We start from the raw sequence: 55415 nt of genomic DNA on the forward strand, positions 1-55415 counted from the left end.
TCTGATGATTACCTGCATACTGAACACTTAAATTGTTTTGCCTTGAGGAAGAAAACTTTACATCAGTGTTGTTTGTCGATACAGTATTATTAAAAGAAGGTTAATCTGAAGTGATGAAGTTTTGCTACAAAGCACCAGGAAGAAAGAAAACATTGAAAAAAAAAGTGACAAAAAAGGAAAATGTATTCCATTTTTATGCCTTTTTTTAATGATCAATACCAAATGACAACTCTTATTTTATGCATATATATTGGTAAAGTATATTAATTTATCACATACTTCGTATTTCATTTAGAATCGATGATTAGAACGAAACATTTGTTGCACGAATTGGCTAAAAATGTTACGGAATACCCAGGGTTTGTTTTGATAGTCGCCGAAAACTGTATTTTAACTTTGTAAGTTACGATAATCCTATTTTTTTATTTACTATAAGTTCATTCTAAGGAAATTTGTTTTAAATAATGCTTTAAACTGTCACCGATGACAAAGAAAAGAGTAGAAAAGCAATTTGCTATCCTTTCGAATTTCCTCAGTCTTAACTACGCCCAGTTGTTAACGAATAATAGCAGTTTTAAACATCTTTTTGTGATTGAAGTACATTTAAAAACACGAATGTATTGAAGTTTTCAAATCCATAATTAAAAAATGAATCTCATTAGCATGTGTCACCAAAGAGATATGGACAGGTCTTGTACAATCACTAGATTTAGATACGTAACTTGAATTACCTACATAGCTTTATTTACCTACCTGAAGTAGCTTTATTTAGCTACTAAATCAAACTTATTTCATGAATTAGCATTTTCCCTAAAAAGTGCAGAAAATTGCACTTTGATACAGTGATAATTTTCAACTTTGAACTCAACTGAAATCTATTCATGAAAAAATCACTCTTGGAGATGTGTCTTTTTCTGCGCAATTTCAATCAAAGTTCTAAAACTTTTGGGGCTATATATAACAGTTAATTTGTGATCAAACAGTCACTTCTTTAATGAAATAAAGAAAACCAGTTCTGGTTAATATGAGCACAATGAGAAGCAATCGTACTTATCCATACCTCATCGCACATGTACAGTTACTCAAACAATGGAAATACATCTTTTCCTTAAAAGTCTTCAAACACAGCAATGTTAAAACTATCTCTGCTTTGGATTGCTTTTTAAATAATCCCTAGTATAAATATTGGTAGTCATTTATTTGCGACTTTTTGTCTTTTTAAAATAAAAAGCAAAATGTGAAAAGTTGCCTTGAAATAGCTAAATAAAGCTACCTGAGGTAGGTAAATAAAGGTACGGTAGGTAATTCTAGCTACGTAGCTAAATGTACTGATTGTACTGGACCTGATGGAGTGACTTCACCCCTTTCCCCTCACTTCTGGCAATGTTATTGATTAGCTGATTTAGATCATTTTGAAAAAATAAAGGTTTTAAGTCTGGTTTAGAATAATACAGATTTAAAAATAGCACAGTAAAGTTTTTTTTTTCATAACTTTATGCTTTTGCTCTTTACAACATGGTTTATATATGGTATATGTGTTAAATTTTTTTTTTTTTTTTTTTTTTTTTTTTGGCAACACATTTTGAAGTATTTTTGATGCAATATGTTACATTGTCAGATTCCTCATTATATAATCAAACCAAGATACAGTGGTGGATCATAATATTATATGATAAACAAACTGACGTGTTTGTATTTTTAGGTAAAGATCCGGATTAAAAACTGTGATTTTTTTTTTATTATAAATAGATTGGTAGTAATGAAACTTACCTATAAATAAATTGTGGCACATCCCTTTGATCTAATTATCTCAATTATTATTTGGGAAGTGATTTGTAAAGGTTCCTTATATGATGATTGGCGATGGTGGCCCATATTCTCCAAATTTCTAGTTGTTATTAAATTCTGCTCGCACATTTTTACAGATAGATTGTTTATATGTGAATATATATATGAAAAGAAAGTAGAATTTTGCATAATTTAATTTATTAGTATTTCTTCAGTCACTGTGAGAAGTTCTACATCTTTACTTTTTTTTTATATAAACCCTGGTATATTACATGCCAGCCACATTGAATTGATCTCATAGGGCCTGTGGGTGTAAGAAAAAAAAATGCTTTGCTATACATAGCTATTGTATTTAAAAAATAACTTTAATACATGGAGTGATCTATGTAATGTAGGATTGCATTTTTTAGCTCTACTGGTCTACATTTCAATTCAATTCAATTTATTCACTCAAACCACTTAGTGGCACATGAGGTTCTATGTACAATATATACAAAGACAATATAAAAGATACACATGAAATAGCGAGAATACATACAAGTTACTGAAGTTAGATAAACAAAAATAATTATGGAGGACAGACTTGTTCATATATTTTAGATATGTAAATACACAATTTAATTAATACACAGGCATCAGCAGCTGACAATATATCTGAAAATTTGTAAAAATTTGGTCTATAGCTATTACAGTTTTTTTTTCTTTTGGATGGATGCTTTTTCCGTCATTCTGAAAAAAAAATAAACAGGCTTCCAAATTTGTTTACTTTTGGCAGAATTTAGCATTAAAATAAATTAAGGAGGTTTTGTATATCTACATACCTATTCACTACCTATTTACTTCATACACACTTTTAATTAGGAAAAGGTGCCTGCTGCCCAATCCCATTCTCTTTTGTCAATGAAATACAGTATTGTTTACAATAAATGCACATTTTTAATGGTAGCAAAATAGTCCTTTGAGCTCAAATTTTATTTTCCAATAAATTTTCTTGATGTAGATATATAATTGAAAAACACAGTTCTTTACATTCAAGTTTTTTTGTGCTTGTGATTATACTATTTTCGTCTTTAATTTCAGATGACCATGTAAGGAATCAGGATGACATTACCACGAGTTGTACGAGAATGGCTGTCCGAATTTAAGGTACATAAAAACAATGTATCCTATACATGTATTATTTTATATAACCTAAATATTCAGTGTGTCAAGTCTGCTACATGTGTAACATCTTAAGGGGTTGGTTAAAAATTAGTAAAAGGATTTATGTATTTACTGCTATGTAAGAGAAAAATCTAGTAATGAAATGGCTTACAGATTTCCAGTGTGCATGTTAAGGACATGTTGAAAACAAGATTAGTGCTTTAACGATAAATTATTAAATAACACAAATTCTTTTAGTTTTACCTCCGTTTGAAAAGTTCCAATTTATACATTTTACATATTTTTGACAAGTTCAGGATATTTTAAAATCTTCCATAGAGAAGAGTATCCAATAATACATGTATCGATCTATTTAACAACATGGTGTGCCCACAGCAGTATTTAGCTCTGCTGGTCAGAGACCAGAAGAGGTTATGTGATGGTAAGGTGTCTGTCGTCCGTCCATCTGTCTGTAAACCATTTTTCAAAATGCTACTTCTGTAATATGAGTTTGATATCATGAAAAAGGAGAATGATTTCATTACGGCATCACAGTGGATCTGAGAACAAACCAGGGATTCCTAGGTAATATAATAATAGGTAATGTTAATTTTATAGGTCAATGTTCTAGGACATCAGTTTTACAGTTAAGTATACTTGGATGACTCCTGTGACAGCTAGTCTCTAGTTTTATCATATGTCAGTGATACCTGTCTCTGATGTATCAAATTTATATTTATTCTGAGGGGAATTTGTACATTTACCAGGAGTTATCAAAAAAGCATCTTCAGTTGGTGTAGATTCAAATTTGTTTAAATCAAGACACCCCCCCCCCCCCCCCCCAAGGGTAAGGTGGGGCCACAGTGGGCAAGTTTTTTTTATAGAAATACATATGAAATTTTTTAAAAAATCTTTCTTCTTAAGAACAGCAAAGTCATGTTTAGGCATATTTATGTGAAGCATCCTCAGGTACTGTAGATTCATATTTGTTCAAATCATGGTCCCAGGGATTAAGGTGGAGATTGAATAGTTAATCAGATTTTTACCTAGTAAGAATTTCTAGGAAAGAACTGCAAAGCCATGATTAGTCATGTTTATATGGAAGCATCCTCAGGAAGTGTAGATTGAAGTTTGTTCAAATCATGATCCCGAGAGGTCAAGAAGGCGCCACATGGAAATGAACATGTATAGGTAATTGCTTTGAAAATATTCTTCTCAAGAACATTAAAGCATAATTAGTCATATTAATACAAAAGCATCCTCAGATTAGTCTAGATTAGTGTAGATTCAAATTTGTTAAAATCTTGATCACAGGGGTATGGTGAGGCCACAATGGGCGATCAAAGTTTAACTTAGGAATATATAGGAAAAATCATTAAAAATCTTCTTCTAAATAACAGCAAAGCTATGATTAGTTCATTTTAATTCAGGAAGTGTAGAGTTGTTCAAATCATGTCCCCCGCCCCCCGAGGGTAGGGCAAGGCCACAATAGAGAATCAAACATATAGAAAAGAATCTTCTAAAGCCATGACTAGTCAAAGGAATATTAAAGCATCCTCAGTTAGTTTAGGTTCAAGTTTTGTTCAAATCATGCTTCCCCTGGGAGGTGTGGGGGTAATTTGGGACCACTTACAGCAATGGTTTCAAAAGTGGGGGGAGGGGGGTAACTTCCCCAAGAAATCTGACAAGCTAAAAATAAGCCTAATTAACTGTCCAAATCCTGGAATTTGCCAGTGCTCTACCTTACAGCAACAAAAAAGTGTTTGTGTGTGTGGAGTGTGGGGGGGGGGGGGGGGGGGGCAACCAGCATCTACAGGCCTGGCTTATATATTTAAACTTTTCAATACTGAATTGATTTCTGCTTTTTCCTATCCAAAGTGCTCATGTGAGTGATGTGGCTCATGGGCCTCTTGTTGATTTGTGGAGATGGAAATTTCTATTTTTAACATTTTAGAACTTAAAATTACCTGTTTATCAGTCTCTTGTCACATGCAACATGCATACCAGACTAGAATGGATACGTGTACTCTCATCCTGAGGAGTGTATTGTTTGGAGGGAGAGTATTTTGAAAACAAAAGTCTGGCCTTGTATCATTGGGCCACAATGCAGACAAATTCAGCAGGGCATGGTGACAACACATTGCCTCATGAATTTTATAAATAACTGAATGAGCACATGTAGAAACATGTTTCTATCAGAAAACTGCGTCATGAGAAAGCAGGTTTTACCATTGTATCTGGCCACCTGGTATCTCGCTCTCCTGTGTGGCTTGCATTCTTCTTTTAATTAAACAAATTGAACAAATAATTATCTTTAGAAAGTTCAGAGAACAGTACAGTTTCTTTATGAATCATAAATACATGTACTCTCTATTCAGTGAAGTCCTTATTTTACCTTCACCTGCTCATGTTACCCAGAAAGAAACAATGGTTTTGCAGCACAATTTTCATCTGAAATTTTTCTGTAATAATTTTCTTTTTAAAAAGTTAATATGTATTATAGTTTTCTTAGGGGGTTATATATTATATAGCTTTCTGAGAGCATGTAGAGCATGTTGAGGTATTCATAGTCACTACTCTTAACATTATCTTTTTTTTTCCCAATAAAATAATGTTTACACCTATTTTTAGCTCTTCTGAGCCAAAGGCTCAAAGAACTAATGCTATAGCTATTTGTGCTGTGTGCGATGTACATAAACTTTTTAGAATATGGGCCATAACTCAAGAACCCCTTGGCCAATAGTACTAAACAAGGGGAGATAATTAGGAAAATAGAAACAAAAGTACTGGTTGCTAAAAAATTTTCTTCTCAAGAACCACTGGGCAGATTATCACCAAACTTACACAAAAGGATGAGGATATGTTGTAGATTAAAAATTGTTCAAGGCATTACCCTTGGGCAAAGGGCGTGGTCTCAAGGGCACTTCAGAGTTGACAAAAAATTACAATTTATTAAAATGTTGATATTTTGCTTACTATAAGGACTAGGATCAGCAAATCTTGTCAGTTGATGCATCTAAGGACCTCATATCATGTTGACTCAAAAGTAGGTCACGGTGACTTACTTTTTAAATTTTGTGACCATTCTTTTTCAAAATGATTTAGAGGCATGTTTTGAACAATTTAAGGCCTATGATCATCAAACTTTGTCAGTTGATGTATCTTGGGTCCTCAGAGTACGTTGACTAAAAAGTAGGTCACCTTGACCTACTTTTTAGCTCACCTGAGCTGAAAGCTCAAGTGAGCTTTTCTGATCACCCGTTGTCCATCGTCCGTCCGTCTGTCTGTCCATCTGTCCATCTGCCCGTCTGTAAACTTTTCACATTTTCAACTTCTTCTCAAGAACCACTGGGCCAATTTTAACCAAACTTGGTACAAAGTATCCTTGGATGAAGGGGAGTTTAAATTGTTAAAATAAAGGGCCAAGTCCCCTTACAAGGGGAGATAATCCAGAAAAGACAAAAATAGTGTGGGGTCATTAAAAAATCTTCTTCTCAAGAACCATTGGGCCAGAAAAGCTGAAACTTATGTGGAAGCATCCTGGGATAGTGTAGATTCTAAATTGTTAAAATCATGACCCCGGGGATAGGGCGGGGCCACAATAGGGAATCAAAGTTTTACATTGAAATATATAGCAAAAATCTAAAAATCTTCTTCTCAAGAACCACTGGGCCAGAAAAGCTGAAACTTATGTGGAAGCATCCTGGGGTAGTGTAGATTCTAAATTGTTCAAATCATGACCCCCTGGGGTAGGGCAGGGCCACAATAGGGAATACAAATTTTACATTGAAATATATAGGAAAAATCTTTAAAAATCTTCTTCTCAAGAACCACTGAGCCAGAAAAGCTGAAACTTATGTGGAAGCATCCTGGGGTAGTGTAGATTCTAAATTGTTCAAATCATGGCCCCCAGGGGTAGGGAGGGGCCACAATAGGAAATACAAGTTTTACATTGAAATATATAGCAAAAATCTTTAAAAATCTTCTTCTCAAGAACCACTGAGCCAGAAAAGCTGAAACTTATGTGGAAGCATCCTGGGATAGTGTAGATTCTAAATTGTTCAAATCATGGCCCCCAGGGGTAGGGTGGGGCTACAATAGGGAATACAAGTTTTACATTGAAATATATAGCAAAAATCTTTAAAAATCTTCTTCTCAAGAACCACTTAGCTGGAAACGCTGAAACTTATGTGGAAGAATCCTCAAGTAGTGTTCACTCTAAATTGTTCAAATCATGACCCCAGGGATAGGGCGGGGCCACAATAGGGAATCCCAAGTTTTACATTGAAATATATAGGAAAAATCTTTAAAAATCTTCTCAAGAACCACTGGACCAGAAAAACTGAAACCTATGTGGAAGCATCCTGGGGTAGTGTAGATCCTAAATTGTTCAAATCATGGCCTCCGGGGGTAGGGCGGGGCCACACTAGGTATTACAAGGGGGGAAGTCTGGTAATGAACAGCATGGCCTAAGTTACTCAGGTGAGCGATGTGGCCCATGGGCCTCTTGTTGAATTTTCTGGCTAATCTTTTTCAAAACAATTAAGGTCATTAATTGAATACTGAGAGGTTTAGAATCATTAAATCTTGTAAGATGATGCATATTGGGGCCATAAAACATATTTATTAAAAAGTAGGTTACCATGACCTACTTTTTGAACTTTGCAGGCATTCGATTTCAAAGCATTTTAGAGGCATAGTTTGGACATTTTAAGGCCTATGATCATAAAACTTTGTAAGTTGATGCATCTTGGGTCCTCAAAAAACGTCAACTGAAAAGTAGGTCACTGTGAACTACTTTTCAATTTATATGACTATAATTAAATATATCAGGTATTAATTGGCTTAGAATCATCAAACTTTGCCAGTTGATGCATCTTGGGTCTTTGGAGTAGGTCGACTGAAAAAGAGGTCACCGTGACATACTTCTGAAATTTTATGGCTTTAATTAAATATTTTGGGTACTAATTGGCTAAGAATCATCAAACTTTGTCAGTTGATGTATCTTGGGTCCTTGGAGTACAAGAACTGAAAAATTTTTGGCTTTAATTAAATATTTCAGGTACTAATTGCCTTAGAATCATCAAACTTTGTCAGTTGATGCATCTTGGGTCCTTGGAGTATGACAACTGAAAAGTAGGTCACCGTGACCTACTTTTGAAATTTTATGGATGATTTGATATTTTCGGGTACTATTTGGTTTAGAATCATCAAAATTTGTCAGTTGATGCATCTTGGGTCCTTGGAGTAGGTTGACTGATAGTAGATCACCGTGACCTACTTTTCAATTTATATGACTATAATTAAATATTCCTGGTACTAATTAGATAAGAATCATCAAACTTTGTCAGTTAATGCATCTTGGGTCTTTGGAGTAGGTCAACTGAAAAGTAGGTCACCATGACCTAATTTTAAAAAAATATTACTTTAATTAAATATCTCAAGTACTAATTGACTTAGAATCATCAAACTTTGTCAGTTGATGCATCTTGGGTCCTCAAAGTATGTCATCTGAAAAGTAGGTCACTGTGACCTACTTTTGAAATTTTATGGTTATAATTGTAAAAAATATTTTAGGTATATATACAGGATACTTAGAGGCTTCAAATAGAAGTGATAGGTTGTACAGTTTATCAGAAGAGCAATTCAAGGCCCTTGGGCCTCTTGGTTTTTTTTCTTTTTTTCATTCTTATATTTATGATATTTCCATCAGAATAAGTCTTCACTTCAGTTTGAATTTGTAAACTTTGTCTTTTTTCAATTCAATAAAATTTCACTGCAATGTTTACTTCACTATTTTATCCTACAGAAACTAAAAAAAATATGCATCTAAATTATCAGATCTAAGTAATATATCTGTGTATATCTGCATGATCTGTACCAGCAACAAAGATGTATTATAATAAATAAATTAATGAACAAATGCCTATGAAAGACAGGCCCTTGCAGTTGTACTGTGGAAATATATTCCTCAATTACAACAATCTGGATAGACATGAATTTAAGTAGGTCAATCTCTGTGACCTTGACTCTATTCGAATGACATAAGGTCAGTGCCATGACATGCTTCTGATTATAACCTACATTTGTGCCAAATATGAGCTTCAGAGTTTCTCCATCCTTGCAAGCCAGGGGTCCTGAGTCAACACGTTGCCATTGGACCCCTGGCATATTTCATTCAGTATTCATGGGCTTGTTTCTCTCATTGAGAAGCACCAATCAAATTAAAGCTTTCATAAATAGTTAGATAAGGATTCAGTTGACACCTCAAATGCACGTGTTACAAGTTGTTTATCATAGAATGGCTTAATGTGATTGGTTGAGAGATAAGAAAAACAATCAAGATTTGTAATTTTTCCGAAAGACATCGCTACAGTCAGCCCACAAATATTGAATGAAATATGCCAGGGGTCCAATGGCAACGTGTTGACTCAGGACCTCTGGCTTGCAAGGATGAAGTTTCTCCAATACAATAATTATGTATATGACATAAATTTCATACATCCAATCCTGATGATTTTGACTTTTATTGAATTATTTCGGTTCAAGGTCATTACATGTACATACCATATGATCAAATACTACCTTTCTGAGATCTATAAGCACCTATTGTTTTTTCCAATAGTATGTTATGGACTGTACAGACTTGTACAAAGAGCTATATGCGTTGTATGCATTTTTTGCCCTAATAAAAGTTTAAATTTTGAAAAATTTTTGGAAATGTGCTGAATTGTGTATATATTTTATGAAAAATCTGAATTAATAAACAATGTCATAGTTTCGAAGTAGGTTATTGGCAATTTTTGTTTCTGTGACATCACAAACTATTTGGATTTTGCATTATTTTTTAGAAAGAGGACAATAATCAATATTTTTCAATTTTTTACTAATATAATTTTTAGAGATATAAAGCACAAACCTGCTCCATAGCGATATTCAGTCATATTATATTGATATCATCATTCTACACATTATCAGTCTCAAAACATTGAGTTGGAGCAGACCTGCGCTTAGTGATTTTTACTCAAAATTTCAACATGATGCAGTGATTGGGAAGGCTATCAAGGTCAATGGGACTATGGCGCAACTGTCAAAGTTCTTAAAGGACCATTTTGTAAATGAATGGGCCATCTATATATTCTGATTTTAAGAAAAAAACAAAATGACAAACAAACGTCAAATATGAAAAGAAACACGTTTCTTCATTAACCAAATTTTATTTTTCACGCATGCAGTGTAGCACATTTATAATAAAGGAACCCGCAAACAATATAATTTTTGTGTATTTTGGATCAATAATGTCAAAATTTCAATTAAACCCTAGAAATGACTGAGTTAATGTACCTTTGTTGTCCTAAATAAAGCGCTTCATGTAACAGGAAGCAGTTTTTGCCATGTTTTAACCAATGAGATTTGTTGTGTTAAAATGACTGCATTTAAAACAAAAGTAAAGCACTAGCAAGAAAGTCGTACGCAAAATATTTCCAACTAACATCGCTAAAAGGATGATGTGACATACGGCCCCCGGTAAATTGACAAAAAATTAAAAGTCCAAATTTTAGTCTAATTTTTGCATGCAGCTAATCACTGATATGTGTACCCTTATGGAAAACTACTTTTAACAAAAATAGAAGCATAATTTGGAAGATATAGATCTTTCATTTTGGTAGGGGTACCACGTTTACATCCGATTCCCATTGAATTTTAGCCCTGCCCCACTCTTTGAAGCCCTTAAAATATACGAGCGCAAGTAGGTACATTTTTCTCCTTTGGCTGGTCACTGTATTTTATTGAAATCTACCTATATGTGAAAGGAGAAAAATGTACCTAACTGTGCACACATGTTTTTTTTATAAAAAATGGTAAAATCTAGCTGGCCTTTCCTATTATGAACAGATCAACGAAACTATTTTTTTCTGACGTAAGAATAAATTCATATGCTAATCGAGGCATCGGCGTGACTTTCTAACTGACCAATCAGCTAAATGAGATGCATTACGAGTGAGTGCCACAAAAATACTAAGGAAATTTAATACTTGGAAAAAAGGCTTTTTTACCTACTTTCCGATAAACAAATTTTTATGCATTTGAGTCACAGATTAGGCACGGATCTACAATTTCCCAGCTCATAATTACAAACAATTGATTTATATATATATATATATATATATATATATATATATATATATATATATATATATATATATATAATTTAAAGTTTTGTAAAGCGTTTGGTGGGCATGCAATGCGCTAGGTCTACACGTATCAGTGAATACAAGTTTCATGTGCATTTCTTGACCCAGAACGGTAAACGCTGAGGTTCCATGCGTATTATTATGTATACTAACAGCCTTGGCTGACAATTAAAAGTTTGAAATGTAGTAGAGATAATGTGTAAATTGACCTAAATCACGTGTCTGTGATAAAATGTAAACATGTAGTAAACGACAGCATGTTTTGTCGTTCTGTCATCGGATTGGACAATTATTCTCGGTAAGCGACTATGTGCGAAATAATAACAATAGCCATATAAGGTAAATTTCTCGGACATGCATATCCCTCTATTGTACTAAGACCCGCCTATTCTCTTTTCATAAAAGAACATATTGTCACAAACCTGGCCGAATGTTAATGTCATAGGGTCTAAAAAATCATAGATAATGCAGTAATCCTTATAATTAAAATGTGTCGGAACTATTGAAACTATTCAAAAGGCGTCGTATTTATTCACTCATGTTTGAAAACTATCAAAATCGTTGTAGATTAAATATAATTCGTCATAGAAAAAGGGGCCCCAGATAGCAGTTATGTCACATCATCCTATGAATGCGCACCTTGGCACTACCAATAATCGATTTAATGCGCCAATTTTCACTTCAATGCAACTAGCCCTTCCCAATCACTGATGATATATGGTATACCTTTTTTCTCTATAATTCATGGAAAATTTGAATTTACGTCACTTTCCTGATGTCATATCCAATATATGGTGTCATGGCTGATGAAAATGTGTAATATTTTGAAGTCTCCCTCTGGTTTAAAACGTAACTATAGATTTTTTCCGTCAAAGTTTGATTTGGGGGGCAAATATTGGTTATTAGCAATAGCAACATGTATGCTTAATATCTAAAAGTATGTAAAGTATGTAAATTCCTTCATAAGAAATTCGATTACTAGTAACTAGTCAAGTTCAAAGGTCACAAGGTCGGTAACCATGGTATTTTACAAAAGCCAAAGTGCCAAGCAATATATATGTGCAAAATATCATACCTCTTATAGTTCTCAAGATATAGGGTGTAAAAGACAGATGCTAGGTAAAGTGATCCCTAAGTGTCACTCTGCTGTGCAGGAGACACAAAAATTCGAGTATTAATTTTTCCCTTCCACACTAAGAAGCAAATCACTAAACTATACTGCTCATAACAAATATCGACATTTAGATTATGTTTGTGCCCTTGGCTAAATGAACTTAAATATTTCTTGGAAATTTAAAAACTAAAGATACAAATTTTGTGTCATAATAGTGTATTTTTAAGGTATTGTGTCTCCATGTTATTGTTAACTGAAGAATGTATATTTTTATGCATACTTGAAGCATAAGTATAATATCTCAAAAAATTATGGAGTGAACACCCATTCATAAGGAAAAATTGTGATTAAGTATGAAGAATTGATCATTTTTGCCCTCTTTGATGTATGTATGCTTCATTTCATAGATAAATAATTTCAATCTTTGTGAGATTTTTGGAATTTGTAGAGATTTTACATAAAGTATACATTAAATAAATGTTAAATGAAATGTCAAAGAGAATTTTGCCATGATTGAGATTTAATTTTTCACTTTCTTTTTTGTCATTTTGCTTGTCTTCCTTTGAACACATTCTAAACAAAAAACTAAGGCGAAGTGATTGAACTGAAAAAATTCAAGATGGTGACTATGGAGAACCTTATTACTATTGTATGGGAATATTTTTAATTATAAAGAAATATTTAAAACTTCAAGTACTTGTGGGTTTATAAAGTACCATTGTTTGTTTGTGCAGAGCTTATTAAGTAAGTGTTTTGCTTGTTGTAATGTCAACATAGCAAATACTTGCATATGAACACCTTCAGTGTAAACCAATTTATAGTAACTTTATACATGAGTGTATTTAATTGATTTTAGCTTTGTGAAGATTTAAAGAAAAATATTGCTTGCTTCTTAGGTGACTTTCATGACCCATGGGCCTCAGTCTCATTTCTACCCTGAACAAAAACTGAGTATATACACAAACAATGTATATTGTTTGATACTAATATGTATATATGTGTACTTAAATATCAGTACTATATCTAAATTTAATCATCAGTTAAAGTGAGTTTTGTTTCCCAAGGTGCAGCAGTACCAATAAACATGATAAATGTTTCAGCGTGGAAAGGAAGGAGGTTTGAACACCATGAGGATTTATCTGTCAACCTTATCTATGAATTACTTTAACATGTGACCATAAAATCATTAAAAACAAAGTGGCAAAGTCTTCAATTGTTCTATAAAATTGATATCTGTGTGGTGTATACATGTATATATTATATGTAATATGTCTCAGACAAAGACGTGTATGTGTAATTAGATCTGGATAAGTCTCGTTGTCATGACAAATTTAACACATTCACCTTTAGGTATCATCTGCAGTTCAAAAGTTCCACTCACAACATCTTTAGCTCTATTGATAATTCATAAAAAATGATTTTTCAACTACAGTCATTTTTTTTTTTGTTCGATTGAAATGTTTTTCAAATAGCAGGAATATAATACAAATTTTTCTCTTAATTGAATGCCAGTAGATTTTATATTATATTATTTAGAATACATGTGTTCTAAAATTAAATGTACACTGCTGAACTAATTTACATGTACCATATTGTATTCAACTTTGTAGTTTCTTGGGCCTGTTTGCTGGCTGGAAGAAGCCCCAAAGCTTTCTTTTGTTGAAGGATATTTTCCAGTGTTATTAGCATGACATCTGTGATGCAAAAAATCGAGAATGAATTTCTAAGCTCAATTTTTGTCCACTTTATTTTTATTAATTTTTGTTAATAATGTTTTTACCTGAGTTGCTCAGGTGACCTTTGCCATCTGTTTTTGTTTAGTGTTGTTTGCTGTCCATCATGTGTTAACATTTGAACATTTTCAGCTTCTTCTCTAGAACCACCAAACTAATTTCAACCAAATTTGGCATATAGCATCTATGGATGAAGGGAAACAGAAATTCTGAATTTCATGTTCCCTGCCCCCTGTAACCTAAGGGGTAGGGCTAAAACCATAAAAAATTAATGATATCTCTAAAAATCTTCTCAAGCAGTCAAACTGTTGGCATGATTGCATTAAGCATTGATTCCTGTACCTAAAAGTGAAATTCATGGCCCCAGGGTCAGGGGTTCTGGAAATAAGACGGGGCTCTATTGGTCATATAGTGACAATGCATAAATTCTTTTAAAAAAAAAAACCTCTTACATGTATCTCTCCCTGTATATCTAGCAGACACACTAAATGCATGGTTATGTATTGTACAGTTGCTACTAAGTACTAGACAAGCTATTTTGTTGATCCCTGATCATGCTATTTCTTTTGTATTTGAGCAACATGTCTTTATCTATCAGTTTATTTTGTTTTATTTTATACCTCTGTGTTGTATTAAACTCAGGTGAACATTAAGGCCCTTGGGCCTCTTATTTTAGGATGTTACATGCATGTATGACCTCTGTGTGCACATATATTTGGTTCTTCTTACAGTCCCTGCCAGATAATGAAATCCACACATATGCCAGCACCGTCCGAGAGAACGAGGAGCTGACCACTAATCTGTACTGTGTGTTTGAAAGCCTCCCTCAAGCCCAGGTTTGTCCATAATCGAATCATTTTGATTTTGGGAAATTGATGTTCATCAGCAATCAAAATTTTACTGGTTCATTGGAATAAAATTTTATTTGTAACAGAAGATTCAATTAACTGAAACATGAACAGGATTATAGTTCATGTGGATGTAAATTCAAGAGTTAGGGTGATCCACTAAATCCAAGAACACTGGCTGCCATGAACAATGATGATTTACTAGTTATCTTTGGAGTGGATCTAGAAATGAACTTACAAGGATTTGATATATTAATCAGAAACTGCATCAAAATCAAAAGAAAAGGTGACTGTTCTGAAAGAAACTTACGTGCTTAGAATCTTGGTGGGGAATGTTTTTGTTTGGTGAAGTAATTTACAAAATCATCAATATGTCTTCAGTTGTGTATAAGGTGATACAAACATCAAGTATTTGAATGGTTAAAATTATACAGTTATTAACTTGCCTAAGAACAACAGCTGTTTTGTTTTTGCCCAAGAACTTAAGCCATGCTCAAAGTCTGTGGACAAGGATCTAGTTCAAGGATCCAAAGTCAAAAAAAGATCACTATCAAAAAAGCTACTATAACCCGGGCCTAGTTAGACCTGAAATGATAGGTAAATTTAAGTCATTCCGTGATCATTAAGGTTTAATATTTTTACTCCATAATTCTCCTGACTTCTAATAAAATTTCATGCACTCTCTTCATGATCACCAATGCTTGTTGGTACATGTATATTGTCAACATCAAGTATGCTTTTGCCTCTGTGCCTGAATTTAGCCCTTATACTGGATTTTCCTGAAAGTGTTTCAGGGATATGGTGCTCAAAATAAACGGAAAACATTTATTTTTTAGACAGACATTTAAACTTTGACATGTGATTCCATCCTTGGAGCTGCAAACATAAAACTATACATACTGGCATAGTTGATGATTCCTTGACAATAGGAGAAAGAAGTATATAGTACACAGTTTGATCCATCAGTAGATCCTGTGTACAGTTGAACTTGGGTATCTCAAACACTGATACCTCCAAAACCATGGATATGTCAAAGTGATTTTGAAGTCCCTGTAATAACTTTTTCTTTAGTATTTTAACCTTGATATCTTGAATCCTCAGATATCTCAAACCCATTGAGTTTGAGATAACAAGGTTTGACTGTATTTATACCCTTTTCAATAATCTCATACATATAATGCCTCCGTAGATCTAATCTATTCTGCTATCTACACATCTTATGGTATCCTTTGGTGTTCCATTTTTGGTTTGATTGCAGGTTACAAATTGAAGATGTCAGTCCATTTATCCAACTTATTGTCTGTCTTTTTGTCGGTGTTTGCAGTTTTGTTAGCTTTGTCATTTCGCTCTATAGTAGGAGACCTATTCAAAGTTTATTTCAAACTTCATAAAAGTAGAATGAGATGTATTTAATGATGTCCCTGTGTTGGCCTTGATCCTTAACTTTGATACTAGTAAATGAAAGACATAAATATATCTTATCAATGAAATTTTCTGATTTGCTTTTACTTTCACAAAAGTAAAGTAGGTAGAAATTTGGAAAATGGCCAGTGGAGTTTGCCTTGACCTTAAAATTGATATGAGGGTAGTCAAAAATTTATGTCACTATAATTACTATAAAATCTTTAATAATAGGAAGTCATCAACAAAATTTTATATACTAATACCTCTATTCGTTGTAAGTGGTGCCAAAAAAAATTTCACTAAGATACATTTAATACATTTAATACTTTTTAGCTCACCTGAGCATAAAGCTCAAGTGAGCTATTCTGATCACCTGTTGTCCGTCGTCTGTCTGTAAACTTTTCACATTTTCAACTTCTTCTCGAGAACCCCTGGACCAAAGCTGGTACAAAGCATCCTTGGGTGAAGGGAAAGCTAAATTGTTAAAATTGAAGGACCAAGCCCCCTTACGATGGGAGATAATCAAGAAAAGACAAACATTAAAAAATCTTCTTCTCAAGAACCACTGGACCAGAAAGGCTAAAACTTATGTGGAAGCATCCTTGGTTATTGTAGATTCTAAATTGTTCAAATCATGGCCCCTGGGGGAAGGGTGGGGCCACCATAGGGAATCCAAGTTTTACAATGAAATATATAGAAAAATATCTAAAATCTTTTCTCAAGAACCACTGGGCCAGAAAAGCTGAAACTTATGTGGGAGCATCCTGGGGAAGTGTAGATTCTAAATTAATCAAATTATGACCCCCTGAGGAAAACTAACAATACACAAGACCATGAAGACCATGACAAGAATGTGAAAATTGTTCCTACAACTCAAAGCAAGAAGTTCTAGTACAAGGTGGCAGTGTATAGATGAAATAAAACATTTAATGAATTTGTGGATGAATTGAAAATAAGTTCCAAACAGTAACACTATGAAGACATTGGTAACACTGTTGTCGTGCGGGGATAGTATCCTTTCTTTGTGTTTATCTTAATATATAAAAAGGTTTTATATGTATCTGAATGAAATTTTCAGACAACAGTCAAAATGATGAGAGATATTAGTATAAAAAGATTTGTTGATGTCTTTCTGTTAATTAAAGATTTTATAGCAGCTGTGACATTACTTTTAGATCAACCTTTGTAAATGAAAAAAATATATAAGTCTGTTAGAGATTGCCCATTCCGAATTTTATCTTCAGATGATTCACTAATTCATAGTGATCGAGTGTCAAAGTTGATTTTTACTTTGAGAGTTTTAAAACCAAAATGTTTATTTCTGTTAAAGTTTACATATATTATAAGGATCTTCCATGGCTTGTGGTTAGATATAATTTTTTATCCATTGGTAACAAGTTGTGTGTTTTTATCCCTGAGTCTTTGGTGAAGGGATGAAAACAAACAATGAGTTAGATAAAAAAAAAAATTCACATCCAACCACAAACCATGGGAAATTCTTTTTATCACACGTTTTACACATTTTACACTGTTTTATATAATTATGTAAATCCAAAATATTTGATTTGATCAAATTCATGCAAAGACCATGTAACATCACAACTGTAGATATGAAAACGATATCCTATGAGCTATATCCACTGCATGAAGGAGTAAACGTGTGATAAATTTATTTACATATTACATATACATGTAGGTATAATAGGATAAGAGGTTCCACTTTTTCAAGTTGTTTAGGTTATATGCAACATACAAGTACAGTCATGTACATGTACTTTACAATGTACTTTTCCCATTGATAATTTTCTAAGATACAGTCTTAATTTAAAGTTGCTTCCTTCAATAATTGGAACTCTTATTATAAATTTTACTAGGAATGAGAAAATTAAGTTCAAAACAATGTCTTAATTATTTTCTAATCATAAGATTCAAATCATGATACCTATAAGATGGTTAATGAACGCAGTCTTATATCTCTACACAACATGATTTTAGGTGTAATAATATTTTCCATCTTTCCCTTCTATGTTACACTTTGTCGTCTAACTTGTTTTCTACCTGAGATTTCTACCTGTGTGTGATGTCTAATCCGTATTGATTTCAGTATTAATTACATATCTATGTTACACCCTTTAAAAGCTGCTTAAAAATACTCAAAACCAGTAATGAGATCAAATATTGTGGTTTCCATGGGAACCTCTCCAAAGGTTTGGAGGAATTTCACTACTGATTGACTGTCATCATTGGATCATATTTTGGCTGTATACTAAAGTTGATGATATATTATACCTAAAACCAAGAAAAATCACAAAATCATTATTGAAAACATTTTTTTTTTTCAGTACATGGCCATTTATCTTCAAAGTTAGCACAGATTTTAGATCAGTCAGGCTAATTAAATTATGTTGCACTTGTTTTGAAAAAGCAAATTACTTCACTGTTTTATACTATTAAGTATGGCAAGGTTAAAATAGGTACATATTGTCACCAGTGACAATATATACCTCCTCTCACTGTGCACAATATATTGTCATCCATTGGTACATTTTACATATTGGTGACAACATGTGCCATGTTGAGCTTATTTCCTCCCTGCAGAATAAGCGACAAAATATACCGGTACCTTACACACTACCGCATATTGGTTGGTGATGATAATGCGAACATTTGTATATTTTGTTGCCAAAAGTATTGTTTGAAGAATGTTTTACGGGGGTTGGAGAGAAAGGCAAAGAATAATATTTTTGGTATTTCTAATGAATTTAATCATTTTAACCACATCATTCTCCCTCTCCACAGCACAACTTGTATTTTAAACTAGTAAACTAATTGTTCAGAGAACAATTAGAGGTCTTTCCACCTTTTTAAGTGTTTCCATGTCATTTGGGCTGAAAAAAATGCCCAAGAAAGAAAAAAAAAGGAAAATGCAATAAATCCAAAAAAAAAACAAAACAAAACAAAACAAAAAAAAAACCTCCTACAGCTGGGATCGAACTCAAAACCCTTGGTTTGAAAGGCAGGTGCACTAACCATTAGGCCACGCACTCCGATAACAATAGTATGTTAAAATGTTTAGGACTATAGAATAATTGCAAGCGTATTTTTAGAATCGGTAGGGGAAGAAAGAAGTTCCGTAAAAGGAAATAGTTCCTGAATTTGCAAGCAGTATATTAAATAATAAGGGACGGGCTGCGTAAGAAAACATTAACACTGTTCCCTAATGAAAATGTATTAATGGACTGTAGCCCGATTCATCGATATTGTGAGCATGCTGAATTTTTTGTAAATAGCTTTGTTGTAAGCTTAAAAGATCGGGTTCGGATTTTAACATTTCTGACTGAATATCCTGAAATAACTACGAAACATTTAGATAAGCATTTCTTTGGGTTAAATTAAATATGTGTATCACAAATTAAACTCCCAACATGCATTTTTGGAAGGGAAAGACGACGATGAAAGCGAGAATTGTTTTTAATCTACCGAAAATCGCTATTTCTGGAAACTGATTAATTCTAAATAAAAATCAAATAAATTCCAAATGTAAAAGAAAGAGAGAATGCTTGGTATTAAAATGTTGTATCATATCAGGAGAATCGAATGCTGCTAACGACATATGAAGAAATAGCCGATAAAAGGTTTAGATCATTTCTTCGTTCACCTGCACTTTAATTACAAACACAACAGAACTTGTAGTTTTTGCCGTGAAACTTCAAGACTTCTATAAACTTATAGGACTCACCGTAAAACTCTCCAGAAACTTTCTCTGAGGTCTATACTACAATTGTACCAAATATGGTGTCGATCCGAGGTCTGGTTTGAATTTGACAGAAATATTCTACGTTGTTGTTGATGTGATTTTTTTTTTTTTAAGAAGGGGGGGGAGGAGGTTAATTATTTATTTTATGCCTCTTTTAAACTAAGAATTGTAACTACTTCCACATCCTTAAGCCTGATTGTGACCTTGGGTCAAGGTCAAAGGTCAAGGTCATTTGGTAAATTGCCATATTTTACACATATATAAGGAATTTCTAATGTTTTTAAATGACCTTAACCTTTGACCTTGACCTATATTTCAAGGTCAAAGGTCGAGCATGCCCACGCAGTTGATCCCATGTCTCTAGGATACACCGTTTTAAAAAAAAAGTTCATTAAATGTAAGCAGCGTAAACTTTCAGGGGCAGTAACTCATACGAGGGACCAAAGAATGCTTTCGCAATGATAGAATGAAGAGAGTACTAAATGAGTCGAAGACACTGATGAAAGTTTGGAATCTCTACGGTTTACGGTTTCGGAGGAGTAGCGATAACAAGGTTTTGTTGCACAAGGGGTGACAACTTTTGAATGGGTCAAGCTCGGGGGACAAGAATGAAATCTTTGAAATAGTTTTAGAAGGACATATTATAGATGCAAAGATATTCAGTATATGTTGAAAGACAAAAGAGATATTAAAAAAGCTAATTTTCTCATATTTTGAATGACCTTGACCTTTGACCTCTATATAAATTTCAAGGTCAAAGGTCACACACGCCAATGCTATTGGTCCCATGTCTCTACGATTAATCGTTTAGAAAAAAATTAATTATTCGTAACCATCAAAAACTTTCAGGGGCAATAACTAATTAAAGGGGTTTATGCAACCTTTCGCACTGAATAGATTGAAGAGTCTACTAAATTAGTCAAAGACATTAGTGAAGGTTTCGTATCTCTACGGTTTAGGGTTTCGAAGGAGTAGCGATAACAAGCTTTTATTGCGAAAGGGGTTGTAACTCCTTGAGGGGTCAAAGTTCATATACGCAGGGTCAACTGTAAAAATCTTTTACGAAGTGCATTCTTATGGACCATAAATCTTTTCGATAACTGTTAAAACAAAAAACCATTCGGCGGAAAAATAATAAAAATAATAATAATAATAATAATAATAAACAGAACAATTTCAATAGGTCTTTCCACAGAAAGGTGGAAAGACCTAATGAAGCATTTTATTGCAGATCATTATAGAGATATAATGCTTCATTATAGAGATAAACATTAATAACAATTGTACTGTAACAGGAAAGGAGAAAAATGCAACAGACAGACTGTGATTTAGAACCTGAGCTCCCTGAATCTCCAGTCAGGTGCTCTACTAACTAAACTGATTGCTGGTGGTCAGATAGCTCAGTTTCAGAGAGCCTGAGTTCGAATCCAGGTCTAGTTCGTCACATTTTTCTCCTCTCATGTTGCATGAAGTGCCATGCCATGCCTGGAAGTGACAGGTGAAAGACCTGCCAGCGAAGAGCCTGGGTTGGTGTCTTTGGGGGCAAAGCACTAAGTACATTCACAATACTACAAAAAAAAATCCTTAGGCCCAAACTGTGGTGTGACAAGATTTGCAGTGAGGGTAGGCATGCACATATTGTCACCAGGGACAATATTGTAAATGTATAATTTTTCATCCGGTGACAATATGTTCTGATGGATGATAATAATTGCAGTGAGTTAGGTGCATATTGTCACCAACAATCATGGCCGTAGGAACCGGGGGGGGCACGGGGGGGCTGTGCCCCCCCCCCCCAATAATTTTGCCGATATATAGAATACTATAGAAAACATAGCTTCTACATGCTTGTGCCCCCTCATTAATAACGTATGATGACCTTTTTTTTTTTTTTTTTTTTTTTTTTTTTGCTTGTCAAGGAATTTTGGAGTCGATAGTGCCCCCTCAACTGAAAATGTATGATTGTGCCCCCTCAAAGTGAAATTGCTTCCTACGGGCCTGACAATATGCACACAATGACAATATGTACTGATGTCACATACATGTACATGCATGAAGAAATTGAATGATAGTAATTTGCATAAAAGTGTCTAATGAATTACTTTACCAACTGTATGCTTTAGGTTCTGGACCCAATCTGTCATCAGCTGTTTGAGTTCTACAGATCCAAGGAACCGGACCTGAGGACATTCAGTAAGGAGTTCATACCTGTCGTTATCTGGGTCTACCTTTCTGCCCTAAGCACGTCAGGAAAAAAGGTACATTTGTAAAATACATGTACCCTATATACTCACCTATAAGTCGGTTTTTTGGGAGTTAAATTTTGGTCCAAAATTCTTTATCCGACTTATATGCGAGTTATAAAAAGATCGGTATTTTAGTGGGTCAATCCCTCTAATTTAAGCTTAATAAACTACAACCGACTTATAGGTGAGTATATATACGGTAGCATACAGGCATCATGTTAACTGGTCATGCAGGGATAGGGCCAATTACTTTCAAAAGTAATTGGTTATTTATTTACAATGACTTTGGATTTAAAAAGTAGTCAATTACAAGCTGATCACAGCCATTCCTTAAAATTACTTGTGATTACTCAAGATTACATTAATTTTTTAAAAGCCTTTTTCCTATAAATCATTTTTAGCTCACCTGAGCTGAAAGCTCAAGTGAGCTTTTCTGATCGAAATTTGACCGTTGTCTGTTGTTGTTGTTGTTGTCATCATTGTCGTAAACTTTTTCACATTTTCATCTTCTTCTCCATAACTACTGGGCCAATTTCAACCAAACTTGGCACAGAGTATCCTTGGGTGAAGGGGATTCCAGTTTGTTCAGATGAAGGGCCATGCCCCCCCTCCAAGGGAAGATAATTACAAAATAGCAAAAAATTAATGGCATCATTGAAAAATCTTCTTCTCAAGAACCAATGGGCCAGGAAAGATGATTCAAGAAATTTAAAATGAGCACATTATCATATGTAAAAATATTTATTTTGTTTAAGTGTGAAGTTTCATTCTATGTGCTTAAATAGAATTCATGTTTTTTAATTTTAGAATCAACACGTTATGTATCCACGAAGCAAACTCAACAACACTGTAATGTCAAAAACATACCGACATGAGGTTCTCAAAAATACTATCCCCATACATTTCACACAGTATTATCCAATACAAGAGAGCTAATTAAAACATTTCTTTATCAATTGAAATCTATTTTGCTAACAATTATTCCAGTACCATTTTGTTTGTCAGTGTTATTTTTTTTTTCACTGCTTAAGTGTGCTTTCACAAGATCGGCATCTGTGAAGCACCAAACTCTTAAGCATGACGTTACTAACGTTTCAATGTTTTTGAGAAGATTTTTACAGATAATCTGTTTTCTCACAGATCACCATCGTCTAAGCAGAGTTCTATCATTCAAATTCCACAATTGTATGGTTAACTGCTGCTCTGTGACCTACTGCGACGTCATCTTTTTTGCATTTTTCAATGAGGACTACCTATCTTCTGAAACTGATTTCTTTTCAAGGAAGCAAAATATTAAGTCATAATTTGGCATCAGAAACGATGAAACAATTCTTAATTTGAAAATATAGAATATTTTTTTCATTTTTGTGTCATTTTACAGAAGATATGACTTCAGACATTATTAAGTTGATTGATTGGAAATTACAAAATTTTGACCTGTTCCGTTATCCAATTTTCGCATTATTTAAACCTAAATAATTTTGAAATAAAACACGATATTTTAAAATTTTTTAATACACATCATTTGAATTTACTGTTGAAGTATTTCCTTTAAATTTGGATATAATATGGCGTTAAGTAAAAAAGTTATGACGGTAGTCCACGAACTTTTCGAACAACCCTTGTATGTAAGAATCTTTAGTTAATGTAAATTTAATTTTGTTCAAATCATAAATTTTCAATGGCCTACTTCAATACTGGCAATTAACGTCCTTGAAATAACAGTACCGGTATATCTTGCACACTGACTTCATTCTCTATACTCCTAAGGGATGTTTAAGTTGTCCTTATTTTCATGCTTATGTGTAAATAAGAAGATCATTTAGATGTCTTTACTGCCAATTTGTCATCAGAGACATGTAAAGTAAAACAATCACAAAGTAATGGCAAAGGACCTCACAGAATTAAGAGACATGCTTAAAATCACCGTAAAACTCCAAAGTCCCAGAAGTGCCAAATGTAAAGAGTAACATCCATACCGGCCATGAAAATAAGTCAAAGAATACATTCAAAGTCAAGCATACTGTAGATTCCTTAGTATATGTGAGGAATTGAGAAGCACCACTCATGGAATAAAAATACTCACTCGTATGTTTATATTGCTGAAATACATGTAATATGTCTTCATAATTAGTCCATTGGCAAATTCATGCTTTAGCAATTTGACATTAATGAGTCATTTCACAATTTTAAGTACAAGAGTATTATTAAGAATCTACAGTATTTTGCTCGAAGAATGCATATTGGTTATACCAAAATACTCTGAAATCACTCATTTTTTCATGGCCACCATGAAATTTCAAATTTAATATATATATATCTCTACTCAACAATTTTTCATCTATGAAATTAAACCCCTATATTTTTTCCTCAAACCACAAAAATATGTGATTTACGGTATGACTGTTGTTAAAAAAATTGTTTGTTGTGTTGACTAAGGCAAATTAAACTGCATAGACTTAAAAAGTTTAGAGCCACTATGAAATAAATTTTTGATGACTTGCATGTTACTTAAGAAGTAAATCCCAGTTGGTTGGGACATGTGAGTGACAAACTTATGAAAATTGATGGTGGCTTTGCATTATTTGGGAATAGGTGTTAATTCTGGTGGCAAGAAATTGATTATATAAATTGTGAATGATTTGACTTTTTTTTTTTTAATTCCAGACTGTAAGAGGACTTGAAGCATTCCTGCTTGGTGTCTACAATCTGGTAAGATTTTTGTGATGGTATATAGACACAGTTTCTATCTCCCAGTCATAAAAGACAAGGGATACAGAAAATAAATACCCTATTCACACATACACTTTAATTTTGAATTCAGTTCCTTAATAATCCTTAGAACAGATTATGTTCATATATGTTCTGTGTAAAATTTCTCTGAAGTTGTCAATGCACACTCATGAAGTCGATGGATTGACAATCAAATTGATGTTTGTTTGGTACTAATGACAATGCATTTGGGCCATTTCTCCCAATTTTCATTGAAACCTGCATTACATCCGTATAATATTGCACTATATTCTAATAATCTTTCCACGTAAAAATTCTTACTTCTGCAGCAGTAAGTTGTTTCCTCTTGTTTGAATTCTCAATCCCCACCCCCACCCCAACCCCAACCCCCAAAAGAGAACCTATGAAAATTGACTTAGGAAACATTCCTGAATACTATACATTTATTGAATAATCATTAGGAAAATATGAAGATTTATTCAGCCAAGAAAAATCATACTTCCCGAGGGCTTCGCCCGAGGGGAATATGATATTTCTTGGCTGAATAAATCTTCATATTTCCCTCATGTTCATGCAATAAATTGTTTATTATACTGGAACAAGCAAAAACTTTAAAAATAAACATAAACTTTCAAATTCTGCACCGCTGTTAAATACTTTCAATTTTAATGTAGTGTTACTGAAACAATTTACAGAAGTCCATCAGCAAATTTGTGATGTGAATCAGGCTATTGTGATGTCAACTACTCTCAGGGGTTTTCGTTCAACGAACGATATTTATTGTGGGAAAATGCACTAGGTCTCCAAAGAGGTTGAATATGGTGAAAAGCATGACAACAACAGGGAAATATGAAGTTTTATGGCCCTGTCACATGATAATATAAAACCAATCAGAAAACATGTTGTATAGAATAATCATAATGAGGTATAATAAATATATTTATCACATGTTTACAACTTTATCCATGGATATCACTTATGGGATATTTTTTTCATATCCAACTGTTGTGACGTAACAATTGGTTTTGCATAAAAGTAATGAAGTAAAATAATGTAGATTCATATATGAAAACAGTGTAAAAAATTGACATTATGTAAAAAAACATGTAATAAAAAGAATCTCCTATAACTTGTGGTTTAATATGATTTTTATCCAGCTCGTTCTATGTTTTTCATCCCCTCACCAAGGCTCGGGGATAAAAAACACACAACTCATTGGATAAAAAATCATATCCAGCCACAAATCAGGGGAGATCCTATATAATAATTATATTTAATTTTCATGGGGTTTAATTTTTGTTGTTTTTGAGAGATGAAGAGACTCATGAATTCTTGTCCTCCATGAATTGTAAAATTGCATAATAAATAACTGCTCAACACATCTTCAGTTGCGAAATCAAATCCCCATGAACCAACATTTTTTCCCAAACCACAAAAATTTTTACTCCTTGAAAATATGTGCTTTTACAGAAAATGGTTCAAGGTAAGAAGTATTCGCAAGAGAAAGGTCGCCAAACTTCAAGAAATTTCTCACACGGTTTACTTTTGGAATTACATACTTCATAATTAAATTTTGGGTCATATGAACAGGGTATCAAAAAGAGCTAGTCATGAAATGTTTTTTTAAGGTAAAGAATTTTAAAGATTGTTTTCTTTGGAGAATTACTTTCAATTTATTGTTATTTACTTAATTTCTTTGGGGATATTTTTATGGAATCATAGATTTGTGTGGGTTGCTGTTAAATACTCAGTTATGGCAGGTAGTCTATTAGAGAGCTGTTGCATGACTTACATAAATCATGGTTGCAATTGTCTAGCAGCAATACCTTCTTTTGTTTGTTTGTTTTCTTATTTTGTTGCAAAATGCACATATTCAAAAATGTTTAGGTATTTCTGCTGATAATATTTTTTGACGTAGATTCAAAAAGAGTGATTGGAAATTCAGTTTTTCAGCATGCCAGGAACTATCCTGCACTAACAATATCGGTAAAACACAGATTTTTAGAGATAGAGATGTAAATTTCATAGGATCATTCCAAATACTTTTTTTGTTATTCACCTAAAATGCAAATTTAAAAAGTATACAGATTTGTACCATTTGTACAAAACTGCAGTTCAACGGAAAAGGGGGTCTTGAAAACTCTTACAGTACAGTTAAACATTGTTATCTCAAACTCAACGGGACCAAGGAAAAACTAGAAAAAAGAGATATCTGAGGATCCAAGGAATTGAGAGTAAAATACTTAATAAATGATAAGTGGTTGGGACTTCCAAATCACTTTTACATATCCATGGTATTCAAGATATTGGTGTTTGAGATACCAAAGTTCAGCTGTATATACATGTAACTGTATATTCCTGGAAGCTGATAATGTACATACTAATTGTTTGATTAAATGGGTAGACTTAAGAGAAATTATATGGAGATCGATCAAGTATGATTTTTGAAAAGTATATTTGCAACACATCTGCATGCTGCCTTAAGGAAGGCGTGTTGTTAAGCTGTTCAGCTTCTTGACAAGACTCTGAAGTGATATACTTGTATGCCACAAGACCATTTAAAAGTTAATACCAGTAAAATGCTCACAAGGGAAAAAAATATTCTCTATAATTATAGCTAGCTTTTTTGCAGCATTTAGCATCTCATTTGCAGCCAATATCTAATGGTTTTGTTGATGGTCTACCTTTAATTTACCTGAGAATGACTGTTCTTAGCTCCTCATTAGTTTCAGACAGGTGTTCACAATCTGTCTCTATCATCATAAGGTTTTTTTTCTTCTTATAGATTTCCATTCCTTTGTGTCTGTCTTAACAATGAGCTTGTTATTATGTAATTCTTGAAGTAAGATTAAGAAAAATTATACTGTGGAATTGTCATAGAAATGAAACTTAATTGATTTTTTTATGTGTTTTCATTAAAATGGATGAACAAATTTAAGTTTTGACTGTCATCCATAAGATAAACACTGTCTCTGACTCTGCATGAAGATCGTAATAATGATTGTTGCTTGTTGTGCTAAAAAAGTTGCAACTCCTTAGGATGGAACATTTTTGGGGAGGTAAGCTCCTGCCCCAAAACTATATATCCATGTGTGTGGAATAAACAGAAATACTATGTTTTGCATAAATTATGAAAAATGTTCAATTTCATTCTTTTTTTATGCTTGGATTTCATAGTTCCTTGATCTTGCTTTTTAGCTCACTCAGCTAAAGGCTCAAGTGAGCTTTTCTGTTCACCTGGTGTCTGGCATCCATCTGTAAACTTTTCACATTTTCAACGTCTTCTTAAGAACCACTATACCATAAAAGCTGAAATTTATGTGGATTAGCCTCCTGAGGCATTGTAGATTCTATATTGTTCAAATCATGGCCCAACGGGGGATAAGGTGGGGCCACAATAGGGAATCAAAGTTTTACATTGAAATATATTAGGAAAAATCTGTAAAAAAAAAAAAAAAAAAAAAAAAACACTGGACCATAAAAGTTGAAACTTTTGAGGAAGCTTCCTGAGGTAGTGTTTAAAGCTTGGCCCCCGGGGGTAGGGCGGGGCCACAATAGGGAATCAAAGTTTTACATTGAAATATATAGGAAAAATCTGTAAAAATCTTCTTCTCAAGAACCACTTGATTAGAAAATTTTAAACTTATGTGGAAGCTTTCTAAGGTAGTGTAGATTTTAAATTATTCAGTTCATTGCCTTTGGGGGTAGGGTGGGGTTGTAACTAAGTTTTACATTGAAATATATAGATTTTTTTTTTCTCAAGAACTACTGGACCAGGAAAGGTGAAACTGATGTGAACATTTCCTGAGGTAGTATAGATTTTAAATTGTTCATATCATGTCCCCTGGCATCAGGTGGGGCCATAATAGGGATTATATAGGGAAAAGTCTTTGAAACTCCCCACATATGAATGTGGAAGCATGTTCTGGTAGTGTTGATCCATTTTTGCTCAAATCATGGCCCCTGTGTATAGGATGGGGCCACAAAAGGTGATTAAAATAAAGAGGAAAACATGTATGTTGGAGGAAAATCTGATGCAGAACAGCAGGACCAAAGTGACTAAGGTGTCTGAGCATTGTGGCCCCTGGGTCTCTTGTTTCTGAAAGTCATAAAACAAATTTTATTGATATTCGAAAGTTAATTTTCTAATCCATGTAATAACAAGATTTTTGTCTTCACAAATAAAACATCTTTTGATATGCTGATTTTACAATCAGCTATGATACGAGTAAGTATATAGATGAATGCTGAATGGATCTGAGGATTTTTATGCCTCCACCATGAAATGACTGGGACATATGTTGTTACCTCTTTCCATCAGTCATTCCATCATTTCATTCCTTCATTCTTACATAGTTTTATGGACTTATTTTTGCTGTGCTCTGACATAAAATTAAGAATTGATATCTAAGTCTGAAATTTTTAATCTGTACAATGAAATTAGTTGAATCTCATTTTGTTTTATTTGTATGTGCCAAAGTCAAAATCTTCGTCCCTACATGGAAATTTAAGTCATCTACAAATTTATTATACCCCACGCAACAAGTTGCGTAAGGTATAATGTTTTTGACCTGTCCGTCAGTCAGTCAGTCAGTGTGTCAGTCAGTAAGTCAGTCTGTCAGTCCTGTTTTTTGTCAGCGCAACTCCTCATAAACCGCTGCACAGAATTTCGTCAAACTTTGCAGATATTTAGCACACAATGTGTAGATGGACATATTACCAGGAAATTCTGATTCCTTTATTTTTTCTGGGAATTTCGGCACTTTTCAACTTAGATTTTTGGCCATATCTTGAATATAGAGATGAACAGTTTGTCAGTGCAACTCCTCTTAAACCGCTGCACAGAATTTGGTTTAACTTTGCAGATATTTAGTACACAGTGTATATATGTGCGTATTACCAGGAAATTCTGATTCCCTTATTTTTCTGGGAATTTCAGCACTTTTCAACTTAGATTTTTGGCCATATCTTGAATATAGAGATGAACAGTTTGTTAGTGCAACTCCTCTTAAACCACTGCACAGAATTTGGTTTAACTTTGCAGATATTTAGTACACAGTGTGTAGATGTGCATATTACCAGAAAATTCTGATTCCCTTATTTTTCTGGGAATTTCGGCACTTTTCAACTTAGATTTTTGGCCATATCTTGAATATAGAGATGAACAGTTTGTCAGTGCAACTCCTCTTAAACCGCTGCACACAATTTGGTCAAACTTTGCAGATATTTAGTACACAATGTGTAGATGTGCATATTACCAGGAAATTTCAATTCCATTATTTTTGCCTTAAGAGTTTTGCCTATTATTGAAGAAACTTTCCAGCTAGGTAATAAGGGAATCCACTGGAATCAGCTTTTGTAATGAAATTTTATGTGAAATATTTTATTACCTTAAAAAGACCCCTTTTGATTTTGAGATCAAAATATTAATGATTTAAACACACACACACACAATCTTGGATAGTTCTCAACCCCCCCCCCCCCAAATTGGTGCTTTGCCTTAAATAATTTCATAAGTACAGTGTATAAACAAATTCATACGACTACTTCATTATTTTGTTTCCATCAATTATTTAGATGTGTAAACTGTCATGTGTTGGACATGGACTTGCACTCATAAACAAATCGAAATCACTGAGGAATTTGATTAACAGTTTGTCAGCATAACTCCTGCACTGAATATCTTGAAACTTTGTAGGTAATTCAGACATAATATATAGAATTGTTTATTACCAAGAAATTTTGATTCCATTATTTATCTAGAAACTTCAGCCCAATTAAATTTATAACATACAAGATTTGAATGTCCTGATATGCAAGAAGTTTTGATGTGATGATTTTTTGCAAGTAATGCCCCTTTTTGAATTATACTATGTATTTAAAATGCACTGTGCCATTCATTACGTGTTGCATTGTCGAGTTTTGGGGGAGCGTGGGGTATGTGAGCTTGCTCACTTTTTCTTTCATTTAACATAATGACCTTCTCAATTTATTCTTTCAATCAATTATAGATTTTGCTATTTTTGTATATTAAAATTCTGAGAAGCGAAAGGTTCTTGAGGGCTTCGTTCTTTGTACTTGACCACCCTTCCCTTGGCTCCCAAACCCCTGACCACAAATTTTGCTACACTTAAATTCTTAAAAGATGCAAGTGATGCCACTCGATCCCCAGCAGACAAACCGATAACAGTGTGGTGATTTTTAACCTCTCTGTACTCAGAAGTCAAGTTCACATTTTACATTTCAGCTCATGGTGGACTGTGATACAAAAGACAGAGACAAACACTTACCACTAATAAAACCTGATTAATTTTGTCAAGAGTGGCAAAGGAATTTGTAATGCCAAGTCATTAGTTGACTCATTTAATTGAAATGGATAATAATAATTTTAAATGAAAAGAAAAGCCAATTAAGCTCTTACTGGTGTCAGCATGTTCAGCTGACAAAATACTTCCGGTATATTGAATATCTGTGTCATTTATAATTGAGTGTATGTTTGCTTAATTAATTTTTTTAGATGGACAGCCATTTATGCAGTCCCTAATTTTTCTGGCCGAGAACCTCAGGGCCTCCTGTTACTCACCTGTTCCTGTTGGCCACTCTGAGGTGTAAAGCTTATTATCACCTTCCCATACTTTTTCTTTTCTCTTGGTGTGAATTATGTGAAAATTTGCCAACTCACTCCTGTCTCTTCCAAACCACATACTGCTGGTATTGAAATTCAACTTTGCTAATTAGCTTATAATTACCAGTACTTGGAATGCGTTGGCTTTTTGAACCCTTTTCGTCCAGATTTGATTAAAATAGCTGCTTATCATGTAATGTAAATATTACCTAGGCTACTTTTCCTTGTATTGGTTTCCATGGTGACTTTTCTACATCTCCATTGTGATTGGTCAGTTTTCTCTAGCCTCATCCCACCTGTTTGAGGGTGATAATTAAATGTGGTATATTATAGCTGCTATACTTGTAAGTTCTCATCAATCCAAAGGGACTTTATTCCTGCAGGAGCACAGTTCATTGTGTTGAATTGTCTTTGTGCGAGCAAGCTCTGTCGTGTCAATATACATTTGTTCTGATGGATGAGTCCAGGTAAGATTGTAATTTAATCCTCTAGCTGTTAAGGTATACTATCACCAATGATCAAGTGAAGCATTTTGCCCTCCGAAATAAAAGAGTTCTAAAATTTGCCATCAGTTGACTTTTTTTCAAGAAGTTAAAATATGAAAATTTCAAAATACTCATATTGAGTTTTATGTTGAAACCATTCTGTCTTTCCTTTATGCTGCATTAATGTTCTATTCTGACCATTTCTTTTATTAATATAAGACAGTTGCATCAAATTTATTAACTATACCCTAGAGAGTAACAAAATAAAATACTAGTCTTATTTAATGAGAATAGGAAAATTTGCCCACTTTACATTAAATAGTTGGTGTTTTTGTCAATAGACAGTCTTGATCATTAAACTGGATACATGATTAAATTTGAATTATTGATGAAACCCAAAGCCTATACACCGATCAAAGAAACAGTCAGCCATCCAGCCCTGGTTTAAATACTGGAGAAAAGATTACAGATATAAATATTTTAGATTTCTACAGTTGATCAGTGTAAGGGTTTTTTCGCCTTTGATTACCTCCCATTCATGTTCAAGGGTCCGGGAAGTAATTGGTTGACCTACAGAATTCTGCAATAAAAATAAGGAATGTAATTTTCCGACACTTTTTATATTGGAAGTAATTAATACATACCAAAAAATAAAGAAGGTTAAAATAAGTTAACAGCAAAAGGTCTTTTATAATTTTATGATAAAGGAAATGTTTGATATATATAATATGTACTTAATTAAATCATGTTTTAATTCAGATTTCAAGTTATATTTAGCAAATTCCAATAGTTGCAAAGAAAATTCAAAAGTATTTAAATTGACAATATCCTTAAGAGAGGGTAAAACTATATTTGGTTACAGTTTTTTTTAATATCTTAGGATAAAATGTGCAGAATTTATCTTCATTACATCCAGAAAAGGATTGTTAAGTTAGACTTGTAATTAGTTTACTTAATGCTAATTTCATTAGAGAAATAGAAGTTATTTTGGGAGTGCAATACATTGTAAATGTCAATACCGTGACATGGTGGCTATAGTCGGTAAGAGTGAACTACCAAAATGTACATGTACCTCTAAAATACCTGTTATTGTCAACCATTGTTCTCTCACATACCTGGCCATTACCTGTAATTCTACCTGTGGCTGCAGTCCATAATTATCTAAAGAATATACCTGGCTGGCCTCCATGGCTGCAGATTGTAAGGTGATGGCATGTTTTTCATAAAACCTTGGGGAAACTGTGAATCTCGTTTGCCAGACAGGGTAGTGGTGTGGAGAGGTGTGAAGACAGAGATTTACCCGAGTTTTACATCTGCCGAGGTTCACATCAATGATGGTCTTCACAGTTTTCTATTTCAATCCAGACATGATTTTCTACTTTGATACTAGCTGTTTCATTGTTGGTAAGTGTCAGATCTGAATTGTTGCTGTGTCTATTTGTGTTCAGCCAGTTGTCAGAAGTTTGACGATTGCTTCACAGATTGCTTCACAGTTCGAGTGACTGAACTTAACATCTCCATTTTGCTATAGGTGAAAGTTCTTTATCTCTTTATAACTTCTTTATAGAGGCAAAGTTTTAAGGACTGCTATATACAATCTGTTTTAATAGAATTACATTTGATTTATTAAGTGGTTTTATATCAGATGTTAAATATATCCGTTATGGCCCTTGACTGTTTGAATTTGGAATGGCAATAGGATTTGATTTTTTTTTTTTTCCTTGAGATATGTTGAGTGTCCTTATTTTGTAGCTTATAGGTTTTTGCAAAGTATGCAGCTTGTATTAATATTTTACTTCTGGGACTGCATTCTTAGAATATAAATTATTTTATCTAGGGGCAGTAACTCCAGCTTCAAGTCTTGAACTGTGGGAATTTGTAAAGCATCTACTAACCTTGTGCTTTCTGTTCGTCAGTGGTGGATTGCTAGATATAATTATACTTATCAGCAGTTGTACCACTGATTTGCAGAGAAAACAACAAAACTAACCATGATGCCTGCTTTAGTAGTTCTATTGTGGTTGTTTATTGCATTTTCCTAGAGCAGTTGTATAGCTATACTTGTATAATCTGTAATATGTCTTTATGTAAAATGATTGTGAATACTAGGATAAGTGAGTGCATGGCATTTCAAGTACTTTTATTATATGAAGTGCTTATTATTAGTCAGCCCATAACATTTTGAAGAAATGTCCAGTCTTGTACATATGTGTTGTCTGGTATTTTTGGCAAGGGATAAGGAAAAGCTTGATGTTTTTATTTTTAAGAAAAGTAAAAAAATTAAGCTACTGTATACAGGGGAAATTTTTGCCCCAGTTTTATTTTTGCCCCTTTCGCCCTGATCACAGGTGGGCAAATTTAAAACGGGGCAAATTAAAAAAAAAGACAGTATTATTTCTTAATTAAACAAAACTGTGACTGGGTGAATTTAAAATGGGGCAAAATTGTTCGCAAGTGCGAAAGGTCGAAAATAACCCTGTACACAGTATACTGAGATCTGAATGGCAATGCTTCATACTAACTGAACATGCAATATAAGACTAATGAAAGCATTAGTATTAACTGAAAGAACTCTTTGCGAACAAATGAAGACCATTTATGTGGTAGACATTTTCTACTAGATTGAAAAACTTTTAATTTATTGTTCCTAAGTCATAAAAAAAAGATTTTTCAAATCACATGTCAGTATATCTAAAGGAAAAATTTAATTATGAACTAGCTAATGAAGTCAAATGACATTTTCTTTAGATGAGATAAAGGTAGAAGGCAAATAATCAGAGAACTGAGCATGATAATAATGGCCGCTGATATTTCTCTAATCATTCTGATTGTTGGGAGAAATATATGGCAGTGTTTAGGAAACCTCCTCATTAACTTCTCTATGGATGCTGTTCATATAGGCCCAATAATGAGTGACTTTGATATTTGTAGAACTCAATTATGTGAAATATTACCTCGCTGCTCTTCAACTGAAGAAAATTCATGTGTCAGTAGAAAAGAGAAAGTAAAGATTAACAAAGCAGACTGAGAGCTCTGGTGACTTATTTCAGATCAGATTTTAATGCAGATGGTCAGGTATTAGGTGGATGGTCTACATGACTGGCTCATTATGTTGTCCAGTGAACTACTAGTGCTTTTATTTCTTTTCTCGAAAATTTCAGTAATTTAGACGACTCAGAACAATTTCTTTCGTGTCTAATTGCCCAAGCTCATATGTCATACCATTATTACTTTAATTATAAAAATAGGAAAAAGAAGTCAAAAAGGTTAACATACTGGACATTTATTTAAAATTCAGTGTTGTCTAAGAGTGTAGCTTGCACTGACCCCAGAACATTGAGTACAAAGCATCAAAAACCTGCTTCCAAAAATTAACCAAAATTTAATGCGAATTGGTGAAAATCTATCTTTAACTTGTGATTATTGTTGATAGACAGTCTGAATCACTTTTCCTATTTCATTTATTGTCTAGGTAACAATGGAAAAATAATGATGAAACTGGGAAAAAAAATTTAACAAATATAATGAGGTTTTCAGTAATTTTTTTGCGCATCTCGTACCATCTGAGGGATATAATTACAACAATGCATCAAAGGGTCGTCTGACAAAAGTCGCAAAATTTAATTGACAGACAAAAGAAATTTAAGTCTAGTGTTATACGGTGCATATCTCATTGAAGTCTTCCTTTTTCTAAGAAAGGAGCAGAGTAAAAATGTATTCAGTGGAAAAGTCGTTTTACGTTGGAACATTTGGTATAATTACTGAGAAGCTTTAGCTTCAAAGGTAATTGGATGAAGAAAACATATGGTTCCTTGTTATTGATTCGATTGGTCTAATCACACTGTGTTTTACATGCAGACATTCTACTTACTCCCAAATGAGATTAAAGCTAAAATAATTGTACATTAAACAAATTACAACCTGTTTTTATGAGAATGAAGAAAAAAAATTAGTTGAATGCGTTTTCACAGGAAACTTTTTACTGTGTGTTGTTGAATTGGCAGAGCTTAGAGAGTTATATAATGATCAGAAAATAGAAACATTCTACACTTTTGCTAGAAGATTCAAATGAGTCAGAAAACATTTTGGTGTGTAAAAGCCCATATATGTACAAGTACTTTTGAATTCAAATCAATAATTTTATCCAGATTTTTCATGGAAATGACACGTTTTTCAGCTGTTTTTGGCAGCTATTCTCTGAGTAAGAATTATTCATTTAAAATTTTGATGTGTTTGATTTGCAGGAAACAACATTACCTGATGGGAAACCGAAAGTAAAGACATTCCGCATTCCAACGTTTTCTCAGCCCTCTCTGTACCATGAGGTCAGTTTTGACTCTTTCCTATAAAAAGAAATTAGATTAAACTAGATTGTTTTGTAGAACTTGGAGAAGAACTTCAACAACTATGGTAACTAATCTTAATTTGTTTAAAAAAGAAATGAGAATGGGTTTAAGCATCATAGGGATTTTGCTTCTGGAACAGATTGTTCAGGAGATATCGGAACAATCCCAGGACCTCAGCAAAAACTTCATTACTGTAATTGGTGTAATCAGGTAATTAAACCTGCTCCACTTGCCTGACTATACATGTTAAGTCCTCTGACTTATTGAAGTCACATATTAATGAAATGAGTGTGGGATATCCCATCCAGTAGATATATATTAATGCATTGAGGTAAATGGAACATACTTTGCCAAATTTTCAGCCATGACAACATTTTCCAATTGCTGAATGAGATTTACTCTCCCACTTTTTTTTTTATAACCCCCCCCCCCCCCAACAAAGTACAAAAAAGTACATTTTTGTCCAGGCCTATAACTTTTTAATGGAGAGTAATTGGAAGCTCACACTTGGTACAAAGATTGTGACCTGAGGGTGTGCCAGGAACTTCACCCAGAGTCATCTCGGCAAGTTCAAGGTCACTGACAGAAACAAGAGGCCCATGGGCCACAACGTTCACCTAAGTCAATATAGCCCTGCTGTTCTTCATCAGCAGATTTTTCTCTTTTATATATTCCTATGTAAAATTCTGATTCCCTGTTGTGACCCCACCTACCCCCACATGTCTTGATTTGAACAAACTTTAATCTACACTATCTGAAGATGCTTCCATATCAATATGACTAATCATGGCTTTGCTGTTCTTGAGAAGAAGATTTTAAAAGATGTGGTCCCACTGGCTGACCTGCTTTTCTGTGATTTTATTTTTAGAACCTTGTTGCTTTTCGATGACTACTCTATACTGCTTTTCCGCGATTGGTTTTTTACTACATGTATATGTTATGTGTTATCTTTTTTTTTTTTGATACTTCCTTTCCATGATTTTTGAATGGTCATGCTCAGCAATTAACATCAAACCGTTGCTGATATTTACGTGTATTTACCTGAGTTTCCCAAAAGCATTCTACTAGGTAGTGACTACATAACCACATGGTGATAAAAATTGAACGAATCTGGCATTTCACACTAGTTGGTGATAGGTTTTACATGTTTTAAACAATATGGAAATCGAATCAGGGGAAGATGTATAATCTTGAGGATGTGTCATACCGATGCAGCGTTTATATAAAAGCTGCAAAGCCACGATTACAACCTCTCTGTGGTAAGCAGGGGGCAAAAGGTTTTACCTGACTTACAGAAGAGTACGAAAAAAGTCATGGAAAAGCTAAAAATTATAAAAGCAGTAAAACTTGTCACAGAAAAGCTGTGTCGAATCGTGGAAAAGTGAAACTGCGATCCCACCCTACCCCTTGAGGTCATGATTGGAATAACTTGAATCTACACTACCTGAGGATGCATGCATATTGTAACGAAACCGAGGGTATAAGGTTATTACTTAATCAGTTAATAGTGGGCCGCTGTTGGTTTCTGGTAACTGGTCAAGGTTGAAATGGTTATCCACAAAGTTTATATACAATCGGAATAATGACCAATTTTTGGTCCACTGAATAATTGGCGAAATGACCAATTTTTAGTTCACTATAATATCTGCACTAGAACCGTGACGAATAACACGTTGTAAAGTTTATGATATTTATTAAGACGATCAAATGGTTCAATTATAAGCACAATGATAAACTTGGTTGGTACAACGTTATTTTGTTAATACAAAGATGACGAACCAATGGTCAATCCAGGACGTTTCTACTCTGAATGACTCTTCACTAATGATTTCGTATACATAGACTTGGTACTGTTTGTACATACCACTGTCTTACACCCGAAGTATACGGAGTCGCAACCCAATGCAGACTGACTTCTAAACACAAAACAGCTGTCTTTTATAGACAAAAGTTGTTATGATGACGTATAAACGTCAGATACCAATAACGTCACAATCAATATCTAATTTGTAAGTTAGCGGGTTTTGACCACTAAAATTACTTAATAACATTGTACCTATATAGAACATATACAACATAACGCTTTGTAATTACAATACATAAATCAAATTGATAAAGTTCAAATAATAAATCATTGTTCAATTCTTTCGTTCATTGTTCATTGACAAATATTTTAGTAGTTTATATACATCGGGTTCAGGGTCCGTTTATTCGGGAACTTGTCAACAACAGTTAATCCGAATTTCACAGGTAAACTTATCGGAACGTAACAATATATATATATATATATATATATATATATATATATATATATATATATATATATATATATATATATATATACACACACACACAGACTGTATACAGGGAAATTTTCACCCCCTTTTATTTTTCGCCTCTTTCGCCTTACAGGTGGGTGAATTTAAAACGGCGAATTCAAATTACATAGTAGAATTTTTTAAACAGAACTGTGACTTAAATTGGCGAATTTAAAACGGGGCAAAACTGTTTGCAAGTGTAAAATTAAAGGGCAAAAATAACACAGGGCGAAAATAACCCTGTATACAGTATATTGTCTAGGCTATAAATTTGTACCTTATATACTCGCCTATAAGTCGATCCGCCTATAAGTTGGTTGTATTTTTTAAGCTTAAATTAGAGGGATTGAACTGCTTAAATACCAATCTTTTTATAACTCGCGTATAAGTCGGATAAAGAGTTTTGGACCAAAATTTAACTCCCCAAAAAACGACTTATAGGCGAGTATATACGGTAATGGAAAATCATTGGAGGTTCATACTTAAAAATATAGTCATTCTGAGAAGTTCAAAATTACTGGCATAAAAAGTGTAAAACTCATGACAGATCTATAATTGTCTAATGGAGAAAAATTGGATGTCCATATTTCACTCCAAGATTACTTGTGAACAGAGAATGTCATTTTTTAACCAAGGTTATTTTAATAAGTTCAGGGTCACATGTACAAAGTTTAAAAATAGGCACTTATAAAGAACTGCAGTGGGGATATTATTTTGTGATTTTGCTCACATTACTACCCTTTTTTTTTGGGGGGGGGGAGGGGTGGAAGGGGGGGGGGGGGTGGAGAAAGTATGCAATTCAGTAGGGTGTATTGTTTTACAAAATTATTTTTTTTTTCATGTCCAAAACATTTAGAGCTATTTTCATTTAGTGTGTTTGACTACAAGATATGTTGACAACAAATTCAAATGTTTTAAGGTACATGATTGCACAAGACCTTATAACTTGAAATGCAATTTTTCTGTAACATTTGTATTTAGTCATAACTAACTCTCCTCCTCAGTGTAAATCTGTACTTTCTTCAAGCAATATGGTTTGTGGAGAAGGGATGATTTTTTTAATTAAATCTTTATTTAAGCCAGAAAAAAGAATTACAAAGTAAAACTATAGCATTTGAGAGTATTTCATTGACAAAGGCAACCATGAGCTTTAATACTTGGTAATCTTTGCTCAAGTCCTGCCTCAAATCTAATTCTTGAACAAACTTTGAAAGTCATTATCTACAAATGACTCTGAATTCAACCTGTATATAGAAGTACTTTTATTTTTTTTTTCTTTACCCATATATACTTATATGCACTCACACTAGAAATATTGAGAAAAAAATGGAGTACCAGTAATTAATATTTGAAACCTGACCAATATTCTTGAAATTGGGTTTATGCATAAAAGAAACCATCATTAGCATTCATGCAAACTCCATACGGAAACAAATGACAAAAAAAACTTTCATTAAAATATTTTTAGTGAAGAGACGGAACACTTGTTATTGACATTACACTGATGTAAAACTTCTAAGCCAGACATCAGAGCTTGGATGTAGCACTTATTACTGACTGATGATAATTAGGAAGTTTTGAATTATCAGGGATCCAATTATTTTGCCTGGACTCATGGCAGGATTTTAATGAATGATCCATTAAAATTTTTTGTGGATTTGTAACTAGTTCTTTTTTATTTAAGGTTATATAAAACATAGTTTTATGCCCATTTTAAGTGTTTTGTTCATGTGTTCCATGAAAATAAATCTGGATTTAAATTTCCTAGGAAATGTCCTTAAATGAGAACTCCTTGATTATAATAGTACTTTGGTAGCTACCGGTACATGTTTGATTCATCCAAACTTGATTTCTTTGTAGCCGACCAGTATCAGCAGTATCTCTCTTACTGAGAGTGCCTTATCCAGACTCGATCGTCGCGAGGCAGAGACCTGGTGCAGTGGACCCTTACCCCAGTATGAGGCCATTAATGGACAAAACAGGTAAGCTAAGTAAAAAAAAGTGGTCAAATGGCTGCATTCAGGTAAGCAGATTTACACATGTAATACTAGAAGGTGGACTGCATATATGCTGCAGCTATGACATCATTTAGTTTATTCCTGCAGTGACTATACACCAAAAACCATACCTGAACAAACTTATAAGAGATGCTCACTACCAGATATGCATTTATACTGCACATTTAACACATGTCTAAAAGGGACACATCTAACAATGTCTTAAAGGGGCACATTTTACACATGTCTAAAGGGGGCACATTTAACACATGTCTAAAAGGGCACATCTAACACATGTCTAAAAGGGGCACATTTAACACATCTAAAAGGGGCACATCTAACAAATGTCTAAAAAGGGCACATATAACACATGTCTAAAAGGAGTACATCTAACACATATGTAAAAGGGGCACATATAAAGATGTCTAAAAGGGGCACATTTAACAAGTTTAAAAAGGGCACATCTAACTCGTCTAGAAAGGGGCACATCTAACACATATCTAAAAGGGGGACATCTAACACATCTAAAAGGGGCACATCTCACACATATCTGAAAGGGGCACATCAAACACGTTGTCTAACAAAGGCACATCTGACACATGTCAAAAAATGGCACATCTAACACATGTCCGAAGGATTCTTTATAGTGGAATTTTTTTTGACTCAGTGAATACCTTGAAAACCACCTCTGTACGTAATTACATACAAACCAGACAAAATTTGTATAAATTTGCATTTTAAAAATGCATACTATCTAGTTTTGCTTTGAGTGTTATATAAATTTTCTGGTTAACTAATTTCTTTAGCTGTTTTATCAAAGAACAAATGAAGCTATAGTGGAGTTCATGGAAAATACTTTTCCCATCCTGATGTTCATCTCAAAAATATGTTTGATGTTTTTTCTTAATGAAAAATCTATCACACTATGTCAGTTAGGTTTGCCATGTACATAATGGGTAGGTCAGTGATGAAAAATCAGGCCACCAAATAAATTGCTCAGGAGTTTAAGGACATATGCAACGTACTTTGAGCTTTATTGTCTTTTTCCCTGGAGTTGAAGAGTTCCAATACTAAAAGAAATTGTGTGCTACATTTTTATGTCTATATATGCTGTTGTACACTTCTTCTAAAACAATTTTTGGTAAACAAAACATGTAGAATATATGTTTAGTAATTTTTGTGTATTTTTCTTTGAATTATACAAGAATTTTCATCAATTAATATCTTTTCAATACCCCTAGTAATGCATGCTGATTTTTTGTCGACGAACATCTGATGGCACTATAATCTTATATTAAGAATATCTTGAAAAATTATCAGTAGGTAAGGTACGTTGCGTATTTCCTTAAATCCAGGCAGGGTTTTTATATGCCTGGACAATTTGACTTGCTCTGTTGTTATGGCATTTTCAGTTTATCTGTTAGCTGGTCTTGTACACTGTTAGGTGTATAGGAGCCTCAAACCTGGTCAGTTGAAGTGTCTTGAGGGGAAGCTGTGTCTCAACTCAAAAAGGAGGTTGCATTGACCTTTTTAAAAAAATTTAGTTATACATAGTCAGATTGTGTGAGGGTCATATTTTGTATCATTTTAAAATTTGGACCTGGTCAGTTCATGCATCATGAGGGGAGGAGGTGTCTTGATCCAAAATTAGGTCATGGTAACCACACTTGGGAATTTTATAGGATACAAAGTCAAATCAGGTGTCATGGTGGCCTCATTTTGGAATTTTGTCGCTAAATATAGACAAATTATGTCTAGATCATACCTTTCACACTGTGAAACCTAAGACTATTGAACTTGTGAGTTGATGCATCATTTGGGAAAAGGGGTGTAGTGACCCAAAATATAGGTCACTTCGATCTCCTTTTGGCATTATATGGCTATGCATACTTAAATCCTGCACAGATGATATCTTACACATTCAGTGTGAGCCCAAGGGTCATCAAACTTGGTTGGGTGATTCGCCTTGGGAGAAATTATTAGCAACATAAAAAAATAGGTCAAGATGACCTTCTTTTAGAGTTATATTGAAATGTACTCAAATCATATCTGGAATCATCTTTATGATTTTCGTTTTCATTTTCCTTGACTTTCTGAAGATAACAAAGAAAGCTCTTATGTGTTTTTCTGTACTTTTATAGAGAACTTCAGGTATAGAACAATTACTTCATTCAAATTTAGTTACTATCAACAAGGTTACAGCTTGTGACTTTGAATATACATATTAAATAGATATGCATTATGTAGTTCCAGATACCTGTGTATCTTATACCGTAATGGTGTTCTTATTAGCTTACCTGAGCTGAACTTTTCTGACCAAAATTTGTCACTTTCTGAGTTTCTGTCATGTGTTGCTTGTTGCTTTCTGCTCTCTTCAGAACCTCAGGGCTGATGGCAAACAAGCTTTGTACAAAGCTATTTTGAGATGTTACTTGGAACTTAAGTTTGTAAAATTAAGGGTCATGACCCCATTCAAAGGTAGAAATTTAAAAAATAAAAATGTGGAGTCACAATTATCATAATCAGTATTAGGGTTTAAAAATTTTTACTTCAAAATATATTGGGAGCACAGTAAGGCTACAATTTGTGTAACTGAAATGCAGTCAAATACTTGTGTAATTATGGTATAACACACTTGTGTAATTATGGTAGTGTAAATTTAGTGTAGTACATTCATTTCTGCTGGGTACTGGTCACGGTAACCTAGTGGTAGGGCGTTCGCTTCGTGATCGGGAGGCCAGGGTTTGATTCTCATTCGCCATGCCGGATCAAACCTTTGACGTTAAAATAGGTAGTGACTGTTCCTTTGCAAAGTGCCCAGCACTAGAAGTAAAAGTCACTTGGATGAGACCTTAAAACCTGATGTCCCGTGTCATGGTAGGCATTGGCATGATAAAGAACCCTCCCTGCTCAATGGCCCTGAGTGCCGAGTATAGGTCTAATTTGAAGCCCTTCACTAGTATATGGTGACATCTCTATATGAGTGAACAATTCTCAAATGGGTCGTAAAACAACATATTTACATTTCCAATGTCTTTGTCCGAGATAAAATTACAAATTGTAAAAATACTTTATTTCTACATAAATCTACTGGTTCATCGATAGGCGCGGTTAAAAAAAATCACGTGCGGGGCGGGACAAATAGAGACAGAAGCGGGGCTATTAGCACGGGAATTTGCAGAATCAGGAGCATGTAAATATAAGGAATAACTGTCAGATTTTTTGGATTCATGACGATGATCAATCGATTGGCTTGCGTGATAATTTTAAGCATAAACGCCTTCGGCGTTTATGCAAATTATCACGCAAGCCACTCGATTGATCACACCATGAATCCAAAAAATAAGACAGTTATTCCTTAAATACATGTACAGTCAATCATTTCTGCTGGTGCAGTTTAAGACCATGCACAGTCATTGAATTAAGAATTTAACAGAACAAGTATATATTATGGGGTGGAAAGATTTCAAGATCACGGAAATTAAAAATGTGTAAAATTTACAAACATCGTTATGATTGTTTTTTGTTGTTGTTCTTTTTTTTTTTTTTTTGTAAAGGCAACTTCTTAAATGCAGTTTTTGCCTACATTATTTTGCCCATGTACGTGTACATGATTTTCAGATGTTGCAAATTAATTCTTTTAAAGTGTGAAATTTTCATGAATTGGGTAAAAGCTCTGCCATTTAATTATTGTGTCTAAGAATGCATACATATACATGATATTCTGATGGCTTACCGGTATAAAGTGAGCAATATTTTATGACTTGGTTGAACTATGAGAGGAGTGTTGACCTATGTTAAGGTTATAGTCCTAATACACAGTTAGGAGTTTGACTGATTGAAGTTTAATGTTCCTTTGAGGTATTGTTGTTTCGAGCCCATTATATTATGAGATCATATCATTGTCACGAGGTTTGATGAAGATTTTATCTAGAGTACATTAGACTTAATTTGTACAAAATTGGCACAATAACACACTTGCTTATATTAAGGACATACATTACCAGAAGTTTTTAACAGATATCTAAGCTAAAATCCTTATGACAATGTGTTTTTTTTTTTAAAGAAATATTAACAAAAATATAGTTTTAGCTGGCATTTTCCTATTAATTTGATTCAGAGGAGGCCGGTGTACATGTGCATTATCAGGCATCATAAAATCGCACAAAGGTCATTCAATTATTGGAGCTCTTAAGATTATACACGAAATAAGAAATTCAAGCTAATTAAAAACTATGTTGCATACATGTATGTTCTTAATTAACTGTCCCATGTGTTTTATCAATATTTGTTTGTCGCTCAAGAAATGAAAGAGTGAGATTATTTTCCACAACATCTCCAAAAAGATCTATATTTTGAAACTGGTAACATTTGTTAATTATAGGTCTGCATATAATTAAAACATTGACAGATTCCTTTTTCAAGATGATACATTCTTCCCACTTCTTATTTATACATTTTATTTTAAAAGCCATATGTTGGACTATCAATCAAATGTACTGCTTAATTTCTGATTACTGTAAATTTATCACTTTTTATTTATGAGAACTTTATTTTTGCTTAATTACGCAAGACAGTGTGCTCGCAAAAATTTCTTTCTCTTGTATATTAGTATTCCTTAAGTTTATAAAGAGCAGTGACCACAATTCGTGAAAATTCTGTCTTGCTAAGAAGGAGTCAATGACTACCTTGCGAAAATAAGTTATTGCAAAAATTTAATAATCTACAGTATCACTTAATTTTAATATTTGTTGTCATCTGCTTACTGCATTAACTCTTGGTTGCTTTGGGTGCTTATTCCTTTAAAATTATGAACAATGTTTCTGCAGTGCTTTTGATATTTGAAGACAATTTTTTTAATGTAAGTGAATGACCAAATTAATTTTAAATATTTATAGGTTTTTGTTTATTTATTTATTTGAATTTAAGTAGAAGTTTTGATGTAAAATAAACCTTAACAATACGTATACTGATTCAACTGTTGTCCTAAATACCTGTTAAAACCCTGGTTTTTCAAATAAGGTAGTGCATGTGTTTCATTACAGAACTTTTTGTTTTGACTTTATTTTCTGTAAAATTTGTGTACCCTCAATTTGCCTAAATGCCAACTGCAGATTAGTAAGCTAACTGTACACATGTTGTCTTGGTTTTCATAATCAATAGAGGAGAGATTGCCTTCAGAAGGTACTGTGTTCTTTCTTCTGTAATGAAGGAAAAAATGCCTCGTCTAGAAATTTCATACTCGAGTGAGTTAATTTGTTTCCATTGATCTCTTCATTGTGTTTTGGCTCAAGGCGATCACAAAACAATTTTTTCTCAGAGATGAAGGTTACTTGTAATTTATGGACAAGTTTATTAAGAGAGTAAATCATATTTCTGCAGACTCCAATTTTCTGAAGTTTTCATCTGATTTTGAGTTGGGGTCACTTGTTATGTATTGAATTTTTTTTTTCTCTTTTTGAGGATGTTCAGTAAATCAAATAATAAAAGTTTCTTATATATACAATATCAACCAAAACAAAAACAGAAACGTAGTCTTTGGATTTGCCCTGTTTTATGCAGCTGTATTTTGTTGAGGTAAAAGAGTTTTAGTTGTTATACTTTTAATTAAATTTTGGGAATTGGAACAAGGGGAAAGAAAATGTAAGAAACACACATTGAAAGAGAAAATGTGACATTTATTTTCCTTCAAAAAAAAAGGGAAAGAAAGAAAAAAGTGCCAATAACTTTAGTATGCATCCAAAAAGTTGACATTTCTGAATATTTTCAATATTAATTTTTCTTCCCTCTTTTGATTTTGATTAAAATTTTCATCATATTTCTTTTTCAGACAGGCTATTTTGTCCAATGTTCTCCAGACGTACACGACGGAGATTGCGGAGTTGACATCCCAGTCTCATCTCTGGTTCTGTAAATCTTCCTCCAGGTATGCAATCAATAACCTGAGCCAGGATTATTAATTATAATTAACAGATACTTTAGTGCAGGCAAAAATTTTCCATACTCCGTATCTAGTATCTGTCTCTTTTCTCTGAGATCAACGATTTTCGAAAGATCAAGCTTACAAAGTGATTAGTAGGGTCGACTTAAGGATTTCTGGAAATTGCGTTCCAATGTAGACTAATGGGAAATCGGAATTACCTAAGGTCGAATAGGAATCTTAAAACTCTACCAGATAATGTGGCTGTACATGAAAAGAAAGAATTACACTTTAATGTATAAAGGGTTGACATTAATTTTTTTTTCAGATATTTTAGTTAAATTTCCAATCACAACAAAAAAAGGAATAAGGTGAACATTAAAACTTTTGAAAAACTTAACTATACAATTAAACTTCGGTATCTGGAACACTGATATCTCGGAATATCAGATATGTCAATTTTTTTTTCTATTTGTATTTTAACCTTGATATTTTGAATCCTTTGATATCTGAAAGCATTCTCCAATTTCTCCTTGTCCCATCAAGTTTGAGATAAAGAGGTTAGACTGTATATTGATAACCCTTGAAGTTTGTAATAATATTATATGACAAATCCAAGTTTATGCAGTTCATGTGCATATTAGTTTAGAGTGATGATGTCTCCCCTTCAACAAAGGGAAATATATAATTTTATCCTCTAATTCTTCTTGGCATGTATTCTCAGACAATTGTGTCCATGACTCTTTTTACCTCGTAATCTAGGCATTTTTACTATGTGGATGGATCATCGTAACTGTTATGCACTTTGTCTATGATATTGATGTACAACTTGATTTATTATTATTGTTAGTTATTCACTATAATCTAAAATTGTGTTTTATCCTTAAAAAATGATGATAGAAGTTGTGAAAAAACTAAAATTTTGCTGTTTTAGTTCATCTACTGAGACATATAAGTCCTCTTCAAGTAATTTTAAAGGTCAAATAGGACATGACTGCACATTCGTTTATGATGAGACCCTTATGTCAAATATCATAAACCTTATAATAATAGATGAAAAGTTTTATTCCAGACAGAATTTCAAGGGAAAAAAAAAGGAAATACTCTTTTGTTAAAGGTCACAGTATCTGTGGGTCAAGATAAATACATTATACAATCTGATTAAAATCAGATCTTTGTTATGCTCCAAAATTCTAATAGTCGCTGTACAGTGTTTGTTTCAGAGCATAACAAAGATCTTAGTTTAATCAGATTGATCTATTTTAATGAACGATGCACTCACATGCCAATTTTTGTCATCCTGAATTAATTCAATTCTGAACAGATTTACTAGACGAAACATAATTATTTTTATTATATACCCAACTATTTGTCACTCAGTTTTACTGTTGAATTTTTGCAATTTATGACGGTGTGATCCGACATTCCGGATCACCACACTATGGTTTTCTGAATCCATATCACCCCTCTCTGAAACTGATGATGTAGTACACAGATAAATGACGTTTTTATTCTCGCGCTTCAAAAAGTTCCCAGAAAAAATGGTTTGTTTAATGCATAAAAGTTATGTAATTTATCCAAAAAGTTACCTTTTATTACATTTTGCTAGTTGTAAAGGGGTATATAATAAATTTATCATTATAACAGTAACTTGATCCGAAGAGCCGTATCACGTCTCGTTGACAGGCGCGGATCATCAGATCAAACAAGACGCGAAGCGTCTCGTTTGATCTGATGATCCGCGCCTTCCAACTTGACGTGATACGGCTCTTCGGATCAAGTTACTGTTATAATAATATATATAGACTTAGAGGTCCATGTCAGTGTTGGGTCATGACTGCTATGATGTCACCCATAAGCTAAAGGTTAAAAGTTCTTGCTTTGACAGGCTTTTAGTTAAAAAACTACTATTTGAATCTGAGGTCAAAGGCCAATATCAAATTTTGGTCATAACGCTCCTTATTATATTGTCTTCTGGTGCTAACTTTTCATGTTTGCAAATTATGGGTATAATTCTCACTTAGAAGAAAGTTACTGGGTGTATGCAGATGCATAAGAAAAACAAGAAGAATTTAGAGTAAATGATATGTCCCCTTCTTCAAAGGGAAATATTATTACCCGTATTATGAATTAGTTATGTTACAATTTCGTATGATTTTTTTTTTAAATCTTTACATTTGATTTTTAAAAAGCCTTGAAATGAGAGAATATCAAAGAAAATTTCAGTGGAGACTAAATATTTTGAAGACCTCTCACTTTTATGTTTTGAAGGATTGCTACCACTGGTTTCCTAAATCTGTCGGACCTTTACACTGAGGAGGAGGTTGCTACGTTTTCCCTGTCTGACTCGCCCCAGCAAGACAGACGACACAGTCAGTATGGGGACCTACCCCCCAGACTGGCTGTCAGTCCCTCCCTAATGATTGAAATGCTCTCAGGCCTATACTATGTCACGTAAGTGATTTCTTTGAAGTGGACTTCAAAGGACATTGATCTTTTAATTATCCCAAAGGGATTCTAGATAAAATTTCAAAATTAATTTCGTTTCATCTGAAACAATCTAGTGTGTTAAAGTAGGATCAATTCAACTTAAGTCGTAGATGTGTTTATGCGTTTGTATTTTAAGGGAAGATAACTCTAACATACTTGAGTAAAAATTTGTTTTCTGTCAATAGGTTTAATAGCCAGCCATCTTTAGGACTAAAAGCTATTTATGATCTTCATCACAGAGCCAGCTATGAACTGTATGCAGATGTTTTACTGGTTAGTTCATAAAATGACATTATCTATAGGGATTTCAGAAAATAGGATCATATCTAGAATTTGAACTCTTTAATTAATGATACATTTGACTGTACAAAATGTAATACATGTATATGGTAAAAAGAAACTATTATTTAGACATCCTTTTTCTTGGCATAATGAAGACCTATATTTAATATATACCTGTGTTTGATTAAGTCAGGGACTCAGGTAGTGTTTAATCATTGATTTTTTTTTGTCACTGTTGTTTTGTAGGTGACAAATGCAATGACCAATAGTCTGCAGTCTGTGGTGTCTAGTTCCAGTGACAGTCTGCGAGGAATGATGGCCGTCACTCCGTCTACATCAGCTCACTCCATCTCCAAATCAGCCATCACTAACGCTTCATTTAGAGCCAAAAAATTGCCAGGTAAAAAAAAAATATTGTGTACAAGTACTATAGGGAACCAAGATTCTAAAACATTGTGTGGAAATTTTATACAATGTACTTTTCTGTTTCCTTATTTGTAGGCAATTTTCCTTTTGATAGATGCTAAATAGCTGCATAAATATACATTATACTTTTGTCAGTGTGAGCAAGTGTATATAATGATATGATCAGATAATTGGTTGACTGATGTTGAAATAAACTGTATTTATGAGGTAAACCGTGAAATTATTAGTCATTTGTTCTGAAATAATAAATAATCATTTCCAAATCATTTGCTTCTAGATGATATCAGCATAGTTCAGGATGAAGACACAGCCAAATTGGCAACCATTGATGAAGACACCCAGGAAGTTGTCTCCCCTAGGGCAGCACCTAAAGCCTCCAAGTTCAACCTGGCCAAAGCAATTCTCAAGGGGGATAAGTCCAAACCAAAGGAACCGAAGAAAGAGGCACCAGAGCACAAAACCACTATGTCAAATGGAGATGCACCGGATTCGGTTCATGTCGCTGTTGTTAAAAACAACTCAAGAATTGTTGTGGACAACTTTGAGATGCAGTCCTTTAACCGAAAAAATTCTGATCTTGAAAACAGTGAAGATAAAACTGTGTCATCTCCCCTGATACCCAAACCACATTCTACCAGCAGCATAGGGAAAGATATGAAGACCAAGCTCCAAGATCACACGCGCAATCCCTCAGGCTCCTCTGTTAATTCAGATAACTATAGCACAAATTTATAGGCATGCTTATAGAACATGAATTGTTATCTAATTAACACTGACTTTTTATTCTTAGGGTAATGAGAATATATTTTTGAAGGGAAAACATAGGGTTATATTTTTGGTTTGTTTAATGTGATTAATGAATGTGATGATTCTTTTATAGTTTTTATATTGTGTATGTTAGTAGTTTTTCCTTGATCTTTTGTCCATTTGTGAACTTAAAATTTTCATGCACCGAATCTTTACAATTAAAAGAAGCTTTGAAAATGCTTCATAAATCCCCCTAACCATTAGTAACTTATTTATGTCCTGTATGAAAGATGGATACTTCTTGTTAAGGAGAATGACATAAATTCTTTTCTTCTAACTGGAAATTTACTTATAGATCAAGGTGCTTCTGTATATGCTATAACTGTCTTTCATTACACCTGTACTTATAATATGGCATTCCACAATGTGATACTAGTCCAGTTCTGAACAGACAAGTACATATGCACTCATACTACATGTAAGTATGAATACATGTACAGTCAACCTACTTTAGAGTGAAATTCATTCTAATGGTCATCTGATGAAGAATTAGCCAATTGAGGGTATTTGTAAGCATCCTAGATTGATCAGGATGTTCATCATGCCTGTGTTTTCCTGTGGGGGCAGTTACGGGCTAGCTCAGTGGGGTACAGGTTTAACCACTAATGCCTTTTTAGGAATAAAGTTTCTGAAACTACCTCTTTTCATGGCTTTTACATATGCAATACACTAACCATTCAGAGCATTCTACAGGAGATATTGTAATGTTTACTTGATTGAAGAAATTCATTGTTTGTATATTTGTTTCTTTAAATGCAGAGTGGCCAGTGTGCATGTTTTATAATGAATGAATTCCACAGGGTTCATAAAAAAGAATAATATTTCAATATGGTAATAAATCTAGTCACCAGTTTCGTTTAAAAGTAAGAGATTACCAAAAACATGAATATTAGAAATATGTGTTTAGTTAGGGTGGTGGCTTAACAATTTTAGAGATTTTTATATATATACATGTACATACACCACTTTACAGTTGGGTTTTTTTAAGACAATGTACAGAAATATCATACATATTATATAAATGTAGGATAGAGATTAAACAGGATGCACTACTCCTGTGTTCTAATATCCATTCTTTAGATTTCTACTGTAGACTAGCTGAATCCGTGTGTTACAGATCTGTTCCAGTGGTTTTAAAGTTACTCTGCACAAGAAATGTTTCTATTGTCTCAGCAACATATTTTTTGTCTCTTGCTTATCCTTAATTTGTCTCAGTAGATTTTAACTCACAAACAAGAATATTCCCATGCTCTAAGTGTGATCACATTTCAGATAAACAAGAGGTTTGATTGACTTCTAAATCTTCCAGACATATGGGTTTCATATTATTCTACAGATGTGATTCGTGTTTTTCTTCAAGGGGTGGCATAAGAGATGTCTAAAGAACTAGGTTTTGTGTGTGGCACACTACTTTTCTTCTATATGTGTATGTTCAAGTTTGAACAAAATTCAGTCATTTTTGTTTCTGCTAAGTTGTACATGTAGTACCAAGATTTAAGTAAAAAAAAAAACAAAAACAAGTAGGCAAGAAAGAAAATAGAGTAAAATTTGTAAAATTAATAACACTGAAATTAAAAATGTACATTTTATGTCATACTTCTCTAGGAGGAAATTCACTTATTTTTAAAAACTTTAAATACTGGGGTAAGAGGCAATGTTAGAGTTAAAAATGCATAATATTATGCTGTTGTTTTTAGTCAAATAAATCTTTGATAATCACTGATTTTCATTGAGATATAATTTTCATTTATGAATCTTTTGTTTAAAACAGACTTGTAGCTTATATGCTTGACATCTGAAATAAGAGATAAGAATACTTGTGATTGATAATGATGATGTATGTATATTTCTTGTTGACACATAAAGAAAATTGGTGATTCACAATGTCTGAAGATAAACTTTTTATTGTTAGTTTAGTCAGAGGCATAAATACCAGTAAATGTTATTTATGTTTCTAGTTTACTGTAAAGTTTGTAGATCTTTCAAATTAAGATTAAATTGTTTTCTTTATATGTACAAAAGAATATTTAATAAATTATTATAAATTATTGAACATATTAAATTTTATTGACTATTGTGAACTAAGACTGGAGCAAACCCTTCAAAAATGGGTTTGGCTTACATATCATACTATATACACAAAATAAAATTAAATATCAGACTAGAAAATATGTGTATGTTCACTTGTAAATGTGCATTCCTCTTAGTAATGACAGTCAGCAGGCATTCAGCGGTCCCCACCACCATTTGATCCACCACTTGTTTCTGGAGTAGGCTCAGGATCAGATGGTATGGTTGGAGGCTTGGGAGGGGGTGACATCATTAAAGGGTGGTGTGCTGGTGACATCATCAGAGAGTGATATGCTGGTGAGATCATCAAAGGGTCATCTGTTGTGGGTATAAAATGTTTGACATAAGTACAGGCATATGAAAGTAAAAAAGTGAGCATCAGTTATAATTTTATGACACAAATACCCAGTGCGCATTTTTATTGATCCATTGTGCTAATTTTATAAAGAATACTGCTGTAATTGTATCCATTGAATAATTTATAAAGGTATGAATATATATAATGAATAATATCTATTCTGATCATGATTTTTTACATAAATTTACAGTTACAATTTATATGGTTTACCATGAGCTCTGGGTAAACTTGGAAGAGGGGGTGGAGACATTCTGTCAATAACTATGTATCTCTCTGGGTAAATTCTGCTGGGAGCAGGACATGGACAGCATGGTGAAGCAATAGAGGGGAGGAAATTTCCAATGGGTATTGTCTTAGTGACTCCTACTAAGGGGATTTCACCCAGCATGGTCCGTGATCTGCCCTCATAGCTACCAAGCACTGTTGGAGTCAGGGTGCAAACCAAAGCAGCAGTGATCAACAAGATACCATGTGACATGGTGCCTGAAAATATCTTGAATTATTCAAAACAAGTAACAAATAAGAACAAAAATATACCATGGGTACATGTTCTTACAATGGAAAACTGTCAGTGCAATAGTTAACCGGGTATTCTAGCTCTTATGTGAATAGTACTGGTATTTCTCACAGCAATTTTATAAAAACTTTCTTTTTTGAAAACTTTAGAAGATGACATCCCTGCAATAGCAGTGTGCCTCATGAACATCTTTTGGATAAAAATGACTAAGTTCAACAACTGGTATTTTTCTCATAAATTGTCAAAAATCAAAATCCAAGTACATCTCTGATGTACATGTATGTACTGTACAATAGATCGGCAAAATAAAAATTTACTGTCTTGAAATCTAGGAGTATTTATCCATACAAATAATGTATCCTTTTGGCAGCCACTCACCCACCATTTTCACTATTTCTATAACTTGATTTTTCCTACACAAAACCCAGTTAAAAATACAATTTTCTAAAGAATTCCTATGAATTATAAGCTCATATGAGTTGAAACTCAGAAAGCATAAATGTTGGTAATTCATACAGTGTTTTTTTTTTTCTTACTTTTTGGTAAATGGACCATATTTGAAAAATCCCCTTGGCCAATATTAGTTAAACATGTAATAGAGTATAAATAAGCCTTGGGGCTTTCATTGGTATAAATAAAAATTAGAGATGGGGGAAATCCTTTTACAAAGAGATGTGCTTAAACTTTGAAGGAACCAACAATCAGATTTCACCAGAGTTGGACTCTAGCATAAAGCACATTAGTAATAAACTGAAGATCTAAATTGTTCAAGACATATTCCTGGGGTGTGGTGACAAAGTCATTTTAAAAATTTAAAACTTTCATATTTTTTTATGCTGATAAGACTAAAGATCAATAATTGATACATTTAAGGCCTTGGGGAGTGACATTGAAAATATTTCTAACAAAACTACATATAATTAAAAGACCTCAATGTACAAATCAGTAATGCTAATTTAAGGCATATATGTTATGTAATAAAATTTAAGTGAAACTTAAAGAATTTTGCTACCTAGCAATTTGAAAAAAAATTAAACTGCATGGAGTATATTTCAACGTTATTAAATATGTTGTATTAATTATAATAAATTAATAATGAAAGTATAATTTGTAATTTACATACCTTGCTTATTGATTTATGAATTAAAAAGAGACTAAATTTTCCATCCTAAGTGTTTTTATATTCATTTAAAATGTTTTTTGTCACGATTTTCTGAAAGGAAATTAGGAAAATGTCTTGCTGGATCACAGGGGAGGTCAATTTTAACAATGTTGTTTGAACTTTTTGTTTTGTAGGTGTTTATTTTTATGGCACTAGGAAATGTGTCATTTGGATGCCATTGTCCACAAAATGTATGACAAGCACATTTAATATAAAACCATTTCCTGCATGATAGCAAATTTCCAATACTGAAAAAAATGTCTGCCACATAAAAATTAAATGTAAAACAGTACATGTATTACAATATACAGATACTTGTAGAGTCTAATGCACTGTATGGATAATGTACTGGTAGTTATGCCCTCAGTTCTGGATACAAGCTTTCTATAGGTGACCAGTCTTTCTACAGGTTTCTAGAAAGGGAGGTGCCTGGAGGATCTGGGAAGAGTGTCCCTTCCCATAAATCATTATTTTTTAAATGGGTTCCATTTTGAGTAGTTCCTCTGCATTCTAAAAGCAGTATCACTTTCAAACTGATTGATAAATTGTTGTGATTTTACACCTTTTGTAAGATTATTTTACTGATATAAGATGTCACCATATGCATTGGCATTTACTTGGCAATAACTCAGGGTCATTTTTTTTTTGCCC

At 33.4% G+C, this 55415-nt stretch overlaps 2 protein-coding genes across 2 annotated transcripts; one reads left to right on the top strand and one right to left on the bottom strand.

Annotated features, from left to right (window-relative positions):
• Window positions 1-360: 360 nt before the first annotated feature.
• Window positions 361-52706, top strand: LOC133179061 (hyccin-like). The gene is made up of 12 exons (XM_061313759.1): window positions 361-398; window positions 2869-2934; window positions 14705-14809; window positions 22106-22240; window positions 24896-24940; window positions 36316-36396; window positions 40596-40717; window positions 46563-46658; window positions 48924-49106; window positions 49328-49415; window positions 49671-49824; window positions 50128-52706. The coding sequence occupies exons 2-12, from the start codon at window positions 2890-2892 to the stop codon at window positions 50583-50585; spliced, it is 1512 nt and encodes a 503-aa protein (XP_061169743.1). The 5' UTR covers window positions 361-398; window positions 2869-2889; the 3' UTR covers window positions 50586-52706.
• A 44-nt stretch (window positions 52707-52750) lies between these two features.
• Window positions 52751-54803, bottom strand: LOC133179416 (uncharacterized). The gene is made up of 3 exons (XM_061314178.1): window positions 54726-54803; window positions 53296-53568; window positions 52751-53045 (listed from the first exon to the last, which is right to left on the bottom strand). Exons 2-3 carry the CDS (start codon window positions 53561-53563, stop codon window positions 52885-52887), a joined length of 429 nt encoding a protein of 142 aa, XP_061170162.1. The 5' UTR covers window positions 53564-53568; window positions 54726-54803; the 3' UTR covers window positions 52751-52884.
• Window positions 54804-55415: the final 612 nt, after the last annotated feature.

This window comes from Saccostrea echinata, unplaced genomic scaffold, assembly GCF_033153115.1.
Source record: "Saccostrea echinata isolate AGI-Se365-2 ecotype Australia unplaced genomic scaffold, CSIRO_AGI_Sech_v1 ptg000004l, whole genome shotgun sequence".
Taxonomy (NCBI): Eukaryota; Metazoa; Mollusca; class Bivalvia; order Ostreida; family Ostreidae; genus Saccostrea; species Saccostrea echinata.

Bases quoted from the DNA above. Each gene is read 5' to 3' on its own strand.
- LOC133179061 (XM_061313759.1), top strand. From the start codon at position 2,890: ATGACATTACCACGAGTTGTACGAGAATGGCTGTCCGAATTTAAG. The intron at 46,659-48,923 runs GTATGCAATCAA...TATGTTTTGAAG, and splicing joins TTCTGTAAATCTTCCTCCAG to GATTGCTACCACTGGTTTCC. The intron at 49,107-49,327 runs GTAAGTGATTTC...TTCTGTCAATAG, and splicing joins TCAGGCCTATACTATGTCAC to GTTTAATAGCCAGCCATCTT.
- LOC133179416 (XM_061314178.1), bottom strand. From the start codon at position 53,563: ATGTCACATGGTATCTTGTTGATCACTGCTGCTTTGGTTTGCACCCTG. The intron at 53,046-53,295 runs GTAAACCATATA...TACCCACAACAG, and splicing joins AAGTTTACCCAGAGCTCATG to ATGACCCTTTGATGATCTCA.